Here is a 72,089-nt window from a genome sequence, read left to right as displayed (position 1 = left end):
AAGGAATGCAAATATAACCACTTAGAGAGAGAACACCCTAACACTATCCCTATGTGCAAACAAAATAAATCATTAAAAGGAGAAACTAAATACCGTATAATTACAAGACCCCAGACACTGATACGCCTTTGCTAGACATCCCCAATGGATGAGTAAGACAAATTATTCTCTGTAAGAGTAGCCTTTGATGAAAGTATTTTGTGTTTCTCTAATGACTATGCTTGCCTCACCATCTGAAAGAACTCTTTTTTCCTCAGAACCACTTCTTCCCGTGTTGCACATTCTTGTGATTTTGGAAGTTGTGCAACACCTCGTATTTTAAAAGTAAATAAAACCCCCATAAAAACAACAACAGCAAAACATCAAATAAAAAAAGACATTCAGAAACTGTCATTCAGCAGATTATTCACCTTATATCTGTAAATCCAAGCCTCAGATCCTTTTCTGACTATTTGCAGACAAAGATTGCAATCTCAGAGCAGAAGAATGACTGAGCTATAGGTCTGTTGTCTATTCAATGTAGGATACAAGATTAAATATTAATTTGGCCATAACATTAAATTCACATTTTCTCTGCACATTTTCTGAATCCATGTCTATCCAAGCATCTTAAACTGAAGGTAACTGGGGCTTTTCTACCCTAGAAAAGTTTTTTTCTATTCTCAAATGAAATATTGTTAGATAACAGTGACTGCTGTAATACTGTATCTGTCCCTGGAAACTATATGACTCAATAGTGTAGATGGTCTCTCCATTGCTTTGTGGTTTTGCATCAAGCTTGACTGTTTGTCTTAAAGATCTGTAATTCTTGAAACAGAAACTCTCAAGACTTACATTATTAAATGCTTATTACAGAAATTGAAAGTCAGGCTATGGAAGTTGTCTGTCCACACTTTGGTAAAGCCTTTGACACAATTGCCCAGAGCATTCTCCTGGGGAAACTGGCTGCTCATGGCTTGGATGGGTGCACTGTTCACTGGGTAAAAGCTGGCTGATTGGTGGGGCACAGAGAGTGGTGGTGAATGGAATGACATTCAGCTGACAAGTGTGTTTGTCAGGGGCTCAGTATTTGGGCCAATCATGTTTAATATCTATCAATATATAGACAGATAGTTACTAAAATCAGACTATATTGGACAATGTTTAATGTTAAGTACGACAGCTGTTCTTAATACACCCATGTGAGGCTTGAATCATTTACTAACTAATTAAGTATATTGTTTCCCACTTTATTTTTAAAAATAATTATTGCATTAGGGTCTATTTATAAATTCTTTCTAGACATTCTCTAATCTACACAGCTTTTGTTGATAAGGCTGTGATGACAGTAAACTTGACAAAATTGTAGAAAAAGTATGGCTGCATTATTTCAGGATTTTCTTGCAGTCAAAACTTGTACCATGGAAAAGGTAGAAAGCAGTTTAAACATTTATTAACAAGACTTTCTTCTCTTACACCTCTTCTGCCATGTACCTTTTTCTCCTACCCTTTGAAGAGCACTCAGCTTGATAATCCTGTACCAGCTGCCATTTTCCTGGGTTGCCCTTCTGCCAGCCTGGCAGCAGGTTGATGACAGAGGAACTACACAGGTCAAACAGGTCCAGTGCTCCTGTGGAAGTGCTCCATGTGCTGTGCATGCACAAAGGGACTGCTCTTCTAGGAAGGGACAGATTTCCTGCACCTGTGCAATAGATCCAGTCATACCATCAGGCTATGGATGTGCCAAGCCCTTCTTTCACTAAAACAAGCTCTGCTTTTGTGAAAACTGGCTGTCATTTTCTTCCCCCAAGAATCTTGCTGCTATACAACTGCTGGCTTTTTGTTAATTAGGAATCTGTATGTCACTCTGGTTCAGGATTTAGTAAAGACAGTTTGTACAGACTTCTAACATTTTCCATTTTTTCATTCTGTTCCAAAAATCTTGGAAGAACCAAAATTTTGTGTTGAAGAATGACATGCAGGCCCATTAGTTACATTCAGATCTTGATTTCTCTAGCATTGTTATGAAGTCCTGACAAAAAAAAATACGTTCAGGTATATTAAGTTAACAATGATATGTCACATTTTTTTGTCTGGAGATAATCAGGAGCATTCAGAAACATCTGAAGGTCATCTTCAGTAAAAATGGATTTGGTAGTGGGAGGGTATTCAGTTTCATGTTATTTGTCTCTGCTGCTTGAAAGGTCAAATAAGAAAAATATTTGGAAGTCTCCAGAATTCCTTGTTTATGGGTTCAAAATTTGCATAACTGATATTTTTATTTTTTCTTCTTATAAAACATCTCACTAAATTTTAGTTATTTTAAATTGTCTTTTCCCCTTTTATTTATATTTCATATTTCACTTGTGCATTTTCTAGGTAGCTCTGCTGTTGAAGAAAATCGTAATTTCTCTCAGAGACTTATGCATGTAGTGAAGACAAGATACAATGAAATGGTAGCACCAGCAACTGGAGGAGGCAAAGTAGAGTTATTAATATACACACCTTATTAGCATCTCATTTAGATCAATTTTAGGCCTGAACTATGGCCCTAAGTCAATATGATGTTTTCCATTAACTTCAAGGAGCACCAAATGAAGCCCTGTGTGACAGGCTCAAGTAGCTCTTAAAAGTGTATCAATAAAAAGGAACATGAATGTTATTATATACTTTTTTCTGACTTCCTGCCTAGACATTTCTACAGAAAAGAATGATAATCTCTAGTAATATCATCCCTGTGTCTGACACATCTAACTGTTAAACTGCTGCATATTCTTCCCTAATACAGCAGTTCATGCCATGAATTTTCTTTTTACCCAAGTTTAAAGTTTTTGCTGAACAGTCCGAAGAGCATGGCCGAAAGTGTCTGGCAAAATCTCCTGAAAACAGGTTCTCTTGGCAATGTTCTATAAGTGATGTAGAGTTTTTCATGTGCATAAAAATGGATGTCCAAGAAGGTACAAAAACTACCCAATATATTAAAATTAACTAAAATATAAACCTGTGTCTGGTGCAAAATTTCAGAAATAACTCTGGAGAAGACTAAGCTGGCTGCAGCTTCTGGAGGAGATGCAGCATAATAAGAGCAATGACAAACTGATTGGATGCAACTGAAGCAGGCTATGGCATGATCTTCCTCTGTTTTCTCTGTTCCTCTACTGGAGGAAACATTCCTCATAGCTGGTGCAGCTGGGACAGCCAAAGTAATGTGCAGCATCCTAGTGCAATGCCTGGGATGTGAGTACCAGGATCTGGTCTATCAACTGGGAAAGTCCATGCATGTCTTGATAAACCTTCTGGGGAATGAAAAATGCTAACCTTGTTGATGAAAATTAAAAACGACACCGCCTCCTCACCTCTGAAACTCCTATTTTCTGTGCATGGTGTGCTGCTGCCTACCTATTCCTTTGTTGGAAGAAGTCAGAGAGCCACCAGTGTTACAGTGAGAGGAGGGGAACTGCTGGTGCTGCTGCTGAATAGCCTCTAATGCTAGTCTGTGTCAAAGCAACACATCTGAACCCTTTGAAATTAGTTTCAGTTGTTGGATGTGACCATGCTATAGGGATTCTAATGACAAGGGGAATCATGCAAAAAACAAAGGATCTGTGATTTTTTAATGTGTTTACAGACTTAAACACAGCATTTTCTAGACAAATATCAACACATGCATACTTGTAACATGTGTGCCTGTACTCATGTTCATGTAAATTATGCACATAGAGGATAAAAATATTCCATATAGATTTTAGACATGGAGTCACTTTGTCAGGATTTCCATTCACCAAATAGAGTTATTACTCTCAGTAAGAGCTGCCATTTTAATGAAGCTCTGCAGCAGAAGACTGCTTTGATAATGAGAAGAGGAACAAAAGAAATAACTTCACCATCAGGAAAGAGAAAGAATCAGAAAGTCTAAATATTTTCATAAGATATATTCTGTAATTTTAAAATGTTTTTTGGTAATTGAACAACTTATTTTCAGTTAAGGAGCTTACTTTTAGCAATGAGCTTTCTGTCTGCTAATACTTCCCTTCCTAAAGATAGTCCTTTCCAACTTACTTTAATTATCTTTTCCTTTCTGTATTTTTAAAAGAATAACCCTTTTCTGGGTTAATCTCGTACCTATAATATTGCCTTAGCCTAATGGGATTGAACGTTATCCCTGCTAATGCAGTAGATGTTCTTTCTTTCTCTGCTGGTCCTTGCAAAGGGCACCTCTTCATAACTGTCTCATTTTCTGGGTTATACATTGATCACTTACATATATATATATAAATATATATACACGAGTGTATATATGCACGCACAGGAGTGTGGGAAAAAAGACCTCCCTTAAGGCCAATGGCAAACAGCAGGGTGCCGTCATCTTTCCCTTAAACCGCAAAGGTAAAGGCAGGACACCCTGCTGGGAAATTCCTGGGCTCAGTGGTACATATTTGGACACAAAATGAGGTCATTGAAGAGATGTAGTGCAGGCTCCTTTTCCCAGTGTTACAGTGGTGCCTTTGAGTGGGATGGAAAAGTACTTCACCTTTCCATTATTTTTTAAAGCCATGTTGTCTCTGAGTCTTCAGCTGCTGTGAAATTATTTTAAAATAGCAAATGTCAGTTGCTTTGGAAATCTCTGTAAGCATTAGGTGTGAGATTGTTTGACACTTGAATCCATTGGATGTGCTCAGTCATGAGAACCAGTCAGCTGGAGTAATGAATTCATGCACAAAAAACTGCCTAACTGAGCTTTCGAAGAACAATCTTTTCCTTAAGCCTGTCCTAAGAGTTATATTCAATCTTTGTTTTATGCTATTATAGAGTAGGACTACATGTATGATTTACATCATTAGGTATCTAGTTTGTTAGAAATTTATTAGCACTGAGGAATATAGTTCAACATCTACCTAGAGTTTCACTTAATTTTGAGACTGATCAAATGCTACAGACCAGAATTCTTCATCCTTTGAACTGTATGACCCCTTGACATGAAGAGCTCTGCAAGATTCAACACGAAGACCTTCCTGCATATTCTTCTGGATTTTATTTTTCTCTCCCAACCCTTTTTCCCAACAGCTTCACTGAAGACCCACATGGTTTGGTCCTCTAGTTTCCAGTCACAAAGTGCTTCCTGAGGCACGCCACAAACTAAAGGAGCAGCTGAGCCTGATCCCTCTGTGATTCTTCTGCTGTGAGGGCTGCTCTCTGGCACTGTCTCACAATATACATTGCTACCACATAGGTGCCACAACCTGTGCTGCTTCATAAGAGCAGGTTTTTGAATGGTGTGCTCTTGGAGCAATACAAACAATTTTCATTAAATGCTCTCTGACTCAGTAAGATTAAAAGAAAGGGTTACTTGGTAGTCACAGAATTTTTAGTGAATTTTAGAAACATCTGTTACGTTATTACCAAGCTCAGAACCAGGTCCCAGTAGCCCAGGAGCATCAGGGCAAGTTCTCCATCTGAAAAGATGAGAGTTAGGTATCTTCTTAACTACTTAATACCAAAAAAAAAAGCGCAGTCCTTGAGTTTCTTATTTTCTTATGAATTTGAACACTATGTGAATAACTGAACAAGAAAAACAAAGTCATAGTTTTGGCAATTAACCAGCAGGCCCTTGTTGTAATACACATCACATATGTCAAATGTCATACAGAATAATGAAAGCCTCCCAGTGTGAACAACAGAAGCATTTTTGGTTTTAATTATTTAAATTTAGTTTGGTCAAAGCAATTGGAAATGCACTGGGGAAATGATTCTTCATTAACCATGTGTTGTGGTTTTAACCCCAGCTGGCAACTCAGCCCCACACAGCAGCTCACTCAGTCCCTCCCAGTGGGATGGGGGAGACATACAGAAGAGTAAAAGTAAGAAAACTCATGGATTGAGATAAAGACAGTATAGCAAGTAAAGCAAAACCTGTGCATGCAAGCAAAGCAAAACAAGGATTTCATTCATCATTTCCCATGAGTGGGCAGGTGTTCAGCCACCTCCAGGAAAGCAGAGTTCTATCATACATAATGTTATATGGAAAGACAGACATCATCACTCTGAATGTCCCTCCCATTCTTCCTTCTTCCCCCAGCTTTATATGCTGAGCATGATGCCATATGGTGTGGTCTTTTGTCCTGGCTGTGTCCCCTCCCAACAACTTGAACATCCCCATCCTCTTCACTGGTGGGTTGGTGTGAGAAGCAGACAGGACCTTGATGCTGTGCGAGCCCTGCTCAGCAACAACTAAAACATCAGTGTGTTGTCAAAATTATTCTCATTTTAAATGAAAAAGACAGCACTGTACCAGCTACTAGGAACAATATTAACTCTATCCCAGCAAAAATCAGCATGCTATGAGGTAGATAAGATAAAATAATAAAATTCAAATGTATTATAAGAACTTTGTTATTTAAATACTAATAAAAATTTTACAGTGCATATAGTGCATATAGGGGCTTTGTGAGATAACAATGGCCAAAGCTATGCACACACAAAATAAAAAGTGGTCTTCACCCACGAGAAACGAGAAGATTTACACAAGAATAAGACAGTCCTTCACAGCAGCTTGATGGCCCTTATTACCCAGCTTGAGGATTTGTCCTACCCTTTGGGATATAAGCAATTGCAAACATTTCATTGAAACAGAAGAGGAATTTGATCATAATATTTGCTATTTTTACCACAAAAGCAACATGTAGTTTTAGTTTTTAATTCATGTTGTTTTATTCTGGTAGTGTTACATGCCTTAGATGCACCAGCAATTTACTACACAAGACTTCAGTCTATTCAGACTGTAATTCAGTCTGAACCATAATATATCTGTTCTAAGTGAAGTCAAATGTAAAACTCCCTCAGCCTTAAAAAGGATGCAATTAGCCTGCAGTTCTCTTTGGTATGTTCTCACTCTCATATATCTTAAATCCAGCTCCAACTCATAGCAAAGATCAAATAAGTCTCTGCATATTTCAAATTTGGTCAATTAAAAAAAGAATATCAGTGAGTATTATTATTTTTAATCTAGAATAAAAATGTTGCTTCAAAAAAGAACGAGATTCAATTTTCAAGCACTAACAATTAGACATACTGCAGATACTTCACATTTTAACAGGAACTGCCAAGCTTCTTTTTTATATATCTTCAGATTAGCCTTATGATTGGCATGACCTTCAATTAACTAGATCAGACATCATACATTCCTTACAAGCAATTTAAAAACGGAAATGGCAGTTGATCCTCTCAAAGAAAGTCCATTCCATATTATCGGAAATGAGCTAAACTAAGGGTAGCTCTGAAATGATGCAGCTCACACTTGCCCTCTTTTGAAGAACTCTGTTATAATAGACTGTCTTTATACTCTGTGAGGGTACTTGGTTCCTAACTGTGATAAATCTTCTTTTAACAGGATCAAACAGCTTAGAACATCCAAAACGCTTAATTCTTTCACCTTGATTGCATTTATCATCAAAGAATACAACGTGTATTGCATGACATTTGGAAAATAGTTTTAATTGCCCTTTTATTCATTATCATAATCACAGAACATAGAGTGAACAGGACTATCATAGATTCTACAGTTTTTAGTAAACAACAGGAGTATTTAAATTTTGAACCAGATGTCCTTCAGGTATCCCTTCCACAATACTTTGTTCTATGATTCTATGATTTTATGATTAGCAACTATATATCATGAATTGCATGCCAGAGAAGGTGACAGACAATTCCTTCTTTATGAAAAGTGGTGTGCTTGAAATTTCAGAGATCTTTCCCCATGAAGAAGCAACACATCTAGTCAAAAATAGAGTCAGAAATATTATGGTTTAAGAAAGTATAACTGTACAGGAAAGAGAAGAGTGAGAGGAAAAGCACTTGCTGAAAGTACGGTAGGAAGAATGCATTACAAACCAGGAACAAAAGCCAGGAGAACAGTGGAAATCCCAAGCTTGACGGGTTCAAAGTGAAATTATGCATATGAAAATGTTGCAGCAAAATAAGGGCAGTATTTGGAGAATTATTAAAGATGCATTCAACGAATTGAGGAAGAACAGCACAGACACTAGCAGTGACTGGGATAGAGACTGTAGCAATGCAATTCATTTTAGAAAGAGTGGTCTGACAGGAAAAAGACAACTCAGGCCACCTGGTGTTAAGCTAACACCAAGGGGGAAGGTACAAGAGTGTGAAAAAAAGCAAGCAGTTGTTATTTAAGAGAATCAATGCCTTGAGGTAAGTGGGGGCAATATTTGTATTGTTGTGTGAAACATTTTTGCATCAGAGAGTGAAATGCCAGTTATACCCTGCTAAGTAGTGGTGCCCTATTACTGCAACCCTAGGGTATTTTACCGTGTCCCACAGCCATAGGGAGGAGGAGAGAAGATCCAGCAGGCAGGAATTGTGCAGCAAGATTGATCTATTTAATTATTTTACAAACTCTTTTATAGACTTTTTTCTTCACAGTCTAATTGAACAAAGGATCACACACCCCTTGGGGTGATTGGCTAAAATCCTAAAACATCCATTGTCAAAATATTTTTCTACTGTACTATGAACAAGGCTTCTCAAGGCTGCAGGTGTTTCATTGTTTACATAACTCTGCTACCTCTTCTGTGAGAGAGAAAAGTCTCTCACGGGCTTAGAAAACAGCAAGAAAATCCTTGCTAGCAGCATTTTTGTATCCACAGTGCCCTACATGATGTGAACAACAAACCACTTATTGCAAGAATGTTTTGCAGAAATCAGTGGGCCCATACATAATTCTAAAGAACTGGAGGACAACGGAACTGAATCTTTTTCTTACATCTTTTCTCAGTAAGGCTTTTTCGCCACAGTTTGAATGCAAGTGTCCAGAAGTGTCTTTTGATGGGGGAGGGGAGTGGTATGTATTAAGTAATTATTCATGAATTTAAGTCAAAAATGGCAAATAGCTCAAGCTGAAGGAAAATGGAAAACTTAGTAAAATCAATTCGTCTTTTAGACAAAAAAAATCAATTTTTTCTTGTGGCAAAAATTATTATAGACTATCAGAATTAATTTAAGGAAAAATTTCAACTTAAAGTGAAGAAAGTGTTCATCATATATTCAATTATTTTTTATAGTTTCTTTACTTGTTCTCATTAAAAAAAGTAATCACTTTTATTGTGTTAACTAGGACATAGCCATTGCACAACCTCTGAAGTCAAATAAAAAACCTAAATAGAGAGAAAAAAATTTTCTTTCAGGTCTTTCCCTCAGTCATTTGCATCCACAGAGTTGCTGCTACATGGAGAGAACATGTTCTCTGGGCCATTCTACAGGGCCACCATGGGGGCTGCAGGAGCAGAAGATGACAGAGGCATCTCTTTGCTGCTGCTCTAAGACCAACCTGCCAAATACTCATCATATCACAGTGTCAGTCTGGACAACAGCTACGTGTGCCAGCGGACATTGTATGTGGCTGACTCACTCTAGCTGTAAACACACGCCAACTGGCACTGACTGGGATTTTTTCAGCCATCTAATTTTGATGGAAAACATTGAATTGTCCAAACTAAGCTACTGCAGTGGCAATATACATACCAATTTAGTATCCAGACACTCATCTGCTACAGGATAATCAGTATCACTATGGTAGGGCTCTCCCCTAAATAACCAAGGTCCTTCTCTGAATTAAAACTATTCTTTTCTTCGTTCATTATATAGGGAGCCTAGGAAATCTGGTCAGCTAGGTTATATATCTAACCTTAGTGTATGTAAATACCTACTCACAGTTCAATCTTTTCAACCCAATGTCTTGTCACTCAGTGGGAAAACTGTTCATAATGTCCTCAATATAAAAGAAATATCTAATCACATTCAACAATACAGCAGCACACCATGTGTCTTACAAGGCTGACAGCAAATGTTTGAAGCATAAAAGGCCTATGAAGAACTAAGGAGTGAGACTTTTGTTTGTGGTTTATGATTCATCAGTTGAGCTCTTTATTGGAACTTCCATAGGAATTAGCAGAAAACACATTTTTCACTTTTTAAACTTTTGAGAATCAAAATGGTTTTCTGTGCTCTTTCAGGATAATCCCGACACATTAAAATTGTGAAAAAATGTGAGAGCAAGACTGCAATGAATTAATTTGGCCCACATTTGTGTTCTGGGAAATTCCATTTCCAGCCTCTGCCTATTTGGCAGTTGCTTACACAAACTGATCTGGAAGATATTCAGAGGCCCATAATCTTACAAGAGCTGAAATCCTATTCAGTAGGTGAGAGAACTCTCCTAAGCAGTGGTAAGTTTAACTTCTGGGATGAGTCAAATAGACCAAGGAAAATAAACATTTTAAATTGGTCTCCAAGTAAACCAGTTATGACTCTACTGGTATTTCCCCAAAAAAAAAGATTTCATACCTTTCCTACCCATTTGACATTTTTTCCTTCTGAGTTTAAGAATGTCCAATTCCTATAAACAATTATTTGAAAAAACAGCATATTTCATCAACAGAATATATGCAATTGAAAAATTCCCTAGTAGTACTGATTTTTTTGACCACTACAGAATATTCTTGAATTCCTCCCTACTCTTACAGATAATCTGAATTCCAAGAGAGCTCTATCCACAAAGCTTATATGCCACCTCTATTTCCAGATCGCCCAAGTTTGCTGTAATGTCGCATCAAAAGTATGCTATTTCCCTCAACTCCAAGCAGAAAGGATGTCCTATCCCTTTTCCTACTTGCTTGTGCTTGTATACTGTTAGAGCAGATGGCAGAAATTTGCTTTTGCAGTTCATCTCTACAGTTGGGGTCCCTGTGGACAGACAATTCCCTTAAATTTCACTTTGAGCTATAGTGAAGAGCAAATTAAAAATATGAAAGTAACTCTCATTGAAATTCGCAGATTTTGTGTGAAACTCCCTCTGTTGATTCTCATTCTTCTTTTGGACTGTAAACTTTAATCTGAATACCTGGAATAAATTTAGACATTGCCAGAAAATAATAATTCATTCTAATCTTGGCCCTTACTTTGATTATATCCCTTTCTTTTTTGGCATTTGTTACACCACAGCCATACTTGATCTATTCATGAGACAGAAGCAGACACTTTATTTTCCAGAGTATTTTAAGTAAGTTTTTCTTCCATCAGCCTGATTTCAGTACTGCTCTATAAATCCCACTTGAATCTATCTTTTTTAAACCTGTGTGGTCAGATCTTTATATAGCACTAAAAATTAGTTCTCACCATGATCTTTTATCTTAACATTTATAACTTCACTTTGTATTCTCACTAGAAATATATTGATATCACTTACAAATTCCTTTGTCCTCTTAAATACATGCCATTGGTCATTAGTGGTCTTCCTGTAACCTTACGTTTTCATGTCTTTCTCCTCTTTTGTCTAACTGACAAGTAACCCAAAAATTTATCTTCTATCCCATATGTATGTTATTTTCTACTTGTTTTAAAAACCTAACACAATGCTACTAATCCATTCCTCAAAATACTCACTTTACAGTGTAGTATTGGCAATATTTTTTAATCACATCTGGTTTTCTGTAACATGTTGATTTCTGTGCTCACAATATTAATTAAAATATTAAGCAGCATCATTTCCAACATAAGTAATTTAGGAATATTTAACTCTTGCCTGAAAACTCCAATTTTTACACCACACACTGTTTTCTGTCCTTTAGCCCAACTTCAGTTGTCTAAATCTCACCTTTCTCAACATCTTCACTTTAGTAATTTCCCCTGTACCCATACAAAGTACTTTCTGAATTCCAGACAGGGAAAGCTTACTACATTTCTTCACCTCTAAAATAAGTTTTCTTGAGAAAGAAAGATACTGTTGGATAAAATCCGTCAGTGGTGAAACTGGTACGAACTGCTAATTTATATACTGGTTTTCTTTTCTAATTCTTCTACCTTTTTTTTTCTTTATCTTACATTCTATTTGTATCTGAATAATGTTCCTGCACTAGCTAAGAGTACTTTTTTTTGCTTTTCAACATGCTTATTATTTTGCATCCTATAGGCTTGGTGGGTTTATTTAAAGGCATAAGACAGCCCCCATGATTTCATATGCAAGTTTTTCTGCATTTGAGTTCTGAGGAATTTCGCCTTGATCTTTCTATGTCTTGTTTTCATCTTGAACTGAGCTGTTTTCATTAAACCGCATGTCAATCCCACTCATATTAGTATGAACTATAAATTTGCTAAGGATATGTTCTGTCTCATCATCCAGGTTATTGACAAAAATACTGAGCAATTCTGGCTTTAGTTTAAACCACCAGGGTAGTCCATGTATTACTGGCCATTCACTGAATTTCAAACCATTGGTTACAACCCTCTAAGCTGCTCAGTCTAGTAAATTTTTAATTCATCTAACAGGATTAGCCTTTAGTTCCTCCAGTTTCAAATGAACCAGATGTACAAGATGGTACTAAAAGCCTTGCTAAAGACAAGTCATATTACATTCACCCATTTTCCTCATTCACATGCTGGTCATTTCATCTCAAAAAGCAGTTCTGCTGATCAAACATGATATGGCCCTCATAAATCCATGTTTCCTGTTTCTGATTGTCTTCCTTGTTTGAAAATGGTTTCTAATAGGATATGCTCTTCATTTAAAGCCTAAAATGAAGCTGACCAGCCTATTATTTCACAATTCTGTCTTCTTGCCTTTTTAAAAAATGAGTAGAAGATTAACCTTTCTTTTGCTGATCATGAGGAAACTCCCTTGATGACCATGACTCTGCATGGAGAATGACAGTTCCCATTTTTGGGTAAAATCCACCTGGCTCCAGATATCTGCATATATATATAACTTTTGTCAATAGTCCTACTCTGCTCTCCATCTTATTCCACAACCATGGTGTTGTGCACCAAGGTCTGGGAACAAACTTATCCATGAACAATGAGACAAAACTTGTGGTGAGTACTTCAGCCATTTCTATATCATATTTCCACGTTCAGTTTTTCTTTTCTTTATATCTCTAAAGAGTTCTTATTAACTGCTTCAGTTTTCATATAAGGCTGAAAACAGTTTGATGACAAAAAGAGATTCCACTACAGCTTTTATTCTCTTTAGCCATGTAAGCTTTATTGATATCTACAAATAGTTTTCCTTTATAGCCTAGAGTTTGTTACAACCCTGCCACCTTAGTTATGGCCCAATTTTATTTAAATGCTCCTCTAAAGTCCATGAACTTTTTATTTAAGGGTGTTGCCTACAATTCCATCTCTTCTGTGAATTAAAACTGACAAAATTATGTCTAAAACTCTATTAACTCTGATGATTTTAGATAAAAATATTTGGGGTATTATATCCAGCAACTAGTTATCATGTAAGGGTTCTATCACTATTAGTAACATTTTTTTATCTAATCTCTCTGAGAGTTTTAAGTGCTAATAACACAGCAACCAAACATTTCTCTTTTTTTAGTAGTCTTGCAGAAACCTGTCTATACAAATGAATTATTTATTAATGCAGGAGCCCCTATTAATATTTGTTTCTATTGTAGCTAATGCATTTTACTATACTATAAAATCCTAAGTGATCTGTGTATATCTATGTATACAGAGATTATATATAGCATACATAAATATGTTCATGTTTTCCTTCACCTACAAAGATCTGCATCATGGCACTTGAGCATTATAAATGAAAATTACAATTGTATGGCAATATTTTTTGTCCTGATTTATATTGTCTTACTATGAAAAGTGAAATACAATGAAACTAGTTTTCTAATGTAACAAAGTAATCTGGTTGCAAATTATCTTTTTCAAAACCAGGTTTCTTTAGTCTCTTTTCTTTGCCCTTCTGTTGCTTTTGAAGGACATAGTAGGAAGATATGTAGGACTAGTGTTTAAAATTTCAAAATTTAGTAATTTTTTTTGTACACAGTACTGGTTTTTTTATTATTTGTCAGTAGCGTGTTAATTTAGTGTTGGTTTGGAGAACTGATGATGGGCAACGCACACAATTTTTCTGGAAAGGGAGATTGGAAAAAATTAGTTGATTTATATTTAAAGATCTTAATATATTAGTTCATCCTATTTACACTGAATCACATGTTTGAATAGACGTCCTTGAACATAATATTTGTCTAAATATAAGCAGTATCTCATTGCTTTGTTGGACTCTAAACTATTAGCAGCTTCTAAAAATTATAAAACATAGAGTGAAAATAAAATATATCTAATAATGATTAGATTAAATATAACACACCGAAATAGCTGCTGAAAGCCAACTCATTCAGTGTAGCTCTATATAACACTACAGTATTCTCTTAATCTATGCAGCTTTTAAAGCCAGTAAAACTGAGTGGCAGATATGACTGATCCAGATGAATAAACTAAGTGCACTGATGAGACCTGACTGAAGGAAATTTTTCAGGCTGCAGTGATGCATATGGTATAAAATTCACTAGAACACAAATTCTGTGAGAGGGACTGCCTCTATTTGTATGTATTTAATAATAAAATATATTTCTTTTTAAAGTCTACATCTTTCAGAAACTTCAGGGGATGAATAAGAAGAGATATGGATGATTTGACTGACTACACTTCTGAGAATAATAAAACTTGACTGAGAGCCACTGAAACCAAAGAAGGGCTACTTTGGATGCTATATAAGAGGAAGTCAGTGCTCCTGTGAGTGAAGGTGACAAAATGCCTTCAACTCCATGCCAAATCTGCACCACCTAATGACAGACAAGCTCTCATTTTCAAAATTTGAAAGATTTGGCTGGTTATCCTTTCTTTTAAGAGGCTGAACTAGTTCATCCTATAAAGCTGAGCATTTGGATAGTAATGTTTCCATCACAGAGACAAGGACATCCATATTTTTGAAAATGGAATTCAGAAACTGAACCTCAGCCACAAATATGAAATAAAGATCAATTCACATGTTCAACTGGCAGGTAAAAACCAATATCAGAATTGCAAAAGAGGCCTCCAGAGGTAGATGAGATAGAAAACGAAGCAAAAGTAGCTCAGATTTGGAACAGGCTAAGTGTTGTGCTTAAGCTGCCACTACACATCACTGCTACTTTTAGGTTGAATTTAAGTTGGTCCTTTTGGTACATTCCCTTTTTTCATGACATTCTGCTCTGATATTTTTTGATCCCAATATGCTATCATATGATCATTGGGATCTGCACTGTTGGATAAATTAGGCCTTTTGGTTCCTTGTTTGGAAAAAGCTGTTCAACATAGCTTCTCCATTCATTTAAAAAGAAAATCAGAAATATAAAACAGATTTTCCATCTCAAATTAAAAATGTCACTTTCTGAATATATTCTTTGCCTTGATACAATGCAGGGGCAACAAAACTGCTTGAATGTTTTTGTACAGTCCAAATACTCCTGTGGCAGAGCCCTCTCCCTTTCTTTCCCCTGTTTTGGATCTTTCTAGTCATTATTTATTCTCTCCTGCTAAATCCTTTCTGCAGCTACATTCTGCTGGCAAGAGCAGTAGCCTGCAAGTGTAAGGCACATTTATCCTCCTTCTATATTTATCCATAGTCTTTGGTAGATTCTGTGAAAAAGATACCTAAATCAGCCTGAAAGAGGTAAGGAGGGAAGATAGCAATTCAGATGAAAAAAATAACCCCTAAAATAAGGTGGATGTATTGTTAGGATCAAAGAGAAAGCTGATAAAATTTTATAGAGGGATAAGAACATATAATCTGTGAGCACTTGGAACAAAGACAAGTTGAATCGTCTCCAGGTTCCTAAGTCAACCAGGATATCTGAACAACAGATTGATTAGGACTTCTTAAAGAAACTGTATACTTCAGCTTAATTTTACCTAGCTATGCAGGTATCCAATAAAAATAGTCTTAGAGGACAGACTGTCTTTATCTCAGCTGCTGACTGCCCACAGCCCAAGCTCACACTCTGACAATGGCTTTCCTCAGCAAGGATGAATTTGAAACTCCAAAAGGATAAGGTCACAATTTCCTAGGTTACTGTAATTCCCTTTGCCTTTCGTTCAGTACTAGGAGATGCGTGGATCATATGCTTGTTTCAGACAAATAGACATGCAAATATGTATCCACTAGCATGATGAAGAGTGTGAAGATGATTTCTTATGGCTTCAAATAAATTTTATGTCTTAGCATTTTATCTTAAAAGAAGTCTTTGTGATGAAAGAATGCAACACATTTTGTAGAGGCACAGTTATTCCGAAATAATTCTTCATCAAAGCAGATTCTTTCCAACATATGTATTATTTTACCTGTACCCACAAACAATAATTGCAATTCTATGAGGTGAGAGCTAGAATTCCATAAGAAGAGGAAGTAGAATACTTTTCTTATGCTGTAGGAACCTAGGTAAAACATACAGTGAAATCTGTATATGTTTTCACTTTGGAAGACATTAAAATAGCACAGGGGCTTTAGCTGAGGCACAGTTATTTCTGATTACAGGGTCAGTTCTAGATATTTCAATCACAAAGAAAAAAAGAAGCCAATTGCAGGCTAATCCTATTTGCACGAGTCATACTTAGTTAAGATATGCCTTTAAAGGAGGAGGCTTATACCTGGAAATTAAATAGAGTCAGGGAACAAACGGGCCCTGAAGGCGAATTGCTTTTGCCATTCAAATACTCACTGAGGTCCACACAGCATGTGCCAACTTGCACTCCTGCAGCAGCCATTCCCAAGGAGCCAATTGTATCACTCCACACTGGAGGATGGAAGAGTTTGAAAGCTGGGATGCAGATAAGGTTTGCCAGAGGATACGCATTGACAGTGTTCAGTTTACACATACAAATATACCCCTAGTGTCCCATGTACATCTCAGATGAGATGCTCGGCTTTCCCTGTTTTTTCTAAATGTGATTTGGGAAACAAGACAAGCAGAAAACGTGTAGAAATCCCACAGTGAATACTTATCTTGTATTATTTTAGGTGGAAATTGAGTAAGAAAAAGATTTATGATGTACTTAACTGCTTTCAGAAGTGAGACAGGTGTGTGCTCTAGCAAACACAAAAAAAGGTACAGAAGTGCATATTTTCTTGAAAAATTCAAAGGTTCATGTTATTAAACTGGCACATAATGCCCACAGAGAACATGGAAACAGTACAAGAAACTAGAACACTTTTTTCTTCTGGGGTTGGAATTCAGGTGGAGAGTTGGTTTCACTCTTTAGCGACAAACCACTGCAAGTAGCAGTTAGGGGAAAACTACAGTTTTTAGCTTGGAGATCAAATGTCATTTAGCCAGAATTCTGTATTGCTCCAGTAATATGATGTCTAGACATCAATAACTAAAGTTGAATCACTAAGGGACAATATAATGATTTATTTACTGAAGTGTCTGTGAAAGCAGTTGAATTTTAAATGCTCAGTATCTGCAGAGACCACACACACTCAATACTTCAAATTACTCATTCCTTTCCCTAGAACAGCTTCATGAATTAAACTTGTACATGTTCTATCATTTAAAAATTCATATTTCTTCCTACAAGGCATAACTGCTGTACTTTTTAACTCATATATGATTAAGTTGACCCACCCTGTACAGAAGTGTTTTGCATATTTTGTTGCACAACCATACCACTTAATCAACTCCTGGAAAGTTCCATATGGCACCCACTCTTCTTGTTTGCTTTGGGATCAAGGGGAATATTTTGATTTTAGTCTCTCAAAACTATGGTGTATGATTCCTAAGAAATCATTTTAACATAACTGCAGCATTCTGTTCATAAGAAGAGAAGAGGAGTAGAAGGAAGGAAGGAAGGAAGGAAGGAAGGAAGGAAGGAAGGAAGGGTAAGAGAAAGCAAAAGAGATAAAAAGAATGAGTTAAAAGAAAGAAAGGAAGAGAGAGAGGGAGAAAGAATAATTTTTTTAAAAAAAAAGAGACAAAGAGAGAGGGAAAGACTAAATTTAAAAAAAAAAAAAAGAATAAAAAGAGAAAATTAAAAGGAATATGGAAAAAAAAGGTAAAAAGTAAAAGGAAAGAAATTACAAGAGTGAGGCAGAGAGATCCCAAATTTTCTTCAACCAAAGACCAGAGCTTCACAGGATCTACTGCCTCTTGTGAATCTTTGTCTATCCAGAAGGAAAAGGTAATTGGCAGATAGAATGAGCAACTGACAGATATGGTCTCATCTGTTAATCTATCCAAATATGTGTCATAACAGAGTGGAGAGAGGTACAAAATAGCAAGAGTATGAGGCACCTAAATTTAGACTTACTGTAATTTTAGACCAAAGACGGCTACTGCCTGAAGCAAAGACCCAATTACTAAGTGCCAGATGTTGCAATTCAGAAACACATCTGTAGCATGGGAAAATAAGTAGGAAATCCTCTCAAAGATAAAAATGCCAGATGATAAGGCATTTTAAAATTTAATTAATTTTATAACATATGGTAATGCTTTCAGAAACATTGAGTGTGTTTTGAACAACCTAAGTAGAGGGTGTTGACCAAAAGTAAGTTTGTTTTCAGAAGCAACTGTTTACCACATATATTTAAAGTAAACAGAGTTTGTTTATTCAAAATAAAAAGATAGGAGAGTTTGGCTTTTTAATTAAATAAAACATGAGCAGAATCCATCTGCTTACTTGCTGTGCATTGACAAAACCTAGGAGTGTTAAAGAAAAAAAGAGAGAGATCTATCTAATATGCATCAGGCAGCTATCCAATGGCATCGCTGCTGGTAAAAAAGAAAAACCACAAGCTTCAATTTCCTTCTGTTACACCTAGAATTCTCACTAGGATATTGTATACTTTGAATGATTTTCAAATATCTTATGGAGGGGGGAGTTACCCTGTCAGAGTTCATGTCTGAATAACTAAATCAGATGTACCACGAAGCCATGGGAGTGAGTTCACAGGCAATTTTTTGCCTCTATGCATTGCCATTTATATTTTGTTAATGTGACTGCACATCTTTATCATACTTGTAAAATATCGCACTATTTTATCTTATTAATTCCCTGTGCTGCATTTAATTTATCCTTATAGGCAATATGTGGTTTTAGACTAAGCTGCTGATCTTTTTTAAAGGTTCTTTTCCTCCAGTGGTCTAACTTTATCAGTAGTCAGACAATTTCTGACATAGTGGTCATTTATATTATTTGTTGGGGCCAGAAGTGGGATTTACCTTAATCCATTATAACTAATTTTGAGAGATTCTGTATGTCACATTTGCATTAATGAAGATATAGGGAGAAGAGGGTGAAAGAGAGATGATATGCAGAAATTGACTTAATATTTGACTTAATTAATAACTAATAAACACCCTAGCATTGTCAACTCTGACTTCTGTCATTTTTCTGATTTTCACACTACAGGTATATATCAAGAACACACAGACACAAGTGTTTCTGGTCCTAGTTAAACTTTAAATAACCAAATCCTTCAATAAGGCTTCATCCCTGGACAAGTGGTGCTGACTTATCTGGTGGCCAATCAGATATCCTGGGCTGCATCAAGAGAAGTGTGGCCAGCAGGTCAAGGAAAGGTATTCTCCCTCTCTATTCTGCTCACATGAGATCCTTACTTTCAGTAATGAATCCAGGTCTGGAGTCCACAGTATATGAAAGGCATGGAGCTGTTGGAGCAGGTCCAGAGAAGAGATGACCAGAGGCCTGGAACTCCTCTTCTATGCAGAAAGTATGACTGGAGAAGAGAAAAATCTGCATCTAGTCCCATTCCTCCAAAACCACCAGGAGAAAGGAGAAAGAAAAGGAGAGAAACTGTTTTGGCAGTTTTTTCAAGGCAAACAGGTTTTCCATTTACTCTAAATTAAGTGCTTTTTCCAGTGTTACACCCTGGACTTCCCTCTTGGCACTCAGAGATGTGGTTCTTTGCAGATGTTCTTAGTAACCTGTCCCCAGATCAATGTCTCCAACTTCTGTGTTTACAATCAGTGCACCTATGTCTTCAAAAAGCTTCTCTGTGTTCTGGGTTTTGATCTCTGTCATTACAAAAAACGATTTTGTAATTTGATTTCCTCTGAATGAAAGATGTGACCATACATGTTCTCAGCAGGATCAGACATTATTTTGGGCTTTAAGAATAAAAAAGGAGCATACAAGAAAGATAGAGGGAGATATTTTACCATGATCTGTGGTGACAGAAGAAAGAAACATGTTTAAACTGAAAGTCAGTAGGTTTAGACAGGGCATAAGGAGGAAATTTATCTTGAGTACTGTGAGACACTAGAACATCTTGCCCAGAGAAGTTTTGAATGCCTCATCCCTAAAGTGTTTAAGGTTGGTTGTATGGGACTTTGAGCAACCTGGTCTAATGGATGGTGTCCTTGCCCCTGGGCAGGGCTAGATTATCTTTAAAGATCACTTCAAAGCCAAAACTTTCTTTGAGTCTAGGAATATCTTCTAGATGTCTAGCAAACTAGAATTTTTTCTGCTAAAATAGATCTTTCATTCTAAAAGGTCTTGGTGTATTCTAGCTTGAAGTGGTGGGAGACTGAAGGATATATAGATGATCACAGTCTTACAGTAAGAGGTGACAGGATTATATAAAATACCTGCTCTTTTATGGGGTAGTGGTATCTTTTGAAATGAGGGATAGTTTATCAAAACTCCATTATCAACATTGAAGTCTCTAGTGGTGCCAGAGCCAGCATATTGTACTAGCTTCTGTGTAGATGTGGGAGTGGAGATTTGAGCGGCAGTCTGCCTCAAAGCCCTAGCATCTGAATGGATGGGAAGGAAAATAATACTACATGGAGTTAAGATTACTTTTGTGTAGAAATACAGAAAGAATGTGAAAGAACTCAAACTGAAATCTGCAGCTCTTGGAAATATTTTGCCCATTGCACAAGATGGTGCTTCAAAGTCCTGTGTAATGCTGGTTAAGGGTATCTTCTTTAATACTCTTAGATTCTTATTTTCAAATCCAGTTTTTTCAACTGATGCTGATTTCTCAGTATATACATAACCACTATCTATTAAACAGTGTTTCACAATGTCTAAAATTTTTCATCATCTTTTTTGGTGTATCTGTGCATACTGTTAGAAACCACCACAACACTTTCTCCTTCCCATGGTGTGCCCAAGTTTACAGTACAGTGCACTGGATATTTGCTGGCTATTAAATTTTAGTATAGTAAAATCAATGTTGCATACTTTTATCAAACAGAAAATAAAACTAATTCAGATCATGAGCGTTAAGAAAATTCCATTTTCTGGAAAATTAAGACTATTTCCCCTGTGGATTTAATTAAAAAAACCCCAAACCCATAGTTCTCCTGCTCTTACTTTCAGTTCATCCAACCTTCAAAGCTTTTCCAGTTAAAAGAAAAATGAGCTCCCTCTGTTTCCAGTGTGTACATTTTCTTTCAAGAAAGTCCATGTATTGCTGCTTTAAAATTAAGTCTCACATTGTGGCAAACAGAAACCAATGAGGCAATCAGACTCCAGTAATTGCAGTTGAATAGCTTTGAACAAGTTTTTACTAGGAACAGAAAAACAGTAGTTATAGAGCTGAAAATGTACTTATGGAAACCACAGAAAACACAGGGATCTTTGACATAAAAACTCAGAATTCTTCTGGTTTTCCTTTAAGAAAAAGAAGGGATTCACAGTATAAATAAAATTGATTGATTTGGGGTAGGATTTGGGAGACTGAGTTCCACTGACAATCAGTGGGATTTATCCTAAGTCTCTTAGTTATTTCTGGGCATCTCAGCTTTGAGGAAGATCTATTGTTAAGCATACTGGGGGTTTTTGTGGATTTTTTTCTCACTGTGTATAGCAGAGATGTGTTTTCATTACTAATCAATGGTTTACTCCCTACATCCTATAATCACATGGGTATTTTCATTGATGGTGAAATAAGTATCTTAAAGAACGTTCTATTTACAGATCAAGAGCTACTGTAGAAACAACTTTTCAGACAGAAATGTATTACTTGCTACCATCATCTGTTACAATTCTGTAGCAGGCAATCATGAAACAAGCTAGCCAAGCTAGACTGTATGCTAACAGTTGATGCTGAAGAAATCAGCTTGGCCATTTGGATTTTCCCAAAAATGTGAAACTTATTTATAGTTGTTGCTTTTTACACAGAATAATGTTCCCTAAGCCTTATGGTTAGTCTTTAGACTTTAGGGGTGCCTTTGGGAAGGAAATATCACTAAGTGCAAATTATTAGGCTGTCACAGGGTGTAGGGGAAACAACTGGTCATTATGTCCCGGGACTAGAGTCATCACAATGGAAGCCAAATAGATGGTCTGAGGGAGAGAATAGCTGTCACATTATGTGCAGCTCTTTGAGTGACACATTTTGAACAGATAGGAATGAGTGACGGCATTGAAATTTTTCTGACTTTAGCTGTCTCCCTTATCTAATTTTTCATAATTGGTTTTCATCCTTTCTTTTCTACCTTCCACTCTTTCTAATAGTTTCTCCATTTCTTATTTATTTTCCCCCTTTCTTTTTTTAAAAAGTTCCCCTGGGTTGGTTTCCAGTACAAGACTTATTCCAGTAAGAAGAAATCTTCAGATAAAAGTACACTGCAAAATCCTTCTAATGGAAACACGGCTGCTACCAGCAAAAGAAATGTCTTTAGTTCCTGGTAATCATTCAAAGAGTTTAGAGAGCATCCAAAGGAGGGCAACAAAGATGGTGAAGGTCCTTGAGGGGAAGCTGTATGAGGAGTGACTGAGGTCACTTGGGCTGTTCAGCCTGGAGAAGAGACTGAGGGGAAACCATATTGTAGTTACAAATTCCTTATGAGGGGAAGAGGAGGGTCAGACACTGATCTCTTCTCTGTGGTGACAGGACACGAGGGAATGGCCTGAAGTTGTGTCAGGGGAGGTGTAGGTTGGATATTAGAAGAAGGTTCTTCACCCAGATTTTGATACTTGCAATTGTCTCAGGAAGCATAACTAAGACTTGCTTTATTCTGAAAATATCCTGAAATTCCACAAATGTTACAAGCAAGAAAATTATATAGCCTAGATTATTTATACAAAAACAGAAGGAAATTGAAAGATATTCCTGTGGCCAGGAATATCTTTTGACAGCTGATAACTAATGTTTTACTCTGTCTGTAGTCAAGCTACAGAGAAAAAGGTCCTTTGCAACAATGCTAGGAAGAATCAGCATAAGGAACTAAAATGGTAGTTTTAACTTTGCTCTTCTGCCTTTTCCCTCAGCTCTTTCTCTCTGACTTTGTTTTAAAGGATACAAGTTTAAATTTCAAACAGAACAATGACAGAGTCTCCAGCCCATCTGAACCAACTTGTCCTTGTTTTCTCAAAAAGGACAAGTGATGCATCCACTTTTACTGAGCTGGGGTTTTGTTGAGGTTTGTTTATTCGTTTGTTTGTTTTGGGGGCTGGGGGTTTTGGAGTGGGGGTTGGTTGGGGCTTTTTTTAATTTAGTCAAATATTTCATTTGCAATAAATCTGCATCTAGTCCCATTCCTCCAAAACCACCAGGAAGAAAAGGAGAGAAACTGTTTTGGCAGTTTTTTCAAGGCAAACAGGTTTTCCATTTACTCTAAATTAAGTGCTTTTTCCAGTGTTACACCCTGGACTTCCCTCTTGGCACTCAGAGATGTGGTCTTTGCAGATGTTCTTAGTAACCTGTCCCCAGATCAATGTCTCCAACTTCTGTGTTTTCAATCAGTGCACCTATGTCTTCAAAAAGCTTCTCTGTGTTCTGGGTTTTGATCTCTGTCATTACAAAAAACGATTTTGTAATTTGATTTCCTCTGAATGAAAGATGTGACCATACATGTTCTCAGCAGGATCAGACATTACCATGAATAACTTTCATTCTGGGGTAACCACAGTTACTAAAATTTTGTCCATAAAATTTTGATAAACAGATGTCCTTCTCATCTGTTATGTAGGTTAAGTGACCCCCCTCTATATTGCCTTTAGGGGAAAACCCCTTCATATTACAGGTAGGTACATGGGTCAGTGTGGTTTTAATCTCAAATAGTGTATTTATACCTTCATGCAAATAAATTACTAATGCAAGAGAATGATTTTAGTAAATAAAGAAGGAATCCCAGCTTGTTGTGTGAAGCCATGCAAAGGTCTTCATAGTTTACAAAGTAGGACCTTGAAGTATTTAAAGCTTTTTTACAAACATGGTTATTTTTCTTATGGTTTTGGTGTTTGGTTTTTGTTTTGTTTTTCTCCTTAATCTTCTCCATAAATTGTATAGCTGTTCTATACCTATTTTTCAGCACCAGCTTAAGTATCTGATACCCAGAGTTCATATTAACCAGAATAAAATAAGGATTTGGGGAAAAGAGAAAAGCAAAATCAACAACAACAACAAAACAGCCCAGAAACAACCAACCAAACAAAAAGGCACCTCAGAAGAAGATAAAAAGAACAAAATTAAGCAAAACAGTAGAAAAGAAAGACAAAAGTATGGATGAGGCATGCAGGCTTAGGAATTTGAAATTTTCCCTGGTTGCAGAATCACTCGTTGCTTGAAGCACTAGGCTGACATGTAGATTGCACCTTTTCAAGGTGAGAACACTTAAGGCACAAAATAAGGGTGGAGGGAGAGTGAGCAGAATTCACACCAGACAGATGTGTGAACTCAGAGGGAGCAGTAGAGACAAAGGTTCCTCTCAGAGACATTACAGCTGAGGGATAATAAAGCTGTTAAGGACACAGAAAATGAGAGCATAGTTTAAGTGCAGTGCACATTAAATATTGAGGTCTCAGACAACAGTAACTTTGAAAGAGCCTTTTACAATTTCTGTACAGTATGAGCAGCCCCACATATTTTTAACTTTTTTTTTAAATGAGTTTGAGGCTGTAGCATATAAAGAAAATTGTATGAATAATATTACAAACCATGAAATAGGGGATCAATACATATTAGCATAGGCTTTCTAATTTAATTTCTAGAAAACCTCTCCATTCTGATTGCTGACAGATTCATTTAGGCTGGCTTGACTGAAAGACAAGCACCCAAAATCGCCACAGCTCTGTACTGTACCTTGCAGCACAGAATGTAAAACAGAAGTGGCAGCTTGAGCCAGGAGGAATCACAGGAATGGGAGATAGGGCATATTTCTTAGAAATGGTTGTCTTTCACCAACTTATTTTGAGGTAGAAATTATATCTTGAATTATAAAAGCTTAGCCTATACTGGAAAGACAAATGTATGAAAAATGTAAATGATTGCCTGCCTGTCACACTCCTCTCAGCCACTCCAATCCTTTTGTTTCAGTCACCATTTTCATTTAATATCTTCTCTAAGGCAAATGCAACAATATCAAAACAACTTTCACCCAGTAAAAGACATTGGAAATGAAATTGACAGTAATGAAAATGGTGGTGCCTCCATTCGATGAAATAAAGTGAACCCTACTTTTTAGTGATGTACTAATTTCCTTAAGTAATCTGATTGTTTCTCATTCCTGTGTACAGAAGAAGAGCTCCTAAGATTAAATTGCTGGTGGCATTTGAAGTGCTTTGTACTGGGAAAGTTCAGTTTAAAAATTTTTTATGGGTTCTACAATGCCAACCTGTTAATATTGTATAAGGCAACAGGGCTATTGACTGTGGTCCAGCCTAGTTTCTGCTGCCACATTTTATTTTTGTGCAGTACAACTGTACACTGAAGGACATTGCTGGTAGCAAGCCAGGTTGCTCCCATAATAGTGTTTGCCAATATATCACTGATGAATAGGTCTTGGGGTTAATAGGTAGATAAAGACTTCAGGCTTCACTGACAGCTCAGAGACACTACGATCAAGCATTGAGGGTTTTGGACGTCAGTAATTTTAAAACGTGAAATCCTGAGTGGCAACGCCTACTCTGAGTTGTGAGAGATGACAGCTGGGAGGAAAAGGGAAAAAAAAGAGCAGGCTCATAGTCGTTTGGAGTTTCTTCTATGGACATCAGTGGAAGTGAGTCAAGCTTAAAAACCTACAAGTCTCTGTTCCCAGTAAAACCATACATGTTACTAAGGCTCCTCTGCCTGAGGAGACACTGCAAGGGTAGCACTTGCATTAATGTTATCTCCTCTGACCATGGGCTGAAAAGCAAACCTACTCATGCAGACACAGAAAGTCAGCCTGATGGATGCAGGCACATACAGCTCTTTGGCAGACAAGTCATACTAAAAAGAATTACATATTTCCTAGAAGATCCACGGAGAAGAAGATCTGGTCTGTTCAGTTTAGTTGCATAAATTTTGATAGCCAGGTTCTCCTCCTTGAGATTTTCAAACACACTCACCTGCCTCACTGCGCTGTAGAGGGAGAATGGGCACCCACCTCAGATCCCAAACACAGTTTAATCAGGAGCAATTGTTATAGAAAAACACCACTCTTTCTGTATCTGAGAAACTGCTTAGTTTAAAATCCCATCATAAACTGCCCGACAGAGAATATCTGGAGAAGTTTTGTATTCACAGAGTGCAAAGTGAGGTCTTTCCCTTTAAATGGTTGTTGTCCTTCGCCCCACCTCCCTGAAGGCAGACCTTTGCACTCTGGAGAGCTCAGCTGAAATCAGTATCATTCAGAAAGAGCACAGGGCTTCACAGCTTATATGAAATAGGAGGATAGTTAAGGAAAAGACACACCAAGTACATTACAAACACTGGGAGGCACTAAGAGGCAAGGGACAAGTTTACAAACAATCCTGCCCTTATGTAGGCCAGCAACGTGCACAGCTTGACAGTTCAATATATAGCTTGTAAATTGTACACAATTTTGCAGTTCCAAAATATTATATTGAATCAGTACTTCAATAAATCCCACTAATCACTGCTATGCATCAAACAGTACACTCGTGAAAGCATCAAGCTGCCTTACTTCTTTTGAGGTTCCTGCCATTTTCTGACTTCTAGGGCAGGCAAATTCTCTCACTGTAATAACTCTCAGATCCCAGTCCTTATTCTTCTTCCACAAAAACCAATCCACACAGCTCCACAGCATTCCACAGCATTACAGTGAAGATTCAGCAAGACATTCAGAATCACATCTGCAAAGCCCGGTCCACACCCTGTTCTTCTTAGGCTCCATTTAAAGAAAGCAAAGCTGTATGTGTGTGTGGAAGAAGCAGGGCTAAGGCCTCCCACTGGGAATAGCAACCACTGGTGTATAAAAAGCTAACAAATTATACTAATAACTTAAGAAAAGGCATCACTTCAAGTTGTGTTGAAACTACCTATCTCTGTCAAATGCAGAAAGCAAAATTACTTAGCATTCATGTGTAGTGAAAAATATTACTGTAAACATCTGACATGATGTTATAGATTATCAGTTCTGTCTGGCTTGCTACAGAAAAGAAAAAATAACTGAACACTCTGGTGGACAAGAATGAGACTGGAAAGGAAACAAAAAGCTGAAGATGGTGAGTTAGGCCATCAAACCACATGGTTCTTGGTTTGGTGCCATGCTTTTCTGCCACACTCACTCCTCCCAGTACCGACCTTTTTTGCCCATGTCTGGCAGCTGTCTGGAATAACCTCACCCTACTTGTATACTCTGAAAATTATTTATGTAGCATATGAGTGGGGCAGATGCACTCCTTTAGCCCAGGACTTCACAGCGATGTCCTGTCTGGAAAGGAAAACGCCTTGGCCTCCATGATGCATATCAAATTGTAGTTGTACTCTATTTTGTCAGAGTCTTTAAGTAAGCTAAACAGAAAATAGAAGTTTCTGTATAGCCTAAAACTAGACTTCTTACAGCTGGATGTCTTAGTCTAATTTGTGGTCTATGAGAAGCAGACACCCAAAGAGAAATCTATATATCATGGATTATGTATCAGGTGTTGCAGAAGTTACCCAGCAGTATCAGAGTTGATGAATGACCAATAAAATGTTCCTGCTGCTGAGGACCTAATATTTGGATTGCATTGAAGGAAATTATCATGAAAGCTGCTGAAAAGATTCAAATTATAAACTTTCTGATAATTGTGATTGTATTTTATTCAAGATTTGTATGGATCTCTTTATATTCCTTGGGTGTTTCAGCAAGCACAATTATCTCAAATATCTCTGTCACAATTTAATTCAAAATGCAAATAAATTATCCTACAACTTCAGAGAAGAGACCTCATTATTCAAATAAAATCATTACTAGATAATCAGTATAATTTTGTAGAGATGATGTACAAAATTAAAGTGTGCATTTTAAAGGCTGTCTCTAATAAATCAGTAGAAATTTGGCAGCTGATTTAAGGGAAACAGGATTCCACCAAGTGTATCATTATTTCAATAAAATATGAGCTCAAGTCATGATGAAAAACATGCATTAACTTTAAATCTGTCCAAAGCTGATAATTCTCCTTCTCAAAAAAAAGAAAATACCCGGGGTTGCTAAATGCTCACATTTGGGTTGAAGGGACATAAAGTTGGTAAGAGGACTGGAGCACCTCGCCTATAAAGGCAGTCTGAGAAAGTTGGGGCTGTTCAGCCTGGAGAAGGGAAGGTTGTGTGGAGACATCACAGCCACCTTCCAGTACCCAAAGAGGCCTAAGGGAAGCTGGAGAGGGACTCTTTGTCAGGAACTGTAGTGACAGAACAAGGAGTTGTGGGTACAAATTGAAAGAGTGGAAATTTAGGCTCAATATTAGGAAGAAATTTTTTTATTGTTTGATTGGTGAGAAACTGGAACAGGTCACCCAGGGAAGCTGTGGATGCCTGTCAGAGACTGCAATGTTATAGTCTATGACTTAAACATTTTCTTGAAGGACTTTTAAAACTGTATTACAAAAGCTGCAGAGAAGACCAACACACCCTGAATGGGGCACTGAGGCCTTATGCTGCTCGCTGATGAAGATAAGATAAAGTAACAGCTCAGGGCTGGGGACATGCACTGACCACAGGCTTAACACCTCCAAGGTGGAGACCACAGCCCCAGGGCTATCAGCTGCCAGGCTCACACAGACCCTCCACCAAAGGGCAGGGGGAGGAGAGACTTTGGGTGTCTTGGAAAAGCCTCTGGTCAGAAGCTTATCCACAGCAGAAGGGGTGACATGGCCCATCACAGGGGTCCCTCTCACCAGACCCTGCACCAGAGCACCAGAGATGATGCAACACACCCTAGTGTTGCAAGGGACAGTGTCAAGCCAGACCCTGCAAGAGAGGCACGTGGGTGTTCCCACCTGGCCCAAAGTGTATATTAATCCACGGGATTCTGCACTTTTCGTGTGGCGGTGTGGGGTGGTGTGGCCACAGCGGTGACGGGGGACCCTCACCACCTGCAGACCAGATGGAGGGGAGCAACGAGACATCGCTGGGACCCTCGGATGGGTGATATGCTTCCACCTAACCCCTGTCACCTCTCCCTGTTCCCCCACCCCCCACACACACTTCTTTTTCTTTCTCTCTTTCTTTTCTCTTCCCTTCTCTTTGCCTCTCTACTATTAAATAAAATACATCCATTTTTTTGGCATCAACATCTAGCCTCATTTGGTTTTAATCTCGTTTCTGGGAATATTTTGAACCTTCTAAGTTCTTTCTGGTTTATGCTCAGAGACTTAGCTTGCTTTGCTTTCCTGGGTCTAAACCGGATCGTAACAATGCCCCATCCCTGGCAGTGTTCAAAGCCAGGTTGGATAAGATCTTGAGCATCCTGGTCTAGTGGGAGGTGTCCCTGCACAGGCCAGCAGGGCTTGGGAGTAAATGATCTTTAAGGTCCTTTCCAGCTCTTAACGTTCTATGAGTCTATGAACTAACAAAAAATTTTATTTTAATAATATGACAAAGAATAAAGATCCAGAGGACTTTCTTCTTTCTGTAAGTCATTAAATATAGGTGGTCTCTGAGATGAAGCTCTAGTAACTCACAGTGCATTCTCTGCCCACGTAGACCATGTGTTGCACTACTTTTCATTTTCTCCATTTGAGATAATACCTTAGTGTTTGTTGTGTTTTAGATGTAAATACTGGAAGAGAACAAATGGATTTTGCAAGATGTCCAAATCATGTATTTCCTAAACGTGAGTAATCTCTTCATTCTCTGTAATATTTGCCACAGTCATATGTACCCAGACAGCAGTACATAAATACAGTGTAAGTTTGTTTATAAATGCCCCCAACCAGGCGTGGACATTCAACTGTTCTGCCCCATGCATACGATCAAAGACAAAGATGTTAATATATGTTCAAGAAGAGACATATGTTTTTATCCAGCAACTTTTCTATTCTCCCCCAATGATTTATGGCATCACACAAAAATCATCATTCTAATTTGCAAATGCTCCTCCAGAATTTGCATTGTTACTGAATGCAGTAGGGACAGTAAGTCAAATGGATCAGGCTGGATTGTTCCAAGATGCTAATTTTCACCTTTTATTGCTGATGAGTAGATAGGTTATAGGACTGTCCATTGGTTACTATGTTATGTGTTTCTAAATTCCTCTTGTCACCTAAATGACTCTGTTAGAGCTTTCTTAGTGGAAGGTTTTCAGGGTTGTGGAACACTTCTGGTTTGCCAGAAGCAGGTTTGATAATAGTTCAAAAAGGGACCCTAGATTCCTTTCACTGAGCTGCTTATTCACTTACATACTAATTGCATATATTATTGTATTATTATATATTAGATAGTAAAAATACATATTCTTATTTTAACCTAAGGTATAGTGACTGAGAAATACTCCTCAATGACCTCTAAGGAGCAGTTCATCTGGTATGCAGTGTCCACATTCTTTCACAAATGCCAGCAGGATTACTAATATGAATGTCTCTGTATTCTGCCTCCCACAAAACAGTGTTCTGTACAGAGAAGACATTCAAAGTATAGTAGTACAAGCAGAGTAGCTGATTCCAAGGAAGTAGATGTCCCCATCTTTCTCTCAAGGGCTCCAGGTGGGATGGAGCCAAAAGGGAAGCATTGATCTGTTGACTTCTCACGGAGAGAAAAAAAAGGAATGAGTAGGCCTTAGACATATTCAATTTTAATATGTTCTTTATGATAAGTGAGTTTTTTCAGTTAAGAATAAGCAATCTTACAATGTTAAGGAAGACTTAATAATTGTATGAAGGTATAAAAATTTTGGGCACTCAAATATGTCTGACTGCATGAACTCTGCCCTCTTGTTAAATCGTCACTTGACACATTGGGCTTCAAATGTTTAGAAAAACAACTAAGTGAGAGAGAGAGGTGAAAAACCCTGTGTACTTGTTGCACTCCTGTTCACAGTACAGAAATCACTGTGGATCTACTTTTTAGCAAAGATTTGGGATGGTGAGAGGGCCTGTGAGCACTGAGTGTGATGGGCCCACAAGGCAGCTAAAGCTGCAGAGCAGATCTGCCTGGGGTGAAACCTTTCTGCCCCTCAGGATAAACACAAACCCCATGGGACTTGACAGTCTTGAATTAGAAAGAAGGTGATACTGGAGAAGATGGCAAACAGTCAGGTGCCCTAACAGTTGTCATACCAGGGAGCTAGAGGGAACTGTGAATAGTTACCTAAACAATGAAGAAGAATCTGTCATGCGCTTACTTACCTTCTTTCCTCCTCTCAGTAAAGGATTTTTCTTCAAGACAAGGATATCTTTGTGACTAAGGGAAGAAAATTATTTCACTGAGCATCAAGCAGCTCGGATTTATTCTTGCAAATTTGCTGCTGAGGACCTGAGCTGGTCCTTCTTAATGATCCCAGAAACTTAAACTCTTACTTCCTTAATGACCATCAACACAGGCCTTCCACTGCGACAGCTATGCAAAACCTTAGAGATGAGGGTTGGGATTTGCATTTTGCCTATTCAATTCAACTAAATTAATCAGTAAACCAAGAAAATAAATTCTCAACTCAGAGTTTTGTTTCCTTCAAGTCCAAGCACATCCACTGTGGCACTGTAAGAAATTTGCCTAAACTTGCCAGCATGGCTGCTTAACACAGGAGGCTTTCAGAAAAATAAACACATCCATTTTCCAGCTGTTTTATGATCCCTTAAGAGAACGACTTAGAAAATGGCCAATAATTTTCATACAAAGATAATGTGAAAAAACAGCCTGATTGAAGAGAGGTTTTTTACCACTCCATATTGTAAGGCTGAATGTGTACTGCATAGGCACATCACAATTCAAAGAGTAATTCTACTTTCAGGTGTTGTATTCCTTCATGAAGGCTCACAGACTTTAGAAAGTCGTCTCTCAAGGGATGAGGGTTCACAGAGTAGGACTGTGGTAAGTTTTTTCCAAAAATAAGTAATCAATAGAGAGCTACCCTACTGAGTGAGAATATTGCAAGGAAACAGCATGCTATGGAAAACTATATCACGATTTTTATAACTAAACAACAACTAAAAGAAAGGAAAGATTGTTAAAACTGCAAGATGCACAGCAAGACTGTCATCAGAGCAGGAACTGGTAAGTGAAACTGAAAAATATTAAATTGCCTTTATTCAGATACAGAGTTACAGGGTCTGAACTGCTTCCTTTGCATACCCTCTGAAGGCATTAGGAGTGACACAAAGAATGTAAGATCAGGAGCCTGCAGCAAAACCAGGGCTTAGCTCAGCCATTCAGGGAATTTATGTTCTCTCTGCTAAGATAAATTAGAATAACAAATATTGGGAGAAACTAGACAGGGAGTTCACCTTGCTAAGTGGTTACCATTTGTGCTCCAAGGAGAAACATAAGGTAACAAGATTTTGTCGCAATTCTTTACTCTACTTGGAAGAAGTAAGGATTCATTCCTGACTTCATATGCACCTTTAAGTCTGTACTCATGTAAGAGTTAGACTTTTTAAGCTGAAGCTTTCATTGTTTAATTTATTATTTATATTAGTGCTAGCATTAATATTTCATAGCTATTGGCCATCTGTGAGATGAAAGAGAAGCCCAAGTTTTAAAGTCAGAGAACCAAATATATAAAACTGTATTTTCAAATTTAAAAATTGTTATGTTTAAAAAAATAATACAGGAGAATTCTCTGCATGTAAACTTCATTTATAATTCAAAAGCCAAGGTAGCAAATCCCAAAGGTCAAGTCTTTCAAATGATCTGGCTGACCTTGGAATCAGTCTGTGGGCTCTCTCAGTGCTCTTAAGCAGTGTCCCCTGAGGCTTAGTGATATTAGATCTTTTAAACCTGGCAGCTCTCATCCTTCTCATTGCTTTCATGAATCATAGAAGAACTCAAGATTTCAAGTGTCAGGATGTACCGGATACTTCCACAGCTTCTTTTGCCCATGATGTAACTATAAAACATCTCACAAAAATACCATTATGCAGCAGGCATTTATCCAAATTAATAATCTTAAATTTTTTCAGTCACAGCAAGAAGTAGACCAGAGCAAATAGAACTGCTGTAATGCAGCTTTCTGAGCATCAAGACATTTTCACAATAAGCAACGTAGCCACTGAGCCATAGTAGAGCACACCAGAGCAGCAAATGGCTGGTGTATCTCCTCAGTCTGAAGTGAGCAGGTCCACAGAAGACAACTGCAGCAGCTGGCAGGAGGCAGAGGGCCAGCTGAGGCAGCATCCCAGATGACAAAATGTCTCATCATGGTTCTGTACAGACACGCTTAGTTTAGCCCAGAGTCTGTACCACAACAGATAATTTTCTGTCTGCTTTAAATTTTATTATTGATATAGGACTCCAGATTCCCCCTTAGTGTTTTATTGAGAATATCTTTCAACCTTGTATCTTCTAAATCTAGCTACTAACTTAAGTGAGACAATAAAGCATAATTTTCAGTTTTAAACAGTAAAACAATGGATATGTATTATTTGCACACAATATCTCAGAAATGAATCATGGTTTTCAATTATATCTCTACTAAAATTTTCTTAGAACACTATGTAATAGCAGCTAATGAGAAAAGCAGTGTTATCTGTAAATATGCATGTACTGGACATCTAAATGTGACATAACATTTATGGGTTTAGGCATTGTCTTTTAATAAAAAAATAAAAATAAAAATCTTTCAAAAATGTGAGTATGAGAATGGATCCTTTATTTCTCCTAATGTACAAACTTCTAGTGTATGACAAGGAGATTTGTCATGAATGTTGTGTGCTGTGTTTCGAAGAGTTGAGTTCAACTTCTCAGGGCAATATCTCATTTTGTTATTAATTGTAAAATATTCAATTTTCATTGGGCTTCCATTGGGCTCTGTTTTTATTAAACAGATGCTTTCCTCAAAGAAGCTTACTTTGAATTAGGAGTAACAACCCATTTGCTTCACTGGCCCAATTTATTCCCTGGGACATGTCTAATTTTGCCTGCCATTCCAAATTAACCTCTTTTTCTTTGGAGATATTTAGTTCTAACTCAAGGTTTAGTTCTAACTCTACAGAAATGTGTAGGATTCACCTGACCTGGTAAAGACATCTATGTCTTATTTAACCAGTCCCAAATTGTTTAGAAAAAATAGGCAATTATAGGACATAATTGGTCTCATTCTAATATAGATGCCCAAAATAATGGATCAAACTTCATTTCCCAAATTACCTTTTTCATTCACAACTGACAGTAAAGGAAATAGAAGGTGGCTGGTTCAGTGGGCATATCTACAATCTAGACCACCTGCCCAGGTGTGTAGATTTCTTACAAATACGAGTTCTTTAAAGCTAAGTATTTTAAATTGGCTTTTGAGACACGTTTTTGTTAATTGCCTCTGTATGATCTCTTTTTCGTGATGCACCAAGAGCTATTTTGTTGTGATCATTGCTTAGGTGTTTGACCAGCTTTGCAGCATCACACTCCCTATGTGTTGGAAAGTTCCCCATGGAAGCTGTGTACCCTTCACCTCATTTTGCAAACTCATGAGCTTACTGAGGGATAGATCTATGGTTACTAGGCAGAAGTGTATACTGGAAAAGATGCTTTTCAAGTTACTCAACATAGCATGATGGAGGCTTAAATCTTTACCCATCCCCAAGGGTAAATAATGAAGTATATTACTGTATTAAATTACAAAGTATATGTGGAATTATATACTATATTATATATACTATATATATACTATACTAATATACTAATATACTAATATACTGATTATATACTATACTATATATATTATATAACTGATCATTATAGTCTAAAGGCTCAAACACAGGAATTAATATGAACTAAATTAATCCCAGCAATAATTATTTAGAATTGCAGTAATGCAACTATACCTCAGCATTTAGATTATTATTTCATCTTCAAAACAGTGTTATTATTTATTTTATTTTTCACATTTTTTCAACCAGTTCTGAAGCAAAAATAACCTGAAAAAATTATAAAATAAAATGAAAACAGGAGATAACAAAAACGGCCCCAGCAAAGAAACATATGATTAAGCACCCTACATAAGTACACATGGGTAGATCTAGATGAAAACTCAGAGCATGACAAATAAATCTTGCTCTGAATCTTTTCATTCCTCTTGGCTTATCTTTTAAAGGCTTCTGTATTAAAGACATATTTATATTTATTTGAGATACCTTAACTGTAAATCATTATTTTTCTGCCCTCTTAGTCCTAAATTGCAAGAATATGATTTACACCCTATTTTAAAGTTAATAAATTAATGAGTTGCTATTTAAAAAAAAAAAAAAAAAACATTGACATGCTAGAAGCTAGTCTGTGAGTTTTGTTGCATTTGTTTTGTTTTGACTTGTTTCTAAATCTTTCAACATCTTCAGATATGTTTACTTAATACATTTCTATGAGAGGAATAAATTGCAGCAGTAATATTTTTTGATGGTATGTCAGCTGTCTCTTCCACTGAGCTGGTGAGAAGACCTAATTTCTTTCTTTATAACATCTGATAATGCTTGGAAAAGGTGTTATCCCCAGTCTTTAGATAAGGATATATTTCAGAAGACTGAAGTACTGATATACCTTGACAGTTAATTGACTAGCAGCAAAGTAAATGAATGCATCTGTAGGATGAAATATACTTTAAGCAGAAGGCTCACCTGAGAACAACATTCTCTTTAGATCACAGGTAAGCTTTACTTTTCAAGCTTATCTGAGATTTAATTATGTATAGCAAAATTCTCAGATATTAAAAAGTCACCAGATACTTAAAAAATAAAATCTGCTAAGTTTAAACTGAAAATATGACTCTTGGAAATGAGAGTCATAAACCACTGTGCTAGCTTATCAGTGAAAGTGATAAATTTTCCATTACCTGGACTCCTTATGGCCTTGTTTTAGCAAAGCACTTAGACTTCCATATCCATAAATTCCACTGTACAGGTATAGTCACGAACATTTGTGTCCAGGAAGATGGGGTTTGTGAACTATCCAGACAAGAATGTAAGACTCTCTCTGTAACATGCTCGAGAGAGAGCTGCAGAATGCAAGTGTGACATTAACCGTGGTTCTTAATGGAGTTGAAGCCCTTTTCCTTTGAGCAGTGTGTGCTATAGAAAAAGGGCCAGTGTGTGTCTCCTGAAACAGTTATAACATCCCATACATTCAAATTGGACTGTGCACACAGCAGCCTCAGGCAAGCAGTTGGGTTACAAGGTGCCAGTAGGCACAGAATCAAGGAAGGGTCGTATGGAGCAGAATCTCCTTGATGACTTAATTGAATGGATTGAAAGCAAAGCAGTTTTGTGCATGACTGCATGGTGCTTCACTTCTCCCTGTACCTCAGCATAACCTTTAGTAAAGCAGAAGCCAGAAATTAATCTTTTTTTCAAACTTTATGAGCACAACCATACTTTGTAGTGAAAGTAATTCTACAGAAAAATAGCATTTTATCCTTCTCCAGATAACTCTGCCAGCAAGCAGTCATGGGGAGCCACAAATGGTCTAGCTTTTTCGTTAATAATTAATTGGTGAAAGTAGAAATTCTCTGTCCAAAATTATAGAGATTCAAGGATCAACATATAATGCAACTCTTTCCTGGATCTCTGTAGAGATATCATTCTCTAGGTTCCAGTTAAATCAGTTAATAAAATGTCAAATCAACATTCAACCCCTGTTCACCTTTCAGAAATGACAGAATTGCAATTTAAAGCAGAGAGAAATTCTATCTGCAAGTTCTATCGGTAAGTTGTTTCTGAAGATGACTTCTCCTTTCCTATTTATGCTACTGAATTCTGAATACCTGTCTAAATCCTACCCTCTGGGTCTTTCAAAAGTGTCATGTCATAATAGACTGCTCTTTTGGATAAATAAGCATTGACAGCACAAAGGCTGATAGAGAGATTCATTTGCCTTTACCACCAGGAAGTCTGTGCATAAAATTTTCCTTTACATACAGGTTTTACAGTCACTCAAAGCAGGAAACTTGTGTTCATCTAACATTCAATTGTGTATCAGGAGTCATTATTCTCAAAGTGTTAATTTTCTATCAACAGAAATGTCATGCAATGGAGTATAGGACCTTAGTTTTCAGTAGTAACTCTTTGTCATTCTACTGCTGCTCCACTCAGATGAAGAAAAGCCATGAGTATATTTGCATTCATAAACAGATACACCTGACAGAAATCTACACCATACTGCATATCTGAGTTAAGAAGAAGTTTGGTGACTCTTTAGGGAACCTAGTAGTCTTTGAAATGCACTGTTGGTTTGCTGATGAAACTCAGATTTCTTTCTGGCTTCAGAGAAATCTCCCAAACTGTCATTCCAGATTACTAGTTCTGTCAGTAGCAGACCTAGTTTAAGCTCCTCTGTCCAGACCTTATTCCATTCTGCCTCTTCTCTATTAGAACTTACTTCCCTCTCAGACATGCCAACTCAACTATTTATATAACTGTATTTCACAAAGATTTTGTGAGAATATGTTTTGCTTTTCCCATGTTGAAGTTTTCCGTTTCAAGTTTCGGACAGTTGCATAAACCTGGTCACCTGAGCAGTACAACTGCTGCCAGTTTCTGGTGAAAGACTGCAACAATGCATAACTCAAAGTATAAGGAGGAAGGAGGAGCTGATCTGCTGCCTATCAAGTATTAGAGGGGAACTGTGTTGAATTATTTTCTACGGCTCCAAATCCACATCTAAAAAGAGAGGTAGCTATGGAACCTAATACATAAAAGATTCAATACAGTTAACAGAGTAACTATTCACCCAGATTACATTCATGAATATACTGAGTCTTAGAATCCATTTAAAACTCACCTTTGCACTGGTACCTGTTCAGAGGCTACCTTTTGGAAAACAATGCTAGAGTTACTGTATGACACAGAATTGCATGTACCAGGTATATCTCACGGAAGGTATATCTCTGGAAGCTTCCAGTGCAAAAAACTACCTGCACCAGTTCAGGCATCTGAGGTCGACAGAGATGATCTGCCTACTTGATGCCTTTAGAGGTACCTTTGTGAAGGCGGGATACTTAAGTTAGACAGATTGGAACCCATTTCAGGATACTTATACCAACTCTGACTATGCAGCACTTTTTGTAATGAGAAGATCAAGTACTTTACATTTTTTTATATTATTATGCACTTCACATCCTTGGAATTTACCACCATTTTCAGCATACCCTCAGGAGCATAGCAATGCCTATTAGCCTCTGAATCTTCCCAACAGGAATATTTTTCAATATTGATGGCTTCCTTTAAACCATATTTAAACAGATTGATGCATCTGTACATTAGCAAGGCTGCTTGTTTGTGGGTTTTGACTAATATTTGGATTAATGTATATTACTTAACCTTAACAGACACTAGGAATCATGTAAGAGGTACAAACTCAGACCTTGACTTAGCAGGGAGTTAAAAGACTGTAAAGGGTGCTTCTAAAATAGTGAGGGTATAAGTACCTTCTCTGATTTGATAAAATACATCCTATGGGATGCAGCTAGTGGTAACAACAGGAGTCATGACCATATGAGTTAGATCCCAACCTTATTAGCCCACATCTGTCTTCTTATCAGTAAACAAGTTATTTTGATCTCAAGACTTCAAGACTTTTTGAATACACAAATCACTGCCCCAGTTTCCTTCAGGACTACCATGTACAATTATCCACTTTAAAATAAAAAAAAAAAGTTCTTTGGACTAGATGTATCTTATTTTAGATTAGTCTTATGGAGCATAGTTGGGGAATATATCATAAGATGCTTACTTCCCCTGTCCTGGGAATCTCTGTTAATGCATAGGATTATCTGGGCAGTGAGTGCGTAGAGGGTGTCCCAGGGACAAGCCTCATTGCAAACTGTTTTCATACATTTCTTTTTACAAAACTGCCCTGTTGGTTAAAGGACCCGACAATGGGAAGGCTCTACAGAGTGTATTTAGTATAACTGCTATTACTACATTCACCATTAAATTATTTATGATATTTTATTCTGAATTACAGTAATAAGACCATCAGAACTGGCTTCAAATCTGAGTTCTGTGAGATTCACACTTAATGTCCCACAGAATCCCATGCATTTAAAGTATGAGCTTACCTACTTTCACATATTCCAAATGTTGTTTTAAGGGAATATCTTCACAAAATGGCTGATTTTCCATTGAAAGCAAGTCAAAAAGCACATACATCTGGCAAAGACATTTCATGCAAAACATTTCTATTGAAAAATGCTCTTACTTCAACTGAGTTGTTCTTCTATCTTGTGTTAGGCTGTAGGCACCACCTTAGGCAACCGTTGTCTTCAACCAGGCGAGTGCATACTGAGAGACATGCTCAGTGAGAGGATTCTCACTGATGTCAGTTTCTCACTCAGGCCCTGCAAAAGAGCAGCATTTGGGTGGTGATTTCTGCTTTGGTCTGAGCCCCAGAGTAGGATTCAGATTGCCAGCTCTGGCACAAGAAGTTGAAAGACTATTGCCAAAGTTAATTTAGCCAAAACTTTAACAGCTTGTCTTGGGATGACTTTATGATGTGTATCCCCTATCGTCTGCCCTATGCCAGACATGAATCCTGTGCCTTTCTGTGCCTTTAAGCTGGGTCCGAGGGAAAGGGGGGAAAGACGAGCAGATTCTTCAGTGCGGTTTGTGTTCAAGGACTCACAGACCCCCCTGCATTCTCACCGCTGCAGAGCCAAGGAAGCACCTTCCTGCTTTTCCCCAGCTCTCAGTGCCTTTTCTCAGGAGAGACAGAGAGTTAAAATTTTTTGCATTTTAGCTAGCCTGCTAGCTGAGGGAAGGAAGTTTTCCTGGGACTGCGTCTGTTACTTCTTCTCCTGGAACTGTTCAGCTCCGGTCGGAACACCATCACGGGGAGGCCCCACACCGTGGCCCAGAGGGGCCCACGCCACACCCCAGCTCCGGAGAGGGCAGAGCCACACCTACAGAAAGGACTCTGAATTGAACAGGTTTTTATCCACCACAAGAAGGTTTATTATCTAATATTATTCATTTAGTGCCTGCATGCACTTTGCTTGTTAAATAAACAAGGGGTTTTTTCACTTTCCTCAAAGGAATGTTTTTCCGAACCTGGGGGGGGAGCGGATGCAGAAACCTGCGTTCTGTGGAGGAGATGTTCCTTCTAGAGCATTTCCACCCCAATTTGTCTCAAACCGGGACAAATTGAGAATTGCTTCTAGAAAAAAAAAGCACTTTGAGAAAAATTGGTTTGGGTTGTTTACCTGGTCTTTCTTCCCATGGTCATTAGCACATGCTCTGACACTGAACGGGTCTAAACAGTGGTGGCCACTGGTTTGTTAAAGTTTTTTGTTTAGGACTTGCCTCTTCTGGCCAGCTGATGTCTAAAGTGAGAGCTCCCTAGTCTTTCTCTAAAACCCCAAAGGCAAGGGTTTAAGGATCCACCATACCTTTTGTTGATATCAGTATAAAAATAGTTCATATCATGCTGGCAGTGCCTCTCATGGCATGTGCTCTGCACTGCCAGTCTGATCTGATCTGATATCCTAGATCCCTGAAAAAAATAAATCCTCTACCTGAAATATCCCAGCAGTGTTGAGCAAGAGCTTAGCAGCCAGGTATTTATCACACTGGGAGTCTCTCTGCTGCTTTTGGTGCAAGCACATACCTCTTTCCTCATTTGAGCCTCCCCATGGAGGAGTCTCATGCTTACAGAAGAGTCCTAGAACATGGAACTCGAAGACCCAAGGGGCCCCCCTGCAGCTGCAGGTCTCACTGCCTGTCTGCACAGCCTGCTGAATAGATACTGCTGGAGGCTGATGCTCCTCTCTTTACAGGCAGAGCAGGTACACCACTGGCACCAGCCACACAAACTTCTCCATCAAGGGTTCATATCTGAGCTGGATTTGAACCGACTATCTAAGTCACTGAACCTCTGCAAGGAAGTGCCTTGTATTTCCTGTTCCTGACAAAATATTACCTATAAGACATGGTGTTAGCTCCTTCCTTCCAGTCACAGGACTTTATACTTTGGTGCTTGATGTCTGTAAAAAGAGATCTAATACTTGTTGTCAAAAGCTTCCTATAACCAAAAGGACAAAGAGGATCATTGTGGAAGACTTCCTACCCATTTTGAGACGAATCTGTCATGGGTATGGTATCCCCACAAACAGTCTACTTAACTCTTTCAGTCCAGATGATTTAACGCACCACTTTGGGCAGCGGCAGTGAAATTAGGGGAATCTGCCCCACTGCTTCACAGTGGAATAGAGAGAGGCTCACAGTCAAGTGTTACATGACATAGGTTTTCTGTGGTCTGAATGAAACCCATGTATCTATTAACAGTTTACTGGCCCTTCCCTCCAAGGACCAGCTGGGAAAGCACTGTTCCTAATGGCTACGTTCTCATTTGCCAAAGGGAAAATGAGCATTGTATTTCTTCCTTGGGAAGCATTATGTTGTTCATTATTTTAAAATTAGAGAGAATGTACAAAAAGTTGATTTGCTGCACAGCACTGGAGCACCAGGAAAAAATGCCGATCATCTGAAAAAGTGACATATCACATTAAATGAGTTGGCCAATGCATACAAATTTTTATGTAATTTTCCACCAGCTACCAGGCAAAATTATCTCAATTACATAAAAATGCACAATTTTGCAATGTCTGGCTCACTGAACAAAATGATACCACTGCAAGGACTGTTCAAATGATCAAATTCTATAAGCATAACAAAATAAAATACCAATTCAATGAAAAGCTATTGTAAACTGTAGCTACAAGAAGAAGAAGGAAGGGGAAAAAACAGTGAATCTTCCTCCTTTTTATTTTTTCAAACCACTGGAATATATTATCATCTGCTCAGCCCAGGTTTTTTGTAAGCAGGAGATATAAATGTCTGGGTTAAGTGCTATTCCTTGTAGCAGCAAGAATGATTTTTTTTCCCCTATAAACTTTATTACTATTATTTGTCACATTTTTAAATACATAGTTATTTATGCTGGGAAGGGGCTAACCAGGCAACCACCTGACAGGCAAATTCAGATAATACGCTCTAGCAAATAAAAATAGTGACCGCCTGCCAACCTCCAATATCATTTTCTCAGCAGAGCAGTAATTCATGAGTAATTCAATCAGGTATTCAATAGAAAATTATTCCTGTTTTACAGACTGCCATCACTAACACTGGGGCCTGATTTTGCTGCTTAACCACTTTGGCACACAACCAAAGACTGTGCAGTATTGGATTTTCTCCCACACTGTTTCAGTAACAGCAATGTGAAAAGAATGAGACAGAAGGTAGAAATGTGGACAGAGGCCTCTGCATGTTACCATAATACAATCTGCACTTCCATAATAATTTTCAAAAGATTCTTAAGTGGGAAAACCTTCACAAAAATTAATAGCAGATCCACAGCACATGAGGACCATGGTGGCAATGCATTTCAGCTGTGACAACCTAACAGGTGCAGTTACTCTGTGCTTCACAGAGATGTCCAAGAACAGACCTTAGAGTGTGACAGACATATTGCCTTTTATAGGAGCAAAGACTGACTGAGTCCTTCCAGGTACAATCCTGATGATAGAAAATACACCTGAGCTCCCAAAAATGTAGTCCCAGATCTTCCTTGCTGTAAGGGTGGATGGGTTGCACAAAGGGCTGTTCCCAGTGCTCTTCCACTCTTCTTCAGAGCAGCCTGTGCTTAGTCTGTGGCTGCTCCCACCCTGTAAATGCTCTGCTAGCTTCTCTCCTGCATGTGGCTTCTTTTTCTTGTGTTTACAGTTTTGCTAACGACCTCCACTCTCAGTTCTCTTATCTACAGCATGCATCATACACAGACCTAAATTCTTTCTGTCAGCTCCTTAAGCAGCTTCTTTTTTCCTTTTTAGAGCGAATACTCTAAATACTTGGAGTATCATACCATTTATGATATACCTCCTTTTTCACACAAATGCCCCCAAGCAAATGTAAGGAACAGCAGCAGATGCCTCCAAGCCTTCACTGATTCCTCTCATCATCCCCTTTTCTCCAATCTGTTGGCAACAGAAGTCTCTCACTCTTGGTTCATCTGCCTAATGAAACTCTCTGACTTACACATAGGTAGAAGGGCAGTGTCCCAGCACACATCTTCTGTAATATATGGTATGTCACAGAGACCGAATGAGACTTATTCCTTCAGTCTCACAGAAACACAAGACTGCAAAGTAGGCGACTTCAGTTATAACTAGAAGCCCCAAAAGGTCCTCTGAACATCTGCTATGTTTAGCACAGGCTATAAAGCATCTTTGTCTCCTTCAGGTAAAAAAATGGTAAATCAAGCTTCACCAGTTTGAATTGTACAGGACACGGTCCCTGATGTATCTTTTTAAACATACAAGAACTTTCAAGCTCTGTCACAGGTCGAAGTAGAGTCTGCTGAGCCTTGTAATTTTATCCCAGCTTTGGAAAGGATCTGGACTACTTAAACTACTAATACACAGGACCCAATTCTTTTCCTGATTATAGCAAGAAGCATGGAACTTAATTTTCTGTCATATCCCTGCTTTAGTTCAACTATCAGAATTCCGGTTCAACTACCTCGTGAAGGGCCAATATCTTATTCTTAGTAGAATCACACTGTAGCATCAACGTTTTTGTCCTCTAAGGTACTCTTCACTATGATAACAACAGAATCTCATTCCAAATGTTCTTACCTTTTTTTAAGTTCTAGAAAAATTTAAAGTATTAGAAGTCATTTTGATCTGAAATGTTCTAGCAGGATTTCACTGTCAGGGGAATGCCCTGTCAGAAAGAATCACCCACTGGAAACAATCAGAGAGCAGCCTGTCTTATCACAGTCTGTCATTTTTAAAGTGAAAAGCCTACAGATGAATGATACTGACCTCCAGACATTAGCTGGGAAAGCAGGAGTTCAAGAAAGCCAGCCCAAAGAGATTAGCCTTTCATGGTAGCAGACAAGAAGAATTCTACTTAACAACTTGTCGATCATGAAGATACAACATGGCAAATTCATGTGCTACAATAGTAAATAGAAAACATCTAAATCCTGAATAAAATTAATAAAAGGAATAAAGGAATTAGGTTTGGAAAATAGGGAGTAAAAATCTTAAATAAATGTTAGTTGCGAAATTGTCTTCTGGGACAGGTGTTTCATCTAATTGCTTTACATTTCAGGAAAGGTCTTGACTTCCACAGACTGATATAAGTGGGTAGGTCAGGGGCAGATAAATGTAGTTGAAGTGCCAATAATGTAAAATGCTTTAAAATAGTCCAAGATCTAGCCCCTTTATCTTAATCTGATAGTGGTAAAATATGTTTATTCGCTGCTCATTTCTCAAGTTATTCCTTCTAAACTATTGTCTTTGGGGAAAAAAAATCCCCATAGGTCTTACATATCTGGCCATAAAAGTTCTTAGACCTAAAAACCTAAGTTTGCATGAGTTACCCCAATAGTTTCACATACATGCTCCAATGCCTAAAATAATTAGGGCTGTATAATAGGTCTGAAAAGACAACTCTTGAAAGACGCTCTGAGGTAAGAGCCATCAAAAACTTTAGGACCACAGTTAATAAAGAACTGTATTCTATTTTGAATTCTTTTCAGAGATGAAGGATTTTAATTTGCAAATAGCAAATCTATATCAAGCCACCTTAAGCCAGTTCCATGCTGATCTCTGAGGCTGGCAGACTGAGAGGCTGATATCTCACCTGCAGTTCAGGAAATGTGAGGAGAGATTTCAATTCAAACCTCGGCAGGAACAGAGAAGCCTTGTTTGGAAGTTTCTTTCTTGGTGGTCCATACATAAAAGAAAACTTCTTAAAAGAGAATGGATTTTGATTTCTCATTGCAGAAGGGGTCCTTTTAGTCAGTTTTACATTGCAGAATGAAGGCTCTATGCAAGCTAACATCTACAAATAAAAAGTAAAGACTTTCCGTAAAACATGTTCCTCATTAAAATTTACAGCTTGCACATTTTTTTTCCAGTGCTACTGTTATACTGAGACTGTCTGCTTTGCTCCTATAGCAAACAATCCTTTTCCCTTATATCTATAATGAAGCTTTTTACATTAAGTCTTTATTTTATCAGGCAGTACAGAGAAGATTGTTATGGATTCATGGGGTAGAGAGAAGAAACTGATGGTAAGTGTATTAAAGCTGATCATCATACACATAAAGAGATAGTATAATTACTCAAAAATTATGGGTTCCTGCCAGAAACAGAAAGCAGTTAGTTACAGGAGCAGAAGAAAAATGTAAAATGCACTGCAAATCCCAGAGAAGATTTACAGAAACTGAAATGAACTCTTACAGTTTTTACATTACATTAGGGCAATTTTTAAAGCTTCAGCATTGTAAAGAAAATCTTGAAGGAGAAGAAATAAAAAAGTATCCAAATTGCTTTTTTCATATAGACATCTGCTTCTGATGAACAGCACACTCTAATAGACTGTGAAAGAAGATATAGTAGCAGGTCCTTGTGAGCTGGAGGAAAAGGGCTCTCATTTTGTGTTTGCAGAATGTTGCTGTGGTGATGTTCTGTCAGGTGCCTGGTCCTGTGTAATTCTGAGTCGTTCATAACTTTGCAATGTTTTGATATGTTAAGATGGTTGAAAAATGAGAAACTGCCCTGGAAAAAATGAAGTGGAAAAGCCATTCCCCATTCAAGTGTTGAAAAGTAGATATTTTTTGACATTTCAAAATTTTCTCAGGATCATCAACCAAATCATTCTGACATTTTGTGATTCTGTGGTTATCAAATATGTTCTCAAAATGCATAAAAAATGGAATTTTTATAGTTAATCCAAATTCGTTTGAGGAAGAAGCGTTAACTGAACAGGTCACATTTTCGGTATCAAATAGTTACTAATCAAATTTTCAGACATATAAAATCAAGATTTTTTTTTTTAATGTCCATTTCAGAAACAAAAATCCAGCCTTAGTCTTCAGGAGAGTAAAAAATATTTTTGTTTGAGTCAGCCTTCTAGGAAGCACTCTACTCATAAGTGATTGCTGTTACAGAACAATTCATATATTAAAACCACTAGTGCGCTTAACTTCTAAATAAAGTCCACAGTCAATAACCTACCATTCCTTGCATTGTTAATTGTTCACCTGATCAAATCTTGCAGCACTTTTTGCAGTGGTAGAGTGCTCAGTCCTTTGCAATATAAATATGTACAGTCTATTAATATCTTTATACATCATTCACCCAACACAACCTTGGAGCCCGTTCAGTTCGGAGGTGCTGGTGTCCTCAGGTTTGGAGCCTCATCTTCCTGACCCTCCCTCAACTCTGGCCTTTTAGGCTTTGTATCATTTCTGGAGTTATCACTGGTTTTTGGGGGTTTTGTAACCAGAAACATGAGGAGGCCTAGGTCTTAATTTGCGTATCTCTGTTGTGTCAGAGGTTAGGAGATAAAACCTCATCTGAAGGCACACTGACTAGCATTTCAAACAGAAGGTACTTCAAAAATTGTGAATTTGGTTCAGCTTTTAGTAAATCTGAATTTATATGGCTAGATTGAAAGTAGAACCTTCAAGTCATTGAAAATTAAAGAAAAATTACATTTGATTTCAAGGTTATCTGACTTCCTGCAAGTCCCTCATCATTCATATTTTCTTTCCTATGTTTAGCAATGCTCCTTCTTTCCTGTACTGTTTGTCAGAGCTACATTGGTACATCACAGTCTGTATTTATGTCACACAGTACAGAGCCAGTGCAACAAGTCTGTCTTTACACTAAGTAATGCAGAGAATAAAATGAAATGAGACATCTAAGTTCTTATTTTTTTTAATGTACCGACACACACAGGAGATAGAGCAGCTAGAATTTAATTTGCTGTTTGCTTGTTCCTCACTGAGAAAGCCTGATTCCTATCAGTTCCCTGATAAGTCTGATGAATGTTATCACATACTGTACCTGTAATTTGCCAGAGATCTTGGGTTTTTTATGCTACAGATAATCCCTGTGGCTTCTTCTTCATGCCATTGGGAAATGTCCTTTCCCTGAGTAACCAAGAATCAAGAATACTGAGTCTGTCCTTTCAAACCTTTTGCATGTCTCAATGGGACCTGGATAACAACCTTTTGTTCCACACTTTTCTCTGTAGGATATCTGCCTTGAGAAAAGAAGCATTATTATGGGAGCTTAGAGTAAGCCTTTTCTAAATTTCAAGTTACTAAAAATCTCATAGGATTTGTACTAGAGGATGGCCTTTACTCTTTGTTGCAGTAACTTTCAATTTAAAAAAGAACCATGTCAAGTAACCCACAAACCACTGGAATAGCTGGTGAGTCATTATAACCAAGGGTCTATAAATAAATCATATAGTTCTGTGTTTGTATTATACTATGCTACAGGGTCTACCCAGAGCAATCATTACTCAATGAGAGAATTGCTTTTTCAGTTTTTTACTATCCACTGAAGGGTACTTTTGAGAGTATTCATTGACAATACGCTGGCAAAAACACTCTTTGGCAGCTAGTAACAGAGAGATTGTGATTCTAAAAAACTACAGTAACTTTCTGAGGGAGCTAATCATACTCTATTAGTGAATTCTTCATCGCAGCAATTTTCTACCTGATTATACCACTAATTATTGTCTGGTATAGGGTGAATAGCTATTGAATAATATACTTGATATTTCCCTCTGTATCAAATGAATATTGGCTACCACTATTATATTTGAGTAATGTATTTCAAAAGATGATAATTTTACCGTAAGAAAAAGGCCTCACACAGGATGAGACTGCATTCTTGCAGCAAAAGTATATGTAAGGAGTCTGTCCAACAACAAAATTTCAGATCATAGATGTTAATAATGCTTTGCATTTTTATAGTATGTACAGCCAATCTGAGAGTGACTTACTCACTAGTGAATAATCTTCATTCATATTAGTTTCATTCCGTTTCACAGGTATGAAAAATGAAATACAGTGCTGATTAGGCCAGCACTGTCAAATCACTATGCCTAATTTTATCAAGCTAAGCATTCACATTCATCCTCCTAAATCAGTAGTCTTGATTCCCAATGAAGTTGAGGGAATTTACTCCTCATTGAACTCTCTTCTTAACATGTTGGCTATATTTAAATATTCAGACTTTAAAATGTTGCTGTAATTGGCTTAAATGCAGAAAAAAATTGATTCCAGAGCTACATATAGGCATATTCTGGCTCCTGAGTTTGTTTTCTAAACACCAAGAAAAATGTCCTCTATTCTATTATGAAATACAGTACTTGCCATTTTTTCCCAATTTCCAAAAGCCAATGTTAAATTCAAGGTGGCTTTGGATACATCACCAGTTTTCCCATCTCTTTAATAGATTTAATTACACAGCTTTAGAAATAAGTTCAAAATCATATGTGGCACTAGCAATGAATAGAATTTTAGATGCTGGCTTTTATGTAACCTTGTAAACAGTTTTATCATTCTGCTTTTGCTTGCCCACTAACTGGCCAGTGATTTCAGGAAACCATTAGTCTTTTATAACTCAAGGTCTAAAATATCAGTTATCCATCCAAAAGTATACTACTAAACATGCATCCACAGGAAGCAATGTCTTTTATCAGCAACAGTAATGTGTTAACTTCCAATTCCTGTCAGTGAACTTGACAGAAACTTTCTGAGCCCTCGGTACTTTGAATGTTTGGTCATGCCTACAGCGAGGAATGGCTCTTTCTGCTGGGATGATGATGTCGCATGGTTTGTGCTCATGCACTGGGGTACCCTGGCACAGCTGAAAGTGGTGCTGTACGTATGGCCCTACACTGAGTTCACATGGCCATCCTGTGATAAGGCTGGCTGGCAACCAAGCTTCTCTGTACTTTACTCCACAGTGCAGTCATGTCTTTATTCCCCTGGGTTGAAAGGTCTAATAGTTCCCAGATCTAGGATAGGAAGAGCAGTCTGGGCAGGGACCTGTCTTTTTGCAGCTGTGCTGGCAAGCTTCAGTTAATGTTAATTCTGTCAGTTAACAAAAACCTTCCATAAGGGCATTTAGAAAGCCAAAAATTTCTCTTCTGGCTCACTCACTTCTTGAAAGACTCAGATCCTGAAAGCCCATCAATCTTCCCCCACCAATTTTATCTTATTTTCATTAATTCCCATTTGGGAAAAATGCAAATTTTAATGATGTAGCTTTTTCACGAAAATCACCTACTATTTTCCATCCAGCTCTGCTAATGAATGAATGTATTTTTTACATCTCTAGGGACTGTATGTCAGTGAAGGGGGAAATTCTAACCCAAAATATTTCAGCTGCCCTGGAAGATTCTGGGAATCCAGATAATTTGCTCCTGCTCTGAGCACCAATGGTAAAATGAGATGGATGCAAAATTCAATTAGATTTGAAGGGCTCAGCTGGCCATCATTTTAGAACAGTATCAAAGGCATTGGAATCAGCATATCGCATTTCTTTTGACAGCTTATGGAAAAGCAACCAATGAGAGAGTACAAAATGTCATCCTGGCACACCTCATATGTCAGTGTGCAACAGGGACCCCAGGAAACCTCTTCTATGGAGTTGTTGAAGAGGAACAAAGGATTTTGCAGAAACATTGCAATCCAAAATTGAAAACTCATATTCTTTTGTCAGAGGAAAGTTGAGAGCAACTACCATTAAAAGGATATAAGTTTTTGTGGGAAATGTTTAAATGTTTCACAATCCTGGAAATAAATCAGAATCCTGAACTGGAAAAAGCTTCAGAGCTGATTTATGTGGTACAGATGTAAATAAAATGCATGGTATGTAGAACATATCTAGGTGCAAAAATTAAGCCAAATTCCTGAAGATTATAGTAGGAAATAGCGGGGGTATACGAGATTAGGGATTTAACTGTAACAGCTGAGAATGGAATGACTGCAGCAGTAAAACAATTCTCCAGTTGTACAAAACAACAGTCTCTGACTCAGATTTCTAACCAGAAACACAAAAGTTCCCAGAGTAAAAGGAGAGAAAAAAAAAAAAAATCAATCAAAAAAGCAAAAGTTTGCAGGGAAATTGCAGTGTTCATCAAATCACTTTTTGTTGCAAATATGAAAATTTCCTGTCAGAAAAAAGTCATTGTTATGAAAGTTTGATTTTTCCAATATGTATTCTGTAAAATTCTAAAAAGAATTTGTTTTGCTTTCTGGTTTAGATGGCCCCTAATGACAGTCACTCTTTTGGATTCTCTTGAAAAGATGGGTCAAGCTGAAATGAGGGTCTTAGAATCATAGAATATGCTGAGATGGGAGGCACCCGGCAGGATTATCAAGTTCAGCTCTTGGCATTCCACAGCACAGCCCAGAGAGTCACACCGCAACAAGAGTGTTGCCCAAACACTTGAACTCTGTCGGGCTTGGTGCTGTGACCACTCCCTGGGGAGCCTGTTCCAGTGCCCAGCCACCCTCTGGGTGAAGAACCTTTTTCTGATATCCAGCCTAAACCTCCCCTGACACAGATTCAGGCCATTCCCTCGGGTCCTGTCACTGGTCACCACAGAGAAGAGATCAGTGTCTGCCCCTCCTCTTCCCCTCACGAGGAAGCTGTAACTGCAATGGGGTCTCCCCTCAGTCTCCTCCAGGCTGAACAGACCAAGTGATCTCAGCCCCTCCTCATACGGCTTCCCCTCAAGGCCCTTCACCATCTTTGTTGCCCTCCTTTGGACACTCTCTAATAGTTTAATGTCCTTTTTATTTTATGGTGCCCAAAACAGCGCCCAGGACTCGAGGTGAAGCTGCCCCAGTGCAGAGCAGAGCGGGACAATCCCCTCCCTTGCCCGGCTGGCGATGCTGTGCCTGATGCCCTCCTGGCTGCCTGGGCACTGCTGACTCATGTTCAACTTGCCGCTGACCAGGAGCCCCAGGACCCTTTCCACAGCACTGCTTTCCAGCATCTCATTTCCTACTACATGCACACAACCAGGGTTGCCCTGTCCCAGGTGCCTTACCCCTGAGACTGCTGGCTGCCATTCATTCAGAACATGTTATTGTTCAGAGCTTTAAGAACTGAAGCTATTTTCCAAAATATGGGCTGCATGTATATGGCTGATCAGAAACCATGCTAATTGAAGAGGTGCTATTTCCTATTTTCTTGGTGAACCTTTCAGAATTTGTGTGTACGAGGAACAGTCCAGGAATCTTCAGAAAAGACAGTGAATTCAATCTGGAATAAGAGAAGAACCTTCTACATGAAACTGAAATGGAGAAAAAGCTTTGCAGGTTAACTTCTCACTGAGAAAGTGCCTGGGAGAGATGTGAGAGAAGGTATATCCCACTGTTTTGTTTCTACTGTTTATCAAAAAATGAGAGTTTGCATGTATTTTCTGAATATAAAATAAGACCTACTCAGCTCCGTGTAGCCTTTTTATCTTTCTAGGCAGTGAAACCTTCAGATCATACGTTCCGGCAAGTTACTGAACACCAAAGGAGCATCAGAAACCCTAACAAGTAACAAAATTTACTATTATAGGCAACTAATGAATAATGCAAGGAACATTTGGGGGCAGAAGGCCAAATCAAGAATTCATTTAGTCAATTAGGCCATTGTTAAGACTCACCTGCGCTGGACTTTGGGAATACCTGCTCAAACTTGTCATTCCCCCTACACAATCTAAAATACACAAATCCTTCAAATCTAGATTCATTCACAGTCTAATCAAGACATAAAAATTTGGGTCATGTATAAGACTAAAAATACATTTAAGTAATTTTATTTCTAAGAATATGACCTTAACCACCTTAGATAATTAATCATCCACTCCTAGTAAGAGTCATCATTAGCAATTAACCAGTCTGTTACTGTGGCTATCATTAAGCTCTATCCATGTATTCTTGTATTTCTCTTGGTTATTATTAGACATCAATAGAATAGATGACAGCACCAGGCCTCTTTCATAATTCCTTAGGAAAAGTTTTATGATTGGTTCCTATTAGCACAAACTGGACCTCACAGCTCATGTACCCTAAGCCCTCAGGACCAATGTTATCACCCAAACACAGGCACTTAAGGGATATGAACTGCAGTGCCTAAACTTCTGAAAGAAACTGAGCATCAGTCTAGTTCTTAAATAAGGTGGCTGGATCAGAATGCTATGCATAAAATTGGTACAGTTAGAAGCCATGAATCAGCCCAGCTTCTAAAGGAGTTTCCAAAAGAATAGGCTTAAACTGAAGGATGATAGAAAGGTATAATGTTTGCCCATGTCTTCTGTGTGTTGCTGATGTTGGAACTGTAATCAACATTCATTTTATTCTCTAAGTGATAAAGTGAAACTCAGTCATTTTTAGTTCTGTCCAAGTCATCCTTTTCTACTATGACTATAACTCACGGTTTTTAACAATATTTACATTACATCATCAGGTAAATATTCAATTTCTTTTACTAGTATTTTTTCTTTTTAGACTATATGAGAAACATTTTAAGAAAAATATATGTACTTAAAAAAAAATCAAAACATATTGATATGACACTTTACTAGTTACACACTGAAATATTTTCAGAAAATTGTATCAAGTGAGTATTTGAAAGACTGTAGTAGACACAATGCTCTAAAAGTGTCCAAAAGTGAAATGTCAAATCTACAAAGACTACTAGGGAAGATCTCTGTTACACATTCTCAGCCAGCTATTTTTTCTGGAGTGTTTACTTGGAAGTATCACTGCAACTCTACAATGTAGTAAATTTTATTCAGATATATGAAAAACATATAATCTGAATATTTCTCACCATGATCTTGATGACCCTTCTACTGATCCTATTTGTAAGTAGAAATAAAATTCCCTATGCAAATTTGTGGGTGGTGCTGAAGAGAAGATTTACTGTTTGACTAATTTTTCAGGGACTCGGTGTTTAAATGTATAATTATATATATTAGCACAAGGATTCCTCACATGAGAAAGCTCTAACTAGTCACTAGACATTTGAAGTGATGTAGACCACCTTTTGCTCCTAGATAATAATGCAGCATTTCCAGATGCAGAGCAAAGGATGGCACAGTTAAATACCCTTAGTGTGTACCCTTAGTTTTCACTGAGATGGATAAATATCTCAGCGCCGGGCAAGTTGCCTTATTTGTCCGTGCAGACAAGCCAATATCCGAAGAACTGCACGAAAACAGGCTTCACATCTTTTTGATTTTGTGGCATTAAAACCATTTTTATAACTTATTGATAAGGTTTTTTAAATTTTATTTTATATGAAGAGGTCTGAATTCTACAAGTATTTGTACAATGAAGGATTTATAAGGCAGACTTTCAAACGACAAACTACGCTCACCAGACAGCATTCTGCCTAAGTCCAGAACAACCCTGGTCTGCTGAATGAACAGTGATCGTAGTTATGCAGATGCAATACATCTGGATGACAATGTTTGCAGAAATTGAATGGCTTGGAGTGATGCTTCCTTCTGGTGCAAGTAGACTGCTTTTACCACACAGAAATGCCATTTGCCATACCAGAACTTTACAACCTTAACAAATATCTTTCCTCAACATCATACATGCCATCAGGAAATTCTTCCACATTGAACCAATTCTAAGATTTAATAGATTTATAGTTTTAGAGGCAGATGCGGGGAAGGCTGTGGATGTTGTCTATTTGGGCTTCAGCAATGCTCTTTGACACTGTCTCCCACAGCATACTCCTGGAAAAGCTGGCAGCCCACGGCTTGGACAGGAGCACTCTTTGCTGGGTCAGGAGCTGGCTGGATGGCCGGGCCCAGGGAGTGATGGTGAATGGTGTTGCATCCAGCTGGCGGCCAGTCACCAGTGGTGTCCCTCAGGCCTTTGTGATGGGGCCAGTTTTGTTTAATATTTTTATTGATGACATGGATGAAGGTATTGAGTTTTTCGTTAGTAAATTTGCAGATGATGCTAAGCTGGGAGTGTGTGTCGATCTGTTGGAAGGCAGGAGGGCTCTGCAAAGAGACATGGAATGGCTGGATAGATGGGCAGAGTCCAATAAGATGAAGTTTAACAAGTCCAAGTGCTAAGTCCTGCATTTTGGCCACAATAACACCCTGCAATGCTATAGGCTGGGGACGGTGTGGGTGGACAGTGCCCAGGCGGAAAGGGACCTGGGGGTACTGGTTGACAGCCACCTGAACGTGAGCCAGCAGTGTGCCCTGGTGGCCAATAAGGCCAATGGCATCCTGGCGTGTATCAGAAATAGTGTGGTCAGCAGGACCAGGGAAGTCATTCTTCCCCTGTACTTGGCACTGGTGAGGCCACACCTCGAGTACTGTGTCCAGTTCTGGGCCCCTCGGTTCAGGAAGGATGTTGCGACACTTGAACACATCCAAAGGAGGGCAACAAGGCTGGTGGAGGGCTTGGAACACAAGCCCTTTGAGGAACGACTGAGGGAGATGTGGTTGTTCAGCCTGGAGAAAAGAAAACTCAGAGGTGACCATATCACTTTCTACAACTTCCTGGAAGGTGGCTGTAGTCAGGTGGGGGTCAGTCTCTTTTTCCAGGCAACAACTGAAAGAACAAGAGAACACAGTCCCAAGCTGTGCCAAGGGAAATTTAGGTTGGATATTAGGAAAAAGTTTTTTACTGAAAGAGTGATAAAGTTCTGGAATCATCTGCCTGGGGAGGTGGTGGAGTCACCATCCCTGGATGTGTTTAAAAAAAGATTGGATGTGGCGCTCAGTGCCATGGTTTAGTTGAGGTGGTGTTAGGGCATGGGTTGGACTCAGTGATCTTGAAGGTCTCTTCCAACCTGGTGATTCTGTGATTCTGTGTGATTATTTCATTTTGCTGTCTGTGCGAGAAGATCGTATCATTCCACTTTACAGTTTCTGAAGTAAGATAGAAACCTCTGGTACTGTTGGAGAGTGCATGTTTTGAAAAAGAGACAGGCTTGATGCAAATCCTTCTAATAATAAAAAATTTACCATAAGTTCTCTGTTTTGCAGTAAGTCATTCTAGTGGTTAATTACTTTCATACCTAGACTTTTCATGTCTGGGGCCTTTTCATGTTTAAATTAGTCTATTTTCAGCTTCCAGCCACTGAGGCTTACAATGACTTTTCTAACTAAGCACATCTCTACTGTCTGATACCTACTGTCCATTTAAGTTCTAAAGAATCAAGTCATCTTATAACATGCAGGTAAAAACTGTGTTCTCTCTTGTTTGCCCTTCCTCTGCCCCACTGAGCTCTGGCTGCAGCTCTAATGAACTACATATATTGGCTTTTGTGACTTTTATGTATTTCACATAAACTGTGAAATACACAGGTCAAGTGGATGAAAAAGAGAAGGCAAAAGTTTGGCAAATCCTTATCTACAGTTAAGGAAGTATGGTCATTGAAAAGGAAGCATGCAATTTCTTTCCAGGTACAAGTCTTGGATTTCATTAAGTTTCTTTCAACTACAGAGAAGTTGGGGTACACAGGGTTCCCTGTCTCAAATGCCTCAATTTTCTCTTTAATGAAAATTAAAGAGTAATGATGCAAGCAGAAACGCTTTGTGACTTTCATCAGAATAGCTTTTTTTAGCAGAGTTAGCTCTAATAGCCCCCTCTTAAATCTACTCACATAAACAAACAAAGAAAAGCATCAGATTTAGCTTGAAGCAGGAATATTATAAAGAAGTAATAATAATAAGCAACAAAGAAACAAACAAAACAGACCCAACCCACAATTAGATGGTTAGCCTATACCTCTTCAAGCTGTCTAGGGACTTTTTCATTTAGATGTTATCCTTAAAAAGCAAACATTACATTATATTTTACATCATTTGAGAAACAGACGACAGGAAAATCACGGTGTTAAGTGAACAAACTTGGTATTGTCTATTCAAGAATGATTTAGCATGCAATTATTGAAGTCACCAGCAGCAACTGCATAGTTCAATTTGCTAAAGGTATTATACTATTAAGCTATACTCCCTTCTCTTTTTTCTAAAATAAGTCCTCCTGTATTTAAATTTGTCAATCTCAGTGCCAGCTAAAGTTGAATTTCTTTTGGAAAATGTGACTATCCTTCCATATCAAATAATTATATCTTTCATTAATTTTAATGTTATTTCACTGATATGAGAGTAATTCTTCTGTACCTAGGTTAGGCAACAATGTCACTTCATGTATTTCACTAATGAACCTTACATTAAGAGTCATAGCTAAATCATTTTTCCTAATTAAAAAAAAGTTAATTTTTTAACATCCACAGGTAAAATTTATCCATTCTTCACCTTCCTGACAATAACAGGCTGTACCAGAAATGCTAGAAGGAAGTATGTTTCTTCTGGTAAAATGACTGGATCAGGACTCAAGAGACCTCACCTTGCTGCAGACTATCTGTATGACCTTTGGCAAGTCACTTGATAGATATATGCTTAATAGCTATATCTGCAATAAGAAAATAATATCTGCCAGGTATGGTAGGGATGTATTTGCTTTATATTTAGGGGTCTAGAAGTAGCTCAGAATGATGAATCCTCCATGAAAGAATGAATTTGAGAATATGACTGGCATATGAAAGAAATGAAAGAGTTCTGAATTAGAGAAACACTACTAATCTACTGAAAAAATATATAAAAATACTATTCAAAATAAAATCCATTACTTGAGTAATATCAAGAAAAGACACTTTCAACTACTAGGCATTTTGGCAAAAAGCCTCTCAAGGACCAATTAGAGATTTGAGCATTGTTCACAATTCTGCGTTTCTCCAGGCCCCATGTGTAATCACTGGCAATTCTTATTAAATATCCTTTCCTACTTAAAACACTACACTGTAGTTTCATGTCTGAAAATGTTTCCCTCCATTCTTTCACAGGGTAGATTATTCCTAGTGCTTGATTGTTACTGCAAAGGGATACCTGGAAGGGAAGGGCAGAAAAGGAGAATGCTAACTGTTAAGTTAATGTTCCCAAAAGAAATTTGGTCTCTTGGCAGTCCTGGATCATATGGGAGGAGCATATGGGAGGATCATATGGGAGGAGCAAATACCGGTATCTGATTTGGCTGGCATGAATCTGAGGGATTCACTTAGTACCAAAAAAACACTGCACAGAGTTCTTGTTGTCTTACAGATATTTACAGTCACTCCTGACATAGTAAAAAAGGGATAGGAAAATCATTTTTCCCCTGTGTAACATAATGACAGCTAAGTTTACAAGACTCTGGGAATGATTCTTTTAAAGCTCAGTTTAGCATGCCTACTGAAAAGAGCTTATACTCTGTGGCCAGTTTGCACTACATTCAGTGGGCAAGAACAGGGAGAAACCGCACTAATGGAAAAGTCAGATGAATCATCTGGGACGGATCACCCGGCAAAAGGCTGTTTTAAGTGCAGTGGTGCAGGAGAATTTAATGCATGAGAGAAGGTACTGTGTACAAGGAGAAAAGGAGAGACAAAATACAGGCTGGTAAACACCAGCCACAGAAAAGACCTGTGCCATGTTGCAAAGAAACAATAATCATCAATGTATTATAACTCTAATATAATAATTAATAAACCCTAATTAACTGATACTAGTAATAATTCCAGCAAGTGCTGTTGCTATTTCACATTGACATTCTGCCATTTCAGTATATCTACGTCAACTCTATTCAAGTGTTAGTACACTTTGGGCCCTCAGAAAAGATAGCATTACAAAAGTCTAAGGAGAGTACAACATCTTGTTTCACAGGGAGAAAGGAGAACAAAAAGGAGTTTTTGCTTTCATCACCTTTTCTTACCCGTGTTCTCTTCCTTTCTTCCTTATCCCTGCTACTGGATACATCACCCACCTGCCAGTCCTCTCATCTCCTCTTCTTTTGGTCTCACTTTTATGCAGCTTGCAGAAAAGTAAGGCAAAGGAAAAGGAAATACACTAAGTGTGTACTTGATAGACAGATGAGAGAAGGTGGAATTCCTTCACCACAGAGAGGAGGTAAGATAAGGGTAAAAAAAGAGTGAAAACTTCTTTGGAGGTGGTGAATGATGTCTGATAAATCATGCACTGCTTACTCAGAAAACTCATTTGTATACAAGTACCTGGAAAGGAGAAAAGTTTAATTAAAGATTAAATTTCACAGTAAAGCATTGAAATTCTTTTAAGCTACAATATCAAATGCTATTTGAATGACTGCAATATCTTTTTGTTGTTGGTTAGGATCAAAATCATCAACTGTGTAAGTCTGGGACATTCTCACTGTAAAAAGGTTCAGAACACAGCCCTCAGCCCCCTGCCTGCTGACCAAAACTGTGGTCAGATATTAGAGAATTAATGCTACTAATACTGGTATGGCTTAGTCTGAAATCCTGCATGTAGTCACCAAAACTCGATAAAGTTAATTCTAAAGGGATGAGAAAGGGTGCATTAAAATGTCATGTATGTTGTAGAACATATTTTGTATGAGTGAAAAAAGAAAACAAAGTTCTTCAGCCTAGAAGGGAAAACCAGCAAAACCAAGACTGAGTGAGAATATTATCATTTCCTAAAAATACATCAGGGGAATAAACAGAAGATAAGGAAGTTCAAGAAAAAAAGCTATTGCCTAAAATGAGCAAAATAACATTGGATGGTAAAGGGCAATGCTGACACAAGAACAAATTATCAAAACCTAGATGTGACTCAGTTTAGCCTACAATTTATGATATTTTGCAACCCTAGAAGAGTACGATTTTGTAACAATAGTCTAACAGAAATATTGGGCGAGAATCCATATTTTTTTGGTCTTAAACAGAGCTTACTATGGTCAGGCAGATATGACTACATGATAGAAATTGCAATATATCATTGGGCATTATGATCCAAGGATCTTTATGTTTCTGTTGCAGATGTCTTGGGCATGTAGATGAAGATGGCTGCTAAAATTGCAGAACAAGGACTTATTTCAGCAACATTCATAACCTTCTTCCCATAAACTCTAAATTTAATGGTATTATTATTATTATTTCTCCAGTTTTCCTTGTTTTGTGAAGTTATCATCAGAACACATCAGCGCACAGCCTCATCTTCTTACCCATACAGTCCCATTGCAGCAGCACCTACACACATACAGCACATAGAAATTGTTGATGTCTACTTGCATCTGTGAGTTTCTTCTGTATGTATACCCACAGTTAAAATACCTTTTTTTAAGAAATGTCTGCTATTACTGGCTACCTGTTTAACATTCTGTGTACCAATTACAAGCAAGGGGACTGTGTATAGCAACTTCACCTAATGGGATGGAAATACTTTAGCATGAACTCTGAAGTGTAAGGATCGTACATATAAATAATTTTTTTTTATGTCATGGGAATGTTTATTGCTTTTTTTGACTCAGATACTACATCGGTAACAGTGTAGAACAAAAAAATACAGATTATTTTGTTGTAGAGAAGACAACAGAGAATGGTTCTGCAGATACTCCATCTCAATCAATATTGAATAAGGAGTAGCTACACACATGAAACTACATAATATGAATCAATCATAACTTATAATTAAACCTCTTGGTTGATTTTATCACTCAGTCCATCATGTTATTCCTGTGCCATCAGTCAGCATGTTACCTTTAGTGAGGTGCCTTTGTTCTTCAGTGAACACACCTCCATGAACAAGAAAGATGTTAAAAGGTTTATTCATAGCTACAGTTACAATAGAGCAATAATACTGTAACAGCCCTATAGGTATAATGATATAACTTTTTTGTCCAGTATAGGTCTTCAAAGAAAGTTATAATAGGAGGTCTATAAGAGTAAATTTTTTTCCCATTATTGCCATACCAGTGAATTTCTATGACCCTTCCTCAATCCTGTTTTGGAATGGGATGTCCCATCCAATCTCATTCTCTGTGTCTTCTTCCCCCTCCCTATCCCCAAAAAGAATAATATAAGAATGTTGTGCTGATCAATTTTTCTATGTAGACTAGATGAAAAAGTCCTCAGTGTTCAGAAAAAAAAGCCATACTCTGTGGCAGTAAGCCAGAGGATTTCTGATAGTTGACATTCAACAAACAGTAGTGCTTTTGAGAGAACATGGCAAGCAACTGAGGATACAAAGTTTAAATATTTTGCATAGCTTTTGTACTGTACAGTAGGTCAACAGTGACAGATGCAGACACACCTGAACTTACAGTGGCTTGCCAAAGCCAGAAAGACGCATCTAGAAGTGAGCTGGCAAGTCTGTCTGTGATTGCTATACGAAGTGAACTTTCTCTGCTGGGCCTTAGCCAGGTGAGGGGTTTATGTACTTTGCATTTTTTATTAAGCACAGTATGTCCTGCACATCTGAAAGTCATCTTGATCCCCATACCATTAATACAGAGAAGAGCCAAAACTAGAAGATTCACAACATATTTATTATAAATTATAGTCAACTGATAGACACTTTAATGCGAAGATGGCCTTCTGGGTTGAACTCCTAGACAAAAACCCTGCAAAATATTTTATCTGCTTTCTTGCTGCACAAAAATATATAATTTATAATTCCCCTCAAAATTTGGTTGGCCTGTTCTTAAAAAGCCTCTTAATAGCTATCCTATAACCTCTTAGAGAGAAAAAACCATCCAGTTTGTAAACTATTTCTCTGTTACCTTCCTTCCCTATGACCCAGTATATCCTTCTCAAAATGATAAGAAAACATTCCTTTATGGGACAATTCAAGTCTCATTAAAAGATTAAGAATGCAACTTGCTTGTACATCTTCATCTTTTGGTTGAATAGGGGTATATCATATGTGGAAGAACCTCTGTGTTTTGATTGTCTCTGTTACTTCCTCTCCCATATTTTTGTATGCAAGCAGGTGCTGATTCAATGCTCATGTTCTTTCCATCACATGATGAGAAGCTGTGACATCATGTGGAGAAGACTGGCACATTTTGTCCACATGGTAGATGTTCATTTGTGTGTTCAACTATGTGGCAGCAGCACAAAATCTTTAACTACATCCAAAGAAGTGGCAGGCTTAGCTAAACCTTAGAGATGGCTCCTCTGATTTGAAGCAGCAGCAACATCCGGTGAAAAGCTGCTAGTCCAGCTGGAGCTTGCTCTGTGCCTATGATTGCAGTCAATTTTTTTTCAGTCACTGAAAAATACATCAATAATGGATAATATTTGGAGTAGAGGGCATGAAGGAGAAAGAGAAGGGCTGTGGATATGGCTGCTCTCTGCAGTCCTGCAAGTTCTAATCTGCAATTACCTTTGCCTCTTGGCCCTTCTCCATACAAGGTTTCCGTTTTGGAAGCAAAACTATCTAGAACATACTATCCTGAAACTGTATATTTCATTTGCACAGCAAATTTTCTTTACTGTACAAGTAAATTCTTGTAGCCCTGTATCACACAAAGTGAGGTTTCTTCTATAAAAATTTGTGTGTGTATATATAATGCTATCTTGTTTTTTAATTTATGGAGTGTTTCCTTCTTTTGCTTTGGTTAAGGATAATCAAGAGAGCCTGTCTGACCTTCTCCACAGTAGGAACTATTATATGTGCCGGTTTTGTTATATCCACAGTTGCACTTATTCTTTCCCTCATAATTAGCCCTCACTTCTTTAATCTCTCTTCATATGGAAGCTCCCATCAAAGGCTTACACAGAGAACTGGATTTGGTTTTAGAAAAGAAAACCTCTGTTAAAGTAATTGAGAACCTCTTTGAGGAAAATGGAACAAATGTATCAAGATAAAGAGGGACAGCATAAAAAATAAAAGTAAGCTTGCTTTTCTTTGCATACTGGAAATACCTCAGGCTAAGAGCTTATTGAACAGGGAACATATATTATTATCTCCTTCTCAAGGGACTTGCTACCAAAGGCTTTTTGTCCTCACTATTAGTTATGTTGGCAGGTGTTCCTCGCAGCTTAGAACTTAGCCATTTGGATATCATCATTTAAGTTATATCAGAATCTCAATCCCCTGACAGGTGCAATTTGATGTCATTCTGTGCTACACAAAAATATATTACTTAAATGCAACACATTGGGCTGCTACTTTTTCCTGGCATAGAGCAGAACTTTAGTGAATACTACCATTTGATCTCAGCACATGGCTTGGAGCTCAACTGATTGATTGTTAGTGTTCATCTTATTCTTGTGAACCTGTCTCTACTATTAGATGATTTTGGTTTAATCTCACTAAAAAAACCACACTTTTAATTTTAGCAAGATCAACACTGACAGATTTTGCATTCTCTGGAACCTGAGGGCTTGGATAAAAAGTTCTGTCCTCCATATGGAAACTCATCAGAACATAGACATTGGGCTAGATAGTGTCATACAGAATTTTGGTAAATATTACCTTGAGGGTTTTTTTCACAATATATTTTCCATGAGAATTTCAAATTACATGTGTTATGATCTTTCTGCCAGGAGTTAAAAAAGACAAGGACACCCTGTGCTCCTGCTAAAAAGTAGTTAAATGCCACCCACTGCTTCCCACAGGAGCCCAGGAAAATACATCATGTCACTTGAACATACTAAAGAAAAGGACTTCTCACCTGAGTTAAAAAGGAGCTGAAGAGTTACATTTTGTGACATTGGGAAGGATGAGAGAAACATACTAAGGTGATTTGGAAAACCTAAATAGTTGAAAGAAAGGAACATTGGCACTTCTGGGCTTTGTTCATTATCAGCCTGTCCTCTTCCTACAGCTGTCAGTATGTTGGCGGAGTGCCCCTCTCCTTTCTGAGCTATTCACCATGCACAGATTTTTGCCCAGCCTCAGAGAAATCCTACTGTTTCACAGTCATCTGCTGTTGTTCCTAAGTGATGTATAGTTTACTGGGACTCTATTAGCAACATGATCTGAAGCTTTGCTGAACAAGGAGCACCAGAGTTCCTGTCTAAGTTTGCTGTATTGGGGCCCTCAGCCTCAACAGATGTTGGTGTCACCCCTTGCTCTTTGTTGCTGTTGTGAGCCATATGGAGGCATGCTTCCTATCCTCTCTCAACTCTTCTGGCTACATTTCACAAGAAGCTCTGCAGCAAGTGAGTTTTTGTTTAGGATTCCTGCCTCAGAGGCTTGGCAGACCTCTCATACTAAAAATCCTGTAAATGGCTTTCTTGTCCATCCATTGCGAACCAGGAATAAAAATGTTGTGTTCATATCTACTTAATGGAAAAATCTTCTTTTCCAAGACATCATGGCCCAAAATGTTACCTCATATGCATGCAGATGACATATGATGCTGAAGGGATCTCTGTGTGTGCCAATGAGTGCTGGCAGCACACCCCTTCCCTCAGAGGGATGTCTCTCTATCTGAAGTTCTCAGAACCTATAGATTACCCATCTCTCTGTTCCCCAACAGATGTCAAAAATTGGATCTTGCCTTCAGGCTTACAGCTGGGGTTGAGACACTTCCAAATTACATGAACAGGACACAAACACAGGAAAAAATACAAGAGTGCATTTTAACACAGCCATCTTCTGCGCCTATGAGTGTATGTTGTATTTTCAATATGGAAGAACCGTGCAATGGAAGACAAAACTGACTTTTAGTTTATCTTCTTTTAGACATAATTTTAGCATGTATTCCTGAAAGACAGCCAAGATAATTTTGAAATATTCACAGTATTTTTAAAAACAAGTGTCTCAGTGGCTTTTCAGTGGAAACCAGTATTTTAAAGTCAGAGGTTTTCTCAGAAGTTAGGACAAAACATTACAAAGTGTTGACTGGCTGGAAAACAAGATTTGCCAAATCAATTATGTCATTGATTTTTCTACATGGGTAGCTCACCTCCTGCAGTAGCCAGGAAAAGCACTTCCTTAAAGACTAGTGCACCAATCCAATCAGCCATTAGCTATTAGTGTTGGCTTTTTTTGGCAAGTATCTATCAAAGAGAAATATACACATTTCTTACACAACCTCATCAGATAGTAGTCTTTTTCCTGAGGCAAGAGGCTGGATGTTTTATTCTCCTGGAAAAAAATTTCTTTAGATACTCAACTTAAAGAAGTCTTAAAATAGTTTTGAATGGATCTGGGAAAGTAACGTGTCCAAAATTACAGTCTTCCTTTTTCCAAAATTTTGCTGGTCTGTGCATTAGAGCAGACTTGTGCCTACATGTCAAATGGAATAAATCTGTTCTGGTATGAGCCTAACATGACCTAAGTACAGTTTGGGTACAGTGTTGAATGCACGCTTCCCTCTTTAAGTGCAGGATTTAGGAACTAAGTAAATCCATGGGAATATCCTTCCTTACCCAGTAGTCATCAGAGTTTGAATCTTCGGAGGAGCTGGTGAAGATTGTTCCTGTTTGGTGAAAAAAACGAGAATGACAGACAAACTGTATATCAGAGGATGGGAGATGCCTTTTACTTTCTTCGGATGGTGCACCACTCATGACCCAACTCTGAGTTAAGGGTTTGCTGTACCCTAAATGTACATCAGCAATTATGAGATATAAAAATGATTCTAGATCATATGTCCCTTGAAAAGAAGAAATCAAGCCCAACAAACAGAAAACCCACAGTGACAGTGGGTAAAGTATTCCACTGAAAGAAATGTGTAGAAATCAAGGGGATAAAAACTAGAAATGGACAAGGTTGGGAGAGACATTTTCTCTTTGTAAGACTCCTTGTACTATTTTATTCTGTCTTTAGTGGTCTATAGTCCTTTATCACAGCTTGCTAGATTTATGTACTGTTGAGCATGATATTGAAAATGATTCATGCTTTTGTTGCTGATTGGATTACTCCTATCTCAAAATAAAGTCTATCTTAAGCATACACCAAGCTACTCAGAAATCTGCAGTTCATACCCTTTTCCAAGAATTATAAATTCAGCATCTACCACAGAAGCTTACATCCCAGCTTAGATATTCTGAGTGCATTTTAATTGATCTATTGAGGGCTATTTCTCAATTTATTTCTGCCAAATTCTCATAAAATTTGTCTCCACACAGTAGAGTAGTACAGCAACCATGGCGCTTCATTATTTCTGAGTTAGGAGTGACCATGCCTGGATTTCAGTTAGGTATTCAAGACAAACACAATAGAGCACTATAGAATCAGAAAATTCTTTTAAAATAATTTAGGTTGGAAGACATCTCCAGAGGTCATCTAGTCCAACCCCAGCCTCAGAGTCCTGACCAGGTTATTCAGAACTGTGTCCTATCCAGTCCTGAATCCCTCCATGGACAGAGGCTCCACAACCCATCTAGGCAACTTAAGTATTTAATCATTTTTATGGTTAAAAAACCCCATTTGAACATTGAATCAAAACTTCACATGTTCCAGTTTGTGCCCATTGCCTCTCATCATGTTGCTGTGCACCTCCAACTGTAAGGCTCTGTCTCCTTTGTATCCTCCAGTCCTTCAGGTGTAGGCAGTAATAAGGTGTCCTTTCTATTTCCTATTTACAGGCTGGACAAAAACAGGTCTCAGACTGTCCTTGTCTGATGTGTGCTTTATTCTCCTTGGCTTGGGGTCTCCACTGGACTCACTTCAGCATGTCAATGGCTTTCTCATATGTACTCATGGCAAAGGAAACACTTTTTTCAAATAGGGTGGAATTTCTGCTTTCATCTAGATGTGTGGCAGAAGTGACATAAGGGAGCAAGATGTCAGTGTTTATTGCCCTGAGTCTATAAGGTAGATATCTTCCTGAGGGCACCAGATGACAGAGATGGGTCCAAATTTCAAGATCTATATTTTAATTTGTCCTAAGCAACAGCATTGTTTTGGGGTTTTTTCTCTTTTTTTTTTCTAATCCAGTCTATTTCCTTTGTCAGAGTTTCATGAGTTGATTCCTACAAGCCAAAGATATAGGACTCTAAAAGACCCAAGGAGCAGTCACACCAATCAATTTCTGTCATAACCTCCTGGGAATGAAATCCTATGTATGTTTGGAATTACTAGTTAATTATTTATGGCATGTATGATAGCTGAAAAATATTCCACACATATCTTTAAAAGTATTTAATATTATATAAAATATAATGTATTAAAAACAACAACAACAAAAACCCCAACAAGCAAACAAGCAAAACCACACACAAAGCAAAAGACAGCCTTTATTTAACAATGTGAGAAATAGAGAGAAACACACAAAACAATATATGCCTCATTTTCCACGTTTTCAAAACACTCAATGGATTTATGGCTATTTAGGATCTTTGAGACCCCCTGAAGCATTTATGATCCTTGCACTATGCTAAGAGTATAGTATATTTCACAGAATCTCTTTCTGATGCTGTAATATTAGTCTCTTTGTTAACTTAAAATTTCTATACACACCCTCTACCCTGCACTTCTGAAGTGTTTAAATTTGCCTTAGCAACACCTCACTTAATTTGTTCCCTCTCATGAAATTTCTAATCCACAAACTCTAGTCTTTCATAGGGTATTTTCCAAGATCATTTTCAGGAAGTCAAACAGAATTTTCAATGTATGTAATATTCATCTGTGTGGAGACAACCTATGCACAGGGAAAATCCCTGGCCATAAGCACTATTAATTGTGTTTGTTTGCCTTTACTTAGAGATCACAAAAATATTCTATAAATTTCATTTTATGGCCAAAAAAAACCAAAACCACATAGAGAAATTTTGGCTTCAATTGTTTTTCTGAAATAGAATATTCATTTTTGGTTAGATTTGAACCCATTTGCCCATGCCTCCTCACTTGAGAGGCAGGCAAAGCTCTTCTCCCAAGAGAGGGTACTGAGCAGGATCATCTAAACATGGCAGGAAGAAAAGGGGCCCGGAATAATATTTACTACCTTTCAGAAGAAGAAATGAAATTGGGCACTTTATGTCATAGAAGTGTTGTGCATCAAGCTGTTTACAGGGAAGTATGCCTACATCCTGCCTATGTAAAGGGCAAGTTTCTTGTAAACTGTTATGCAATTCTACTTGAACTTTATCTGAGTTATTCTTGACTTTCACCAGCATTACCTTCACTAACTCCTCAAGTCGATATAATTGACCATTATCGGCCCTTGCTATTGAGACAATCCTGAGACTCTAGAGGGTCTTCAATCTGAATGTCTTACTGTGACCAAGAGTTGCTCCATGTCAAAGTTATAACTCCTTGTGCTTGACCTAATTGTCTGTGGGGTAAGGAGAGAGAAATAGTCTCCTACAAAATAACAATACCATCCCACATTTACCAGCAAGTTAAAACCTACCAGGACTACAACACTAGTAGAATTGTTGACAAAAGTAGAATGTGCTGTATGCAGTGAGTTCTACTTATTACACTAATCAGAGATGTCTCGTTGTTGCTTTGGGCTTTCTGATGTTTGTTGCTTTAAACACTCTAGCTTTTTAAAGGATGTCATTTTATGACACGCAAGCACAGCATGCAGCAGAATGTCTCCTAGCTGGGAGACAAGACTAATACAAAGCACTTAATAAAGGCATCAGTAACAATGACTACAACAATCACAACAAAAGGAACAACAACCAGTTATTATTTTACAATAATATGGAACAATATCAATGGTCATGTTATTGTTACCACTACTACCTGTCTGTACTTTGGACAGTTTTTCTCAGATTTCTGGAAACAAGCAGGGACTTGGAGGCTCAGAGCTGTGCTTTGCTTGAGTGCACTCATCTTCCAGTAAAAACTGAGGTTGGGATGGTCAGTAAAAAAGATCTATTACTGTTGGAAACTGTCAACACTTACTTCCAGGTCAATGAAGTCACTGAAAGTCTAACCAAATACTTTTTTAGGTCCCTACTTGAAATGTTTTGTGCATGATTGATGACAGATTGTTGTGGCTAGATTAGCTTCATAAGGGAGAGAGGGAAATACAGATAACTCACCCACAAATTAGAAAATAGAACTGCTCCATAAAAGGGAAAGAACTCAAAAAGGAATCCACTTTGCAGAAGGGAGTTATTTAGGCTATCTGCAGAAAATGTCATAAAGAACAGAGGCTGCATGATATGTTTAATTCCAGAAAAAAATGGATATGATTTCCTCTGCTTGAGATGTGCAGCTAGAAACTCTGTCCTAGAGTTGATCCTGCAACCCACTTTTTTTTCTTCTAAAATAATACTGATTCTGCTTTTCTTTTCAGTACATATTCAGTTGTTGGAATACTATGGAGTGTGAGTAGACCAGGTTAAATTGTCTAAGTTACAATACCAACTAAAACTTGTGCCTGTACAAATGCACAAAACCCTGGCCTCTATGAGAAGGCCTCTTGCTTTTCAAGAGAGGAATTCTTAATTAATCTCTATTGAAGTGCTTCTAATATCCAAAATAAATTTTGGTGGAAACAGCATTGCTGAGAAAAACCTTATAGCCTCTATTATGGAATTCCTTTGGCAGCCTCGAGTTCAAACCAGCATTGGAACCTCCACTAAAACTTTGTAGAAAACTGAACACTCCAAAATCAGAATTAATTACATCTGTCTTTTCTGCATTGCTGCACTGCATCATTAATTTCTTGTCACTGTTTTGGGAAGGTTGGGTCTTTGCCTGGAATTTCCAATGAGGTACTCGAAGAAATGCTCATTACACAAGTTTATCTTACACACAGGAGTAGGACAGACCTTGAGATACTCAGCAGTGTTCCAGTTTGTTTAGTGATGTACAGATATAGTCATTGAAATGTAAGTATTGGGACCAAGACTCAGAAAGGTTTTTAAGGTCCTGAATCTGAAGCAGTCACCACTTCTATTACTTTAAGTTAATTAAAAGACAGCAGGATAAATCCCTTTGGGGATCAGCTTTCTTGCAGCTATAGACTTCTACAGGTTTAGGCTTTGGTTGAGAAAGGTCTTATAAATGCTACTGGCACCTGAATCTTAGAAACCCTTGGATGTTTGAAGTAAAAAGTTTAATTTAGTCTTTTCAATCTATCTCCTCTCTAACCTCATTTCATCCTGTCAGAGCTGAAGTTTCCTCAAGGATAGATTTACCTTTGTGCACAGTCCATATTTGCTGGTAGTAGTTATTTGGTGTTGGAGGATATACAGCTATTGCTGAGAATTGTGCTGTTCATGTTGACTAAGATTCTTTAGGTGATGTACTTTGGAAGAAACTTTTGTTTTAGTATTATCGTTAGTCTTTGTTAATATGGCTTTATCAGACAAATATGATTTCATTATTTGGTTAAATTAAAAGTCCAGATACTGAAAGATAGAGACCTACATAGGACACTTGTTTTAGAACTTCATGACATTTTGATTAAAAACAAGCACCATACACTATCATCCATGTATATTCCAAATTAATTAAGAAGTAGCCTGCTGACATATTTCATGAAGTATTTGTGGGTGAGCAATCATGATTAAATAGAGATAGTACTAGTGGAGGTACACATTAATTGATATGGGGAGCTAACATTTTTACCTGTATGCAGTCATAAAACTACAGTTCACAAGATATGTGGCTGACACACAGACTGCAGAGTGTCCAACCAATAAGGACCAATCAATTATGCAGCGGAATCAGAGTTTCTCAGCAAGTCACCCCCTTCCCAGTTAAAGATAAATGTAAAATATGCACCGAGGAATAAGAAATACTGGCCATAGCTCCAGAATAAGACATTATCCCCTGGAAGATAAGACTTCTAAAACACTTTGGGTCACTGCGAATTAGTACCTGAACATGAACCTACATGCAACACAGTGGCAGAAAAAGCTCAAGTTTGAACCAGGATTTGAGGAATGGTTTTATCACTGTATGATGCATTTCTAAGACTAACTTGACAAAACCAAATGTAGGGTTCCATTAAAACTGTTGAGATTGACTTCTTAAAATAGAGACATGGCTCTGTTGTATTCCTTCTCTTAAAAAGATTTTGGGAAATATGAAAGCACATACAAATAGCTGTTGCAATAATTCAATAGCTTAAGAAAAGGCCTTACCAAGAGATTTAAAGGAATCACTGCAGTTTATAAAAAAAAGATTGAAAGGTGACTTAATTATAGTTTATAATATCTTCCTGGCAAGAAAATATTGTCTTTTAATGGATTCTTTAATCTATTAGAGAAAGACATAATAAATACCCTTAATATATATGGCAATCACTTCACCCACCAGTGAAACAGAGATACTTCTGAATAAGAGTATGGAAGTTAGCAGTGTTCAAGAGCAATAAAGAGTAATTAAGGGCAGAAATAAAGCAGGATGTTATGGGCAATTAAAGCTACAGGAGTAGTCTTGAAGGGGAGGATATAATTTTTCCAAATGGATTTTCTCAGAACACAAGGCCAGAAATTCCTATTCTTTGTGAAGTCACTTTACAAAGTATCACAGCTTCTTTAATGACCAAAGGGGGCAGAACTTCTACTTTTTGCACCACTCAAAGCATGTTCTTTCAAGTGAGGTACATTAAGTGTCACAACGAGAAAACAGAGCAGAATCTTTTTCACACTGGGTTTCTCTCAAGCTGCGCTCAGCTGCCAAGGCACCCATATCCCATTCATGTAACTGTGTAGCCACATCAGTAATGGCTTCTCATGGCTGTGACAGGTTTTGCACAGAGGAAACTATTCCCAGTGGTACATTGCTTCTCATTGTGTATGAACAGTATGTCATCATATGCTCTTGGGGTGTGAAAAAAGTATGAGTAGCTGCTGATATCTGTCATTTGTTGGAACAAAGACTAAGCTGACAGCTGATATAGTGGCTTGTGTTAATTTGACAATGCTCACTTGAGACTGAGACCAGAGCATTTATCTGTTATCTAAGCCAAATCCTGTCATACAGATGAACAGGTAGGGCATTCATTGTTTTTGTGTCACTTTGTCCCCTAACTGTAGCAAGGACAAAAGAGCAGGAACTGTTTTATATCCAGTTTCTTCCTCAAGCAATGTTCAGAGCTTGTCTCCAATTGCCTGGGAAACAGAGACTTTGCCTTTCTAATAAAAAAAAATTGCAATGAAGATTAAAAAGTGACAAAAAAAGCTTAATGTCTACACCGAGTGATTGCAATCATCAAATTAAAGCACAGTTCTGGGGAGAAGACAATGTGGAGAAAATGGCTATACAGGCAAAGTTGTGAAAGACAGCAAACAGAGAAGCAAAGTTCATAAGGAGACAGAATAAAAAGGTAGGCTTGGATATTGTCAAAGTAAACCTTCACATCTATCTCAGACTGGTGGGACTCCCTTATTCTGAGCTTCCAATTCTAGGAAAAGAGTGGTACTATAAACTATTAACGCTCCTAATCATTCCCTACAGGGAAAAAAGATTGAAGATAAATGAAAAAAATTCTTTACCCAGTAATCCCATAGTGAATGTGTACAAGATGGCCTTATGCTAAGATTTCTCTAAATCACACAAACACTTATAATCTTTCCATTTTTACTCACAGTAAAGCAAACCTTTGATACCTCCAACACTGTCTTTTCAAAGTGTTAGTATGAAATTAATGAAATAGAACCACAAATAGTTTGTGAACATGCCATTTGCCATGTAGTGTTTTGAATGCTGAAAGTTGTCTCTATCATTTTTTAGGCTTTGTTGTTGTTTTTTTCCCCTGCAGTTCTGATGACTGGAACTTGTTTGAAAAATGCACTTAAAGAAAATCCAAGGGTTTGCAGACAGTAAGACTCCCGAGAATGGGGTTTTTGAAAATTCACAACAGTTATGAGACACAAAAAAAATCGCAAGGCTTGCCAGCACAGAATGAATAAAGTGAGAAAATAATCTTCCTGCTTGTGTCCCAGATACCTAGGATACCTACCAGCTTTTGCTTGTAGGCTCTGCATTTACAATCAGAAATTTTACTGACACACTTGAACTAACAGATTTCAGATTTGTACATCTGAAGGTCGATGCAAGGATTTTCTCTACAAAGCAGTCTTGACTTGGGGACTCACTTTGGACAAGAAACAAGCATTAAAGTTGTATGAGAAAAGCGTATCAGTAAAACTTGAGATTCAGTGGGAAAAAGATTAGGTGATATAGAGAAAAGTCTTTCCTGATCTCTCTGGTTTTGCTCAGGTTTTTTCTCTACTCTAAATTCTTTCTGGTTTTGGACAAAACTTTTTGACTTCTTTTTTAATTCATTTGGCTTATTGCTTTCTTGTTCTTAGCATCCCTAGATTGCAGCAAACTGTGTCCCACAATGTTATCAACTTCAGTTATGCTTATTCGCTATATTTTCTGCTCCTTATCAAGAGCTAGTCAAAACAACGAGCAGTTGT

This window comes from Corvus brachyrhynchos, unplaced genomic scaffold (assembly GCF_000691975.1).
Source record: "Corvus brachyrhynchos isolate BGI_N302 unplaced genomic scaffold, ASM69197v1 scaffold136, whole genome shotgun sequence".
NCBI lineage: Eukaryota > Metazoa > Chordata > Aves > Passeriformes > Corvidae > Corvus > Corvus brachyrhynchos.
The sequence above is the reverse complement of the archived record's forward strand: the minus strand, read 5'-3'. Positions refer to the sequence as shown.